General features: G+C 45.6%; 2 protein-coding genes across 3 annotated transcripts; both read right to left on the bottom strand.

The window, feature by feature from the left end:
* Window positions 1–654: 654 nt before the first annotated feature.
* On the bottom strand, window positions 655–13603 carry gsk3aa (glycogen synthase kinase 3 alpha a). The gene is made up of 11 exons (XM_070984097.1): window positions 13252–13603; window positions 7321–7406; window positions 6071–6172; window positions 5890–5973; window positions 5301–5411; window positions 5038–5168; window positions 4407–4611; window positions 4169–4264; window positions 3308–3494; window positions 2928–3005; window positions 655–2181 (listed from the first exon to the last, which is right to left on the bottom strand). The coding sequence occupies exons 1-11, from the start codon at window positions 13424–13426 to the stop codon at window positions 2120–2122; spliced, it is 1317 nt and encodes a 438-aa protein (XP_070840198.1). The 5' UTR covers window positions 13427–13603; the 3' UTR covers window positions 655–2119.
* A 969-nt stretch (window positions 13604–14572) lies between these two features.
* cica (capicua transcriptional repressor a) lies at window positions 14573–46963 on the bottom strand. 2 transcript variants are annotated; one of them, XM_070985047.1, is made up of 22 exons: window positions 46799–46963; window positions 39230–42954; window positions 38536–38812; window positions 33139–33270; window positions 31133–31286; window positions 27990–28089; window positions 27686–27868; window positions 27468–27594; window positions 26908–27080; window positions 25989–26121; window positions 25476–25558; window positions 24080–24956; window positions 23436–23578; window positions 22479–22639; window positions 21505–21748; window positions 20395–20695; window positions 19764–19942; window positions 19350–19492; window positions 18524–18687; window positions 18283–18414; window positions 18074–18202; window positions 14573–17834 (listed from the first exon to the last, which is right to left on the bottom strand). In XM_070985047.1, exons 2-22 carry the CDS (start codon window positions 42737–42739, stop codon window positions 17572–17574), a joined length of 7608 nt encoding a protein of 2535 aa, XP_070841148.1. In that variant the 5' UTR covers window positions 42740–42954; window positions 46799–46963; the 3' UTR covers window positions 14573–17571. The 2 variants fall into 2 exon arrangements, with proteins under 2 accessions (XP_070841148.1, XP_070841147.1); XM_070985046.1 differs by lacking the exon at window positions 46799–46963 and adding an exon at window positions 43322–44580 and having other exon boundaries at window positions 18074–18199; window positions 18280–18414.
* Window positions 46964–55909: the final 8946 nt, after the last annotated feature.

The following is a 55909-nucleotide window of genomic DNA, read 5'->3' as shown; positions in this document are numbered from 1 at the left end:
TTTTCTGTTTAATTCAAAGAAGGAGATTTCTGTGAATTTCAGTGGAACACGCCTGTTTCCTCCACAGTAAACTGCTGCTGACACTCACACCTTCCAGCACCGTGAAACCAGTGAAGGCGGCCAGTTTCAGGGCTGTGAAGTCAGATCATTTCTTCAGCTGGAGAGAAATTCTGGAAAGCATTTCTTAAAGAAGCACTGATGTTGTGAAAGCATCAACATTCATGCTTGTTTAATTCAGCTGTCTCAGGGCCTCAAAGCCTTCCCTGCTGTAATAATGCAGGACTGTGGAGTCCACGGCACTGCTGCTCTCTTTAATCCCAACTAGCGGGTAAAACAGAGGAGGAGCAGCGCCCCCTGCAGCCGCCAGTGATGTACTCACAGTTTCACGACTGTGGCTCTAAGTTGCTTGATTTGAAGGCTCGTTTTCTAGCCGAGCATCTCGTCTGCTTTGGCTGAGCGATACGTTCACTTTCACAACTGACATTTCCAGCATTTATAAGGTGACGAAGGAGAGCAGGAGTCCAGGAATATTCCTCTGGATGTTTGACGTAATCACATTTCCAACAAATTAACACATCTGGCCTCCTTTGACAGAAAAAGAGCGTGCGTGTGGATCATGAATAAAAAGGAGCCTAAATGTGCGATTGATCTTACCCATGTTTCTATGGATGTGTGAACAGGTCGTGGAACTCCTTTTGAAGAGGAGCCTTTCACTCTTTTACCAGACAAAACTCTCCAGAACAGGAAACGAATGGATGGAAACAAGACGTGGTGGTTACTCACAGTCCAGCCTGAATAAACGTGATTCATGTAAGGGGCAAACCAAAGCACCTCCAGCCTCAGCACTGATGACTTTCTCTAATCTACCTGCCGCTTAAGCAGTTACATTAACAACACCTGGATGTTTAGTTTCCAAACTCGACTCCAGCAAAGTTTGGATGCTGCGTAAAACATAAATAAATACAGAATGCAGTCATTCATAAACAAACTGTGTTTATCCTTCATCCAATCATGTGTTCACAAAGCGGTGAACCTCTCTTCATCCTCGCCTGTGAGCGACTGAGCCTTTCCAGGATGCCCCTTTCATACCCAATTATGACACTATCACCTGTTACCAATGAGCCTGTTTACCTGTGGAATGATCCAAACAGGTGTTTTTGAAACGTGTTGCTGCATCAGATTCACAGATATTTACAGAATTTGAGCACATTCTGATTTATTCATCGTTCACACAGCGTCCCAACCTTTGTGGACTCGGGCTGAATCGGTAAAACAATGTGGCTGGAGGATTTAGGAAGCTGTCCGTCCCTGCATCCACTCTGCTGTCCTGAGTAGAATAAAGTTTCCTTTACCCTGGTGACGTGCTCGGGGCCAGCTGTGGTCTTGGTCAGGCAGTGTACAGGTCACCCCTTTCCAACAGGGATGCAAAAACGCCGAAGAATATAAAAAAATAATCTGAAGTGGAAAATAAGAAAACTCTAGAGATAAAATTTGTGATCACATGATGCGTTCAGTTAGTCAAATAAATAAACACAAATATAAAGAAGAAAAGGGGAAAAAAAGCTGATTAAAAAAAGGTTATATTACAGAGGACCAGCCCCCACTATTGAACCTTCACATACCACCCGAGCAGCAGCGAAACTCTGTCTGTGTGTGTGTGCGGGTGCGTGCGTGTGTGTGCGTGTGTGTAACAATCTCCTGCTGTAGTTTCAAACCTGGCAGCTAAAGAACTATTGTTTGTTTGTTCAATGCATTTACTGTACAAAAACAGATCATCTAAGAGGAGAGCAAGCAGCATGGAGGAAAGCGAGTGTGTGTGTGCGTGTGTGTGTGGGTGTGACTTAGCCTACTTTCAGGGACACAGTTTTGACTAAAGACCAGTTAACAGGGGACGGCTTGACCAACTGGAGACAAAAGCTACGTCCCCAGTTAGGGAAAAGCTGATTTTCGGTCAGGGTTCAGGAAAGTCTATTGAATGTCCCCAAAGGTGACTTAAGTAAAGGTTGGTGTGTGTGTGTGTGTGTGTGTGTGTGTGTGTGTGTGTGTGTGTGTGTGTGTGTGTGTGTCTGAGGTAAGGGTGAGGCTGGCAGGCAGGCAGGCAGGCAGGTGAGAGGCTGCTTCAGATGCTGTTAAGAGATCCTGGTACTGAACTGTGTTGAGAAGAGTCTGAACCAGGACCATCTGAGGGACAGAAGAGCAGAGGAAGGAACAGTGAGTGGAAAAGACTGTCCACAACATCAACAGAGGACGAGTGGACGGACGGTCTCAGCTCATCGCTACGATTGGGGAACATACATGTACAAGTACTTAATTCTCTTAGACTCTCTCATCAAATTAGTCCTTGACAAACATTCATTTCCTGTCCAACGCTGCCATCTTGTGTCAAAAAACACTCATTACTCTGGTTTCAGCAACAACAGACACTAACGTGATTACAGATCTGCCAACATGTTTTGGACATTATTCTGTCTTTAAGTTAAATAAATCTATACCAGTATTTCATGGCTCATAATCTGCTGTATATATCATCTTCCGTGTAATTACAGGACGGACGTGTAAGGATGGATAAGACTATCATCCATTTATTTCATGCAGCTCATCAAACAGTGTTTCACATGGCAGAAATAAAATAAAATGAACATTTAAAATGATTTTTCATTCTGTATTCCAACCCAGAATCATCCTCCACGACCATCAGAGCCAGATACTAGCTTTTTGTCACAATGTGTCACCAGTTAGACATAAATAAATAGTAAAAAATAATACAACACTGACGTAAATAAAACAAAAGAGCACAAATTTTGCTTTCACTCACAAGCTAATTAAAAGTGAGTACATAATAACAAAGGCAGTTTTTTCAGCTGCCACACAAACCATGAAATTAACATTACAGTGAAACTCTAATAACTGACTTAAGAGTTTCCTACCGTGGGCGGAAGCAGCTGTATGAGAGCGAGCGTGAGGAGGAATGAGGGTTGAGTTCAGCTGGGGCTGGATTGACAACTCTGCAGAAAATAAAGGAGGGAGTTTTCATTTAACGATGAGTCACACATCGAGAGAACGGCGTCACGCAACAATAGGATAGTGTACGCTGCACTGCGCCTCCTCTGAGGCCGCAGCGGTGCTCCACAGCAAACCCAGAAACACCAAACGATTGTATTCACTGAACAGATGGTGACGAATCCGTCGGGCATAACTTCCACATAACTTTCTAATTATTACGTCATCTGGTCAGACCCAACAGATCGCTGTGACGCTGTGCTAAAAGTCAAACCCTGACGCTAACTGTGCTCCGCTCCGGACGCACCTGTGGGGCTGAAGTTGAAGAGCATGGGCAGTTCTCGGCCGCTGGGCAGTCGTGTGTTGGGCTGGCGCAGCTCGTCGAAGAAGGCGTGTGAACAGGCCTCTAGCGGGGAGAAGCGAGAGGCCGGCGTGTACTCCAGCAGCCGGGAGCAGAGAGTGATGGCTTCTGGAGGGGTGCGAGGTTTAAACACCTGAGGAGCAAGAGGAGGTTGCAGAGAAGATGCAGCCGAAGGAAGTAAATTGGTTAAACTGTACAACTGTCTGAGTATTCATCACCTGCTGCAGACTAACATGACACTCTGATGTTCAGTTTACACCCAGTCCTCTATTTTACTAAACGTGTGATAAACATAGAAAGAAAGGAAACACAAAGAAAACGCCTGGAACTGTCAGTTCAAAGCCCTCGCAGACCTGTTCTGCATTTAAAAAAGCAGTTATCCGCTTTGTAGTAAATGCTGAAGGGCCACTTCTCTGGGTTTTCCGTTGTTTCTGTACTCTTAAGGACTCAGGGTTAACCGACTTTCAGAAGGAGGACACTGAAGCACTTCAGCTGGCAGATTTAAATAGACTGTGTGGGCAACAGCAGGTCCACAGGTATTCTCTTCTTTTGTTCTGGCTGGTTTAGCGGCACTTTTCAGAACAAATACCTTCCCAGATTAATGCTTTGGGGATGTAGATAGAAATTTAAAGTGCTTCCAGAGGTCCTTCATGTAAAGATATACAAAACTAACAATAAAACTCACAAGCAAAAGCTGATCATTTTTACAGATTTACAGACATTTGGATTAATTCCACATGACAGCACAGGCCGAGTGCGCTCGCTGACCGCCCTGCTGGGGGTCTTTGTCCTCAGGTATTTGCTCACCTTGGTCCATGGATGAGCTTTGATCTGAGGGAACTTGAACTCTGTGTAGTTTGGGTTCATCTCTCGGATTTGTTCCCTTGTTGGGGTTCCCAGCACCTGAAAATAGATGAAGAGGAGTCTGAGCGGAGTTCTGCAGGTGTGTCAATACAGAATAATGTGTGAGCATAAAGCAAGCTAATACACACACACACACACACACACACACACACACACACAGATACCTGGCACACACACTCACCTTGATAATCTCTACTAGCTGGTCCACTCCGCTGTCCCCGGGGAATATGGGCTGTCCGAGCAGCAGCTCGGCCAGCACGCAGCCTGCTGACCAGATGTCAATGTTTGCCGTGTAGTCTGTGGCACCAAAAATGAGCTCAGGGGCGCGATAATACCGTGAGCAGATATACGACACGTTGGGTTCACCGCGGACCAGCTGCTTGGCGCTGGGGAAACACAAGAGATCAAATTAAACGATAGCAGATTGCAGCGAAGAAAGACGGCTCTGAGGGGCTGGTCAGGGGCAAAAACATCAGCTACTGTGGGGGAATGGTTATCAAGAGGTGAGGGCTTTGTTTACTCCTCTCACAACAAACCACAGATATTTTTAACCTCAGGGATCGACTTTGGCCAGTGTTAAGAGGCAGGTCAAAGTCTGCCACATTGAGTGGAGTCCTGTGATACCACTGGGCTGTTTGAAATGGTTCGTTCACACCTTTATGTCACAGCAGTGTGACATAAGATGAATATCCCATTGAAGAAGAGATAAAGATCAGCTTAATTCCCTTCATTTTGCACACAGAAGCTCGATTGTGCCGTCGTTAAATCCTTCATGTCTGTGCGGGACAAATCCATCTGTTCATGCAGCTCACCTGCCAAAGTCACACAGCTTGAGGATGGCAGTTTCTGGGTCGACGAGCAGGTTTTGAGGCTTGATGTCTCTGTGACACACACCCTGGGAATGGATATAAGCCAGACTGCGAAACAACTGGTACATGTACACCTGAGGAGGGCACAACAAAAGAACAACACAAGAAAAGGAAGCAAAGAAAAGACGACATGGTTATGAAATAAGGATCATCCCGACCATCCTGAATAATTAGACAACACAGGAACGCATTGACGGGAAACTCACCTTCACATATATGATGGGAATGATGCTCTTGGCCTTGTTAAAATGCCTGGCAACCCTGTAGACCGTCTCAGGGACAAAGTCCAGCACCAGGTTGAGATACACTTCATCTTTCTGTGCAGCACGGGGCAGAGAGGGAGAAATCACTGTGATAGAAATATGGTTTAACACAAGTTTACGAGCCCTGCTCACTGCTACAGGTAGCCAGAGGTTTGACAGTGTGAAGGCGTTATGTTGATGCATGAAGCGGCTGATGATTTACACGTCTGTTTTTTTCTGTTCAAAACAAACAGAATCCTGCTTCCAATAATTTACTTCTGCAACATCAAACTCAGAAGTGTTTCTATATTCGTCAGTCCAAGAAAGGGACTGCTTCCCTTTTCTCAGAGTTGGTGTAATTCTGTTTACGCTGCAGCAGAGTGATCTTATCCTTTACGTGCACGCACCATTTCCCCTGTTTTACTGTAATCACCTGAAACTACAGCACTGTGAGAAGAGTGTGTGTGAATACGGTGACTTAGCAAAAGTTTAACTGACCAGAATCGACTTTTCTGCAAGAAGACATGAGGGAAGAAAAGAAGAAGAGTTGTACCTTCTCGCCACTGGAGTAGAAGAAGTAGCGTAGCCTGACAATGTTGCAGTGATCCAGCTTCCTCATGATCTGTAGTTCCCGATTCTGCAAAGACGAAAAACACGACAAAACAAACCAAGCGTGAGCACGAACAAAACACATGGGAGGCAAAGCCTGACCCCTAAAACAGCTACAGCCCTACCTTGAACCTCTTGTCCTGCAGAACCTTCTTAATGGCCACCATCTCTTGGCTGTCGATGAGGCGAGCTTGGTACACCACACCAAACGACCCATTGCCAATCACCTGCAAGGATTTCACGGAAGAGGAAAGAGTGAGCTGGACGGAAGACATCGATGATGGTCCATCAGGGGAGTTATGAGGGTTACTGTAGTTTCAGGCTGCTGATATAACAATATGAGCCTGTCTGTCAGCCCATTTACAACAACAGAGGGCTAACATGGAGTCACACAACTTTAAATAACTTCTCCCACAACTTTACATTTTATGTTGAGAAAGGTTCATGTTAAATCCACCTTTTGGTTTACCTGAGTGACTGTGTAGATGTCACACCAGATTATGTTGAAAAAAATCATCATTTTTCAAGGAGCACGTTCATATTCAAGCAAATTCTAATGTGGACGGTTAAGCATTTCCAAACTTTCAAGGCTTCGTATCAGCCCTGTAGAGAAAGTACTCATCAAAAATTAATTTGCAGATTGATAACTAAGATATGAATTAGCTGCAGACTGAGTGTATGCAGGCATTAAACTACACAAGCCGTTAAAAATGATTAAATTGTGTCGAAACTTTGTTCTGTCGTCCCAAATTATGACCAAAATCTCTATTATGTACACTGATAGATGACTTCTGATAGATCAGTTTAATTATTTAGAAACTGTTATATTACAGCAAATACATTTCAATTAAGTCTCACCTGACACTTTTATAAGCTGCAGCTGCAGTAGAAGTTGGAGAAGTGACAATATTTCCGATAAGACTTTGAGATAAAAACTGTGATAACTGTACGTTTGCACACTGTTACAGAGGCATTAAGTAATCTTAGAAATGATAAGAGGAAGCCACCAGAAGGAGCTGCAAAGGTAACAACACGTCTCTGGCTCGACACAACCTCAGCTCCATCCATGTGATTTCGTTAGCCTGGGACTGACACAATTATGTCACATTTTCAAAGAGACAAAGGCAGGAAAGTAGGCTATAAAGAGAGCCCTGGAAGCCGCACATCTCAGCACCTGGCAAAGTCATTACAGAGCCACAGGCATTGATCAACAGCCATATCAGCTTCAGCCAGATACGTGGCAGTCATTACGTTCAACGTGGTGAGTCAAGTCTCAGCTGCGGCAGCACACGAGGTCACTGAGTTTTACTTCTACATACAAGGACAGAGCTCCACGTGAGGACACCGCTCGGTCTCGGTTCACTTCCTCGCTTACCTTGATGTCAGTGTAAGAGACTTCCTGTGGGCGGTCGGGTCCCTGACCCGGTGTGGCCACAACCGTCGTCACCTTCCCGCTGTCTCCTAGGAAACAAGCAGGAGTGGGGTCAATGTGAGGTGAGGGGATATAAGAGTACGGCGTGGTGATTCAGCCTCTGTAACAGGGTAAGAACAGGGGTATCAAAGCCTCGCTTTCAGCAGAACCCAGTAGTTATGAGTCATAGCATGGAATCTGTTAATTGCTTTATTGTGATTGTTATAAAAGGATTAAAATGGACTGTGATCCCTGTGGCTCCTTTCTACTGGAGGAAATGATACGAAGCCACTTCACAGCGTCCCTAAAACGCACCACTGACGGTCAAGCTGGGACACTCGCTGCAGCCAGCCTGAACATCTGGGCCGTCTCTCCGCTGGCCGTTTGAGTATCGAGGTTAATGACAGCCTAGTGAATGGATGTCAACTTTAAGAGGCCTCCAAAGACAAAGAAAGAAATGGCAGAGTTCATATTGAAGACACTCGGACTAATTAAACTGGGAATGAACCCAAAAATAGGCCAGCCACTTTGTCTGTCCTGATGAACTGTTTTAAGTGATAACAGGCTTCCATACGAGGATTCTTCTACGACGTGTTGTCACATACAAGCAAGCACACATCAGGTAACATCCTGCCGTGTGAAGCTTTGAATCGTTTACTTTTACCTCACAGACAGAAGCAGGAAATGCCATGAGAGCTTTCATAAGTTGTAGAAAACTTCTTGTGGTGCTTTGATAAACCTTCAAAACGGACTTTGTGGTTCATACGTGATCGTCTCAAGTGCGGTCAAAACGTCTGTGGTGCGATAAAACCAAAGGAGCTCAGTGTGCAGTCATTGTCTCTCGCAAACAGGACACTGACATTGCTAGTGGTTAGACTTCTGTGCTGCAGAGGTGTCCCTGAATCAAGACTTCAAACTGATGCATTGACTCAGCGGGGAGGGACGAGCTTGGTATTACTAATTTGTCATATCCGTCTTATCTAAAGATATCTTTCATTTCTATAAAACACTCAGCGTTATCACTGATGTCTTTTCTTCAATACAAATACAGATATGAGCAGTACTGTAATCCAAGCCCAGTTCAGCTCACGTTATCAAGCTGTAATGCTTCTGTTCCTCATCTGTGGTGTGAAACCATCACATTTCCAAGCAGTCAGAGAAAGCTACAGCGTGTGTCCTGCTCAAAGCACCGCAGAGCGCCTCACCTGCCGGCCGGCCGACAGGTGAACGGTCACTCACGCTGGGTGGTGGCAGCAGAGGAGGCTGCACCAGGGTCTGATTCAAAGGTAGTTAAAACAGCAGCAGAGCGTCAGGACAGCAAACAGGAACAAGCTGAGCATTTCCAGAACCACTCTCTACTATTTCTGTGGGAGGATTACTTTGACATTTACAAAACAAATGAATTTGACTAACTGCAAGTGGACTCTGGGTCCTTTAGGAGACGGCCTGCTGTGTACACTGTCCAGCTCATGCTGTCGTCTCACAACACCCAGAGCAAAGGCAGTAATCAGAGGCGCTTCAACAGCACACACAGGCTGCTGACGACCTGTTAGCACAATCACACTGATGAACATCTTTGTGTACCTCTGCTCCAAATCCCCACAGCAACATTATGCTTCACCCTTGTAAAATGTCATAACCTTTCCAGCCTGAAAGCAACACTTGGGTGATTTTTAATCAGCTGACGTTTGTTTTCCGGAGCCTTCTGGGCCAACTTGGACGCCCGGGGGGGCAAAAGGTTTAAGGTGCAGACTGTGAAAGAGAAACATCGCTGGTTCATGTCGCCTCCGCTGTCTGCTCTCCAACTTAAGAAGGCGTTTTAAAAAAAAAGTTAAACTCTAATGCTGTGATAAATGTGAAAAACATTCAAAACGCTTTTGTTCACTCTCTGGCTGGAGGATTTGTTAAACATTACTCATCAGAGGAAGGGAGCTTTCTGAGGATCATGCAGCAGCCTCTGTTCGCCCAGCTGTGCACTGTTCTTCCTAGCCTTGGGGTCAGCTCCAGTTTAATGCTGTTAGAGCCACTATTACTCATGTGCATGGTAATCTGTTCAACTAGTCTGAGCATCTTTACACCACAAGAAAGATGTGAAACGCTCTCTTTCTTCAGTAATTTTAAATGGCTATTTCTGCTCGTTAAACACATGAAAAATATCTGTACACAGACGAGAACAGGCTGCAGCATAGCTAAGGCTAATTACTGACCAGCGATTAAAACGGACGTGCTGAAAGAAGCTAAAGTTTCAGTTTATGTGTAAGCACAGAGAGCAGATGGAGTCATGAACAGAAGAAACGGTGGGAATTAGAAGAGCATAAAAGCTTTTTTTTTTGCTGTTCAAAGATGAAATCTGAAAGGGTTCAAAGCATCAAAGTGCAAGAATTGAAAGAAGTGTCAGCTGAAGAGAGAGAGGAGTTGAAATGTCAGTTGACCTGTAAGAGATGAAAGCATGAAAATTTGCGTTAAGCGAAGTTTTTCTGCTCAACCAGCCACCTCACAAATCAATTACTACAGACGTATTTGTGTAATTTCATTACGCAGTCTGAAAAGAAGCTCTGCATCCCTTTATTTACAGCCAGCTGATGGAAATTTCACTTTCCTCTTTGTTTGCCATGTAGCTGTCATTGTGCTGTATCACTGTCACATTGACCATGTCCACATACTTAAAGCTTTGTTTACCACACAAGACAATGCACTTATTGATATGACCCTCGCACAGCCAGAACTACATGTCCTGGTGTTCTTGAACCACGTCCATGTCCATGTCCACGTTCACGCACACACAGCAAATTGTGTTCAGCCACAAAAGTGTGGTGGTCATCCAATAGACGTGCTGCTGATATCTGTTACAGCTGAAACAGTGAGGCCTGCAGAGTGACCGGGTCACTGGGTTCTTTAACCCAATGACTGGGTTCACCCTCTAGTTAGTAAATGAACACACACACACAGACACACACACCTCCAGGTTAAAAGTAGGCCAGCTGGTTAAAGGATACTTCCATGCCAACTGTGTGTGTTGCTCCTCCTCTTACATGTTTCTTGCTGATGTGTCAAGTGAGTGCAGCTGAAGACATCAGGGCTCTTTTCCTGCTGCCATTCATTTTTCACTGCATGAAAAACAACGTCCACGGGCTTGAAACTTCCCCGAGGTCAATAATCTATCATAATAAAGACACTGCCTCGCTCCGTCAGTGTGTCCGTTTTATCATTGTGTCTGAGTTGAGTGTTTTCATATCAGCGGCGCGCTGTGTTACACTCCACTTCCTGTCATTCACCTGACATTCGCTGAAGGAAACTCAAGTCTCCGGGAGGAAACAATCCCTGAAAACAACAATTTTTCAAACCTTGTCACAACCATTTCGATGCATTTGCTGTCTTTAAACTCAAACAGGAATATGAAATATGAGAATTTATACAAACCCTTCTCATTAATGCATTAGCCGGCAGATTTGATGTCCTGTCTTCACACACACACACGCGCGCACACGCACACACACACGAGACACTGTACTTACATAAACTCCACTTCTTAAAGCAAAGTAGCTTCAAGAGAATTAAGTTTACCTTATTAATATGCAGTTTAATGCAGCAAGATCTTCCTAAATCTAACCAGGCCATCTACTTTATCGGGAGAACCGCTGGTGTAAGTGTGAGCTTTCTATCAAATATCTATTGTTGAGTGTTAGTGTGCTCATGTGAGAGTCTACCACAACAACACGATTAACACCATGTCCACTTCCACTGGATAATGGTTATGTCGTTCGGTAAACAGTGAGCTGGTTTACAGAAAATTCACACAAAGCCATTAAAGAAACAAAAGCAGTCCTGTGATATCGTCCTCCTCGTGTTGGTCACATGATTTTGAACTATCTCTGTAGTGTTTCCCAAACGGATAATCATGATTGATCACACGGTTGCTGCTCTGTTAAAGGGAAAATCCGCCCTGAAATAATGTTTTCTCTATATTGTTTTCGAGCTCGACTGAATTTGTGAATATGAGCATTTCTCTCTGAGCTGTGAGGAGACAGACGATGGGGATGATGTCATCCACAGACGAATCCTGGAGCTGCTCCACAGACAGTGAATAATGGAACAAGTGCTTGGACACTGTCACAGCAGCAATGGTAATTACACTGGGATGTGGGGAAGCTTTCTGATTTGTGGCAGTGAGCCCTGCTTTCAGATCCCCTCGGTAACAATATCTTGGTTGTAATATATCAACAATATAGAAAAACTCTATATGAACACACCAAGTCACTGTTTGTGCAGCGACTCCAGAGGTGTCACCTGAAGGCATCATCAAGGAGGTGATGCTGCGGTAGAAAAATGGCATAAAATGTCATAAAATCAGAGGAAAATGGTCAATCATCACACTGAAACTGCTGACTGTCATTTTTGTACACCACCATCTCTTATTTTCCTTAACTGACAAGACATGTCAGGGCATGTCAGTTTCTCCTTGGACATTTGCAGCTAATACTGTGGATATACTAAATCTGCCCACTGCTGCCAACTACTTCCACAAGTAAGCATGTGGGAAACAAACCTATCAGCCACTCTGGCCACATAAGGTGGCCGATCATTATTCTGGCCTTCATGTTTAGGTTCTCGATGTGTAGCTAGAAACAAAAAGAAATGCACAGTTCACCTTCAGACTAGAAGTATGAAAACACCACATTCTGAAGTAAAAGACTGGACTCACAGTTTGAGGGGTATTAAATGGAAACTTTGAACATTCTGCCATCAAATACCTTCCACTGTTGTCCATAATGACATATCACCGGTTGGTCCAAGTATAATTTCAACAGTAATTCAAAATGTCAAATCACATCAGTCTCTCTCCCAAATATCTGGCTAACTGGGTTAATCCTGCCTCTTGAAATAGCCTCTGGGACTCCCAAACCTGACAACATGTCCATCAATCATCCAGAAAAGTATCTTTACCAGCTGCAGGCAACATTTTGGGCTTTCGGGGCCTACGGCTGCTCTGCTCTGCTGCTGCTGCTGCTGCTGAGGGGGAGCGAGAAAACAGGGGTCACACTGTATGAACTGGAGATGACCTCCCATTCCTGCTCTAATATCAAAGACACACGCCACTGCCTGCTAATGGATGACTAGGTTTGGATTCGCACGTGCACGCGCGTGCGCACACACACAGACACTCTCACACACATCTCTGCTTACACCTGTCACGACGGTGATGAAGGGGCATACGATAACTCCATGTCAGACACAGGTAACCTACTCCTTGGCATCCCAGCACACAGCCCCTCTCATGAGCTGGATGTGCATCGCTTGCAACCTCCAGGCGTCGGCCACCTGCTGCTAAGCCTTTGCCCCACAGGTGACCTTGGTGAAAAGGCAACTTTCCGTCCTGACCCTTCTCCAGGAGAGCCAGACTGATAGCCAATGAGACACCCTCAATGACATCCAAGAAAAGAACCGTGAATGCAGCACTCCAGCTTAGGTATTTGAGTCTAGCTTGGCCACAAAGAACAGGAGAGCCCGTTTGGCTGCTCACTCACAGTGACCACAGTGTACTCAAACACATCCTCATCTTTCAAGTTAACGTTAGTAAATCAGATCGCTCGTGAATTTACCTGACGTTACACTGGGTTCAAGTGATGACCAGCCAGCTGTTTAGTTTAGCACCAGTGAGGCTATAGTAAAACACATCCATCGGCCGGACGGGGAACAAGTGACATACAAAACAAGTGGCTAACGTTAGCAGTCAAGCTAGTTAGCGCGCTAGCAAGTTAGTCACCACTACAGGGCACCAATAACGACTTTCTTCTTGATTGTGGCACATAACACTGGCGTGTAGTTTTGAGGTAAAGCACTACCTACTAAAAAACCTACTAAAATTAGTAGGATAAATTGGTAATTAGAGCTTACTGGCAAGCTTGAGGTTCGAGCATCCCGACGAGCTGCTGCCGGAGGCCTGCGGGACCCCGGACTTTCCTGTGCTGCTCCCCACGGCAGCGGCTGATCCGGTGGACGCAGCGGCGGTTCCTGGCACACCTGGCGGCTCAGCAAACGAGCTGGTCCTGGGCCGCCCGCTGCCGCTCATATCTCTGTGCAGGGGTCAGGGTTGTTTTTTCACTATTTTCAGCCAAGCGACTATTAATTATGAATACCCGGCAGCGAATAATCGTGGAAAGACACACCAAGAAATACCGCTCCCGTTGCCGCCGGCTGTCTGGGCTGATAGCTGTTGCTAGACACCTAGAAACAGACCGCTCGCAATGCCACCTGGGAGATGAAGTTCGAAGAAGCTGTTGCTCAGGTTTGCTGCCCAGGCTTTCACAAACGAAAACAACTACAGATTTAAAATTACTTAACGGTGGATGTAGGCCAAAGAAGGAGCAACAGTCACAGTGTATATAACCATAAAATTAAAGGCCAAGTATGTTTGTATTCAGTTCAAAAGATCAGAAGATTCACTAAATTTACTCTGTTAGTGTCAAGTTGACCACCACCTTATTCTAACTGCTCAGAGGTTCTTTTTACATTACAGATTAGTGTAGCTACCCCATGAGGCATACTGTAACTTTATTTTGAAATTATATTAAAAGTGACAAATTATGCAAATTTAAAGAATGAAATACTTTTTCGAAAATATCAGGAAGCTCAGCTCTGTTTTTAATCTTTAACTATATGTTTAATTAAGGTATTTTCCACAATCTTATTCAATATAATCAGTGATATGATGGCATGTCTTATTTTGGGAAGACCACATAAGTAAGATGGTAAAGGTAAAGCTTCCCACTGTCTTTTTGCTGACATGGTCCAGCTACCCTTACCTTAACCCACCTTTCACCAAATCTGACCTGAATCTGAAAGGCTTCTCTAATCCAATAAACTCTGTCAACACTGAAATGCCTGATAAGGACCAGCGGGAGAAGCACAGACTGTATGTTCCACAGATTTGGGGTACTCGCCCTGGTGGGCTGAGGTGGCTGCATCTGTAGATGCTGTTCATTAGTCCACAGCCAAATTTGTTCAAATGAGGATGAATTTGCATGAACTATTCTTGTCTCTTCCATCGCCATTTTGGAAAGTCAGAGCAGAGTTTTCAATGAGTCAGGAGGTAGTATTTAAGTCGTTCACGTCTTCTGTATGTGGGCCGAAAAATAAGACAAAACTTGGTCAAAGATTCAAACCTGATAAACACTGGAGAAATTCAGGGATGTGAAATAAACTCAAGCACATGAGACATTGTGTTAGAACTTTAATATTTTCAATATTTAGTTTTTTTTTTGTTGTTGTTTAGAAATATTGCACATGGTCAACATGCCTGCTTATGAGATAACACTCACCTTGCTCATCCTAAAATTCCTTCTCCAAAGTAAGGACAGTTTATTTTTAAGCACAATCATACAGTGCACACGCATACATGTGTGTGTATGCACATATGTCTGTGTGGGTGTGTACACGCGTGCATGTGATTGCACATGCATGCAGATGGACACTTTACAGCCCTAACCCCAGAGAGATGTGAATAGATAGTCTTCTATTTCCTGTGTGTATTTATATATATATATATTTATATATAATATATCCTGAATATATATGTCATATATATCCTGAATCAACTGGGTTTGATAACAGTCAAGATGGCGGACAAAATAGTCATGGTGACTATAAAAATACTGTCTCTAGAGTAGAATGCAGAATACGATGAAAAATACACTATTGATAATGTCGCTGTGTGGAGAAAGAACAAGAGGTTGGTTGTGTTAAGACACTACCTGCATGTGCTAAAACATACACACACACCCAAACACAGACCTAAATGCACATATATGGAAATACCGGTATATATATTTTTCACACATCCAACTGTATACAGAGAAACAAAAGAGATACCCATAATAATAACTACCCCCACTCTTCACCAAGGAAGCAAAGAGCCAAAAAGTGCTATTCAAAAATTGTCTTTGACTTTTAGTAAGTTATACCCTCTATCTCTTCAACAATAACAATAATTGTGTGATTCTTTTTTGTTTTGTTTTATACCATAGTTAAAGATAGTATCACAACAGCTCATTCCTCTCACTGACTGACTGCACTGATTTAATATCTATGGCACAGAGCCTTCCCCTGGAAACAAAATAACCCACCCATTTCCAAAAAAGAAAAAAAAAAAAAGTCCTATTGCACCATTTGACGGGAAAGGATAAAGTGTCGAGAAGGGAGGGAAGAGGGGAGGGCTCCAGAGACTGCCCTCCAGGGCTGGTCTAGGATCTGCTTTCCCTGAACTAACCCTAACCAGAGCCATCCTGAGCTACATAGCGCTTGACCCGGGACCAGTGCTTAAGGGCACTTTCTAACAACACTTGAGGGGTTTGAGGGAGACGGGTGAGGTAAAGATGGGAGCAGAGGACCGGGGAGAAAGAGGGAGAAAGCAGGGAGGACAAGGGGAGGAAAAATGTGGTTGATAACACACGGAATAAGGTTATTACTTTTTCTACTAAAACAATCTCTAAAAACAATACTTTCCTGATTTTACTTGCGGCGGTCCCAGACGAGAGGGGCCGCACAAATTGTGCAAACACCTGATTTCTGCGTTTTACAAAACGACAAACACTCCTGCTCCCCCACTTCTGTGTCTGGTGAGAAATCGTAGAGAAGGGAAGGGGGGAGGGGAGAACCGCCCCCGGTATAATTAAAAGTGGGGAGGGGGGGGCACAGACTGATTTTGTCCCCTTCTTTGTCCAAAGTTTTTTTTTTTTGTTGTGATTTTTTTTTATGCTGGAGAAGAAACACAATAGAGCCACAAGAGAAAAACAGGCCACGGTAAAACTGGTTATTTCCACGTCAACGATAACGAGAGAAAGCAACATTACATCCACGGGGAGATTCAGAGAAGTTTGGTTAAAATTCTACTTTTTCTCTCCGTTGGTAAGCTTGTCATGTTGTTGTTGTTGTTGATGTCCTTATTCGCTATTATCTGTCGTCCAGTAGTTGGAAAATGACTTTTCCGTCCAACGAACATCATCCCGTTTCTTCTTCTGCCTTTTCTCTGAGCTCTAGAGGGAGCCGGTCAGTGTCGAACTTAACGTTGAATCTTCAAAGCCTCGCGACCAAAAGTCTCTTAACATAATCTCTTTACGGTGCCTGTTCACACAGGTTTTGGGGAGGGCACCCCGACAGACATACAGACGTACATAATCAGCTCCCGCCAATGAGGACTCAGTCTTTCATAATGGCAATAACTGAAGGTGCAAAGATTGGTCACACTACATCTCAGCTCCTGCCTTGTTTGTTTTACAGGAGCGAGTAGATTTCATGCTTTCAGTTTCTCTTCTCACTACAATCACTAAAAACTGTGCAGGCCAATGGCTTGGTCAGACCAGGGTTGACTATGTTTGTGTATGAGTGCTCACGCTGCACAGAGGTGTCCATGCACTGCTTGTTTGTGTGTGTGTGTCCTGTATATGTGTGCGTGTGCTGTCTGTCTTGCAGCATCGAGGGGCTGTGGAATATTAGTGGAGGTCGTTGGGGTTGTGTTTGTGTCCCGACCACTGTGCTGAGGAGTGGAAGGGCGAGAAGGAGGTCAAGTCAATGGCATCTGAGGGCTGGCTGGCTGGCTGGCAACAGCAAACTGCATCTGCACAATAAGTGACAAAGTGCCTTTGTGTGTCATGGTCCTTGGTGGCGGCTCCTTGGGACTGCCAACCAAGAGTAACAGTCTGATTTGGTAAGGGTGTGTGTGCATGTGTGTTTATGTGGGATCATGTGCATGCTGGAGATAACATATGCACCATGGTTTGTGTGTGCATATGTGTGCCAGAGAGACAGAGAGTGTGTACCACAGAGTTTGTGTGTCAAACTACAAACTACTGTACAAATGTGCTGAGAGCAGACCTGGGCAAAGTGTTAACTGAAGATATTCTGGATACTTGGGAGGAAAAAAGGGAAAGTACTACAAGAAGCACTTGACTCATCAGGACTTGCATGTCTTTTGTCCACTTTTGAGGCTTTTTAACGTCCAATTAGAGGAATCAAGTGCACCTTGAGTGGTTTGAACATTTGTGACCATACTCAAATGTATTCTTGCCCAGGTCTGGTGGAGTTTAGTGCCAGAAGAACGGATCCCGCTGGAGTCATTCGTAGTTCTGGTTCAACACATACAAGAACAATCGGCGGGGATGACACACTCCTCTCTCCTCTTCTCTTCCTTGATTTTCCCACTCTGTCATCCTCTCCAGCTTACGATCCTTCACTTTTCGGCTCCTCGGGGCTCCGGCCTTTGTCTCCTTGCTGCTCCGCCCCTCCGTCCTCCCGGGCTGATTGATTGAAAGAGGAGCCGTGGGACGGGGCGGGGTTTACTTCAACTAGCCCTCCAAGCTCGACGGTTCCGGGCGTGGCCGTCTGCATGATCTTCTGACGGACTTCGCGGATCTTCAGCTGCAGACACACCTTGGTGGGGAAGGTGTCCGAGTAGCGCGCCTGGAAGGCAGCAGTGGCCTGAGCTGGAGGGGGTGAGAGAAACAGGAGGGAGGAGTGAAAACAGAGAACGGGGAGAGCAGCCGTTACAAGAACTGTATGACAGCAAGCCACCATGTATCCTGTGAGGGGACAATCAGACTGCAACTGCATGTACTTTTTGTATTTATTGAGCATCATAACAATGATTCAGAAAAGTTTAATACAGTCCCTGATTTAATCTCCAGTTCTGTGACATTATGCACGATCACTACTGGTGGTTTACCTGAGGGAAAGAAGCCATGTTCCTGAAACAGCTGCATGACCAGGGCCCGGCGCTGATCCAGGGTTCTACGCAGAGACGAGCAGGGGACTCGGTCCAGATCTCCGAGGAGATCCTCTCCTTCTGCACCTGGTTGAACAAGGAGAACATCGTATCACTTTCAATGCGCCTTCTGGAGCAGCTGCTGCAGCCGATGTTACCTGTCGTACCAGCTCTGTCGAAGGTGAAGATGTCTCCCTCACACTTAGCGGCGCTCTTGGGGGTGTTGGGCTCTGAGCTGCAGCTGGAGAGGCGACGAGTCTTCCTCCTCGGGGAGCTGGGGTCTTCTGCTGCCAGCTCCAGCTCTGCACACAAGAAAACCAGTTAGAAGACAAGACAAAAAGTCTCCAAATAGCAAAAAGGTTATTTATTTCACTGAATTTGTTTTGGTTGTGTTCCCTGTCTGCATCTCACCGGTGGAGTTGCGCCTCTTTCTGCGGTAGCTTCCCAGGATGGCTCTCGGTGAGGTGGCCAGGCTCTGCAGAGTGGGCGAAGGCAGGACCTCCTCTGGGTTAAACTCTGGAAGCTCAGCAAATCGCTCCTCAAAGTACGTCTCCGAACTCACACCGCTGTGTTTCCTGCATGCAGAGAACATGGCGTAATGCGATGATTAAAATATCGAGAGATGGTCTCTGAATGTATGCGCGTTTCTCAGGCCTTCAGGCTGAGTTCTGCCAGGGCTTTCTCCTCTCTCCACTCTCCTACTGTCTAAATAAAGAAGCTAAAGGGTGAGCACTCCGCCCCCTCACATTCAGTAAACAAAGAGTTTCCACCAGAATTTTATGAAGTTGGAAGATTGGTCATAAACTAAAAATGGAGCTAGATGCCACTATGTGTAAAAATCAGTGTTAAACAAAGTCAACAAATGGAGTCCTCTCCAGGGTGCTGTAGCTCATCTTCAAGCTGCTTCGCGCCATAATTACAGAAGATCGGCTCTCAGCTTGAGGAAATGTAAACTGTTAAAATAGACAGAACATTGTCTTACAACAACCAGAAAGCCAGAAGGATGCGGCAGACTTGTTTTATTGTGGTTTGGCATTGATTCTACAAAATCCATAACTGAAGTTTTATCATTGAGAAAGACTCTGGACGTTAATAAAAACTGGTTTTGCAGTCAAAGACAAGACTGTCATCTAGCAGATTCTGAAACTCTGAGGGGACTTTAGGGGCCAAACCCACTCAGTTATGCTCCCTCAGCTAATGATTCGTATCCTCCCAGTGCCGATACTGCCCCACTTACTTGTCGAGAGAATCGGGTGTCTTTTTGAGCGGCGGCGGTCGGAACTTGGTCTTCTTTGAGGAAGTGGGGGGGTCTCTGTCTGCAGGGGGAGGGGGAGGGGGGTCCAAACCTGAGGGTGGTGGAGGAGGGGAACGAGGTCCAGCCTGGGAAGAGAGTGAGAGAGCGGCTGGTCAAACCCATTGCAGACCCACCATATGGTTCCTTTGCCCGACTTTCTGCAGTCAAAGTCAGATCAAAGTCTATCATGTGACCCGTGCTGAAATAAACACAAAGGAGGTTATTTTTTTGTCTCGGTTATTTTTTCTGCAAGCTATCTTTATTTATCAGCATACGGAGAACTGGTTGTTAGCCTGTCTCGTGTGTGGTTTGATGAGAGAAGATGAGCGAACGCGGCAGAGATCCAGCCTCTCTCACCTCTTTGCTGCTGTCGCTCATGCTGTGCTCCTCTCTGTCTGTCTCTCTGCCTCCCTTCTTGTCGCTGTTCTCCTTCGTCCCTCTCTCTCGCTCTCTGTCCATCTCGCTTCGTGGCTCTCTGCTGTGTCCATCTCTCAGATTTTCTTCTTTGATGTGCAGACCGATGTCCTCTATTTTTACTGGAACAGATAAATACAAACATATCCTATTTACCTCACTTGTTTAAAAGTTGTACAGTGTCAGTCTTAAGTTTCCTTATAAGAGTTTAATCTGGGAAACAGACTGATTCTGCAACAATATAGATCCTTTTTAGGCCTTAAATGTAAACAGAAACTGATTCCCACAGTGGACTATTTAGAAAATATCTCATGATTCTGCTACAACATGTTTTTCTATCTTAAAAGCTAAAAGTGAAGATGAGCGACAGCAAAGAAAGTGACACTTTCATCCAATCAGATGTGGGATGTGTTCATGCTGGTGTCAATATTTTGTCCAGCTAAAGGGATGAGATTCAAAAAGATGTTTTAAGGCTCTGCACAAGACGAAGCTAAACTTTTTTGCAGAACACAGCACCTAACAGCGAGAAAGCAGCATTAAAGAACCCAACCACTCACAGCCAGCGGAGCATTACCTGCTGTGGCATTATTCATACAGGTGGCCAATGAGGAGCCGGCAGCACAGCTCGAAAACATGTATCCTCCATCCTCAGCCTGACCGTCTGGCTGGCTCTCCCGCTTCACCTCCACCTTTGGCTCCACCTCCATGTTAGGCTGAGGTGTCGCCACCGCTGAACCCTGCACCCCCGTCGCCAGCGGAGAGGAGGGGTCTATAACGTCCTGGGCCGGGCTGGCCACAGCGGGCGGCACGGTTGTCACTGAGACCACGCCAGTAGCTAGTGCAACGGTTGGTGTGGGATAGATGGCAGTTAGTACCTGATGAAGAGGACATCAGAGCGAGAGTGTCAGTAAACAGAGATTTCATGTTACTTTCCTGACTTCAGCTACGTTTGAACCACAGGCGATAACATCCGCTGACAGCAGTGAGCGTGTCATGAGAAGGTAGCTAAAGCAGATTTATGCTGTGAGAAAAGGGGAAGTGGGATTAAATACTTTTATCACTCCTAAAGTAAAAATAATTTATTGTGCTGTGAATCAACCCAGCAGTGTTGAAAATTGGTGCCACGCATTGCAACATCTCGTGCAGAAGTAAAAACTGCCGATACTTCCTCTCTTGTTGGTGGTTATTTCCCTAAAGTCCCAAAACCAATGCAGTGATGACTTACTGATACCTGAAAGCCACATCTGCCTCTGTACTCCCACCAAATACAAACGCATTTTTAAAGATGTGCTCTCCTTACTGCAACACACTTGATGAGGATCATTCATTTATACCTCACTGACAAAACATGGACTCTTTGTGAAATCAGGAAATTAAATCTGCGCTTTTTCTATTGAAAAGACAAACTCATACAAAACTGAAAACTAAGTGTTAAGAAAAGACTTGTGTATTAAAAAAGTGCTAACGCTCAGCACTGACTTTGACTGACCTTAAAAATGAAGTAAACTGGGAAAATAATAACTCATGAAAAGGTAGACGACTTTTCATTTTTCACTGTGAATCATGATTAAAGTCTTTTGACATTTCAGTTTTCGAGTTTTCTTTATCACCGCACACCCTCCACTGTGGTTCAAGAGTCTTTTTTTTTTTTTTTAACATCGTACACGTCTCTGCTCCCTTTTACCTGACGACCAGCGGCTCCCGAGGCCTGACCCGGAGGGGTCTGTGATTGACAGCTCAGGGGCGGGGCTGGGGCTAACAGTGGCGGTTGACCAACGATCGGCTGAACCAGCGTTTGCCCGGCTGGTGCGATGGCGGTGAAGCCCAGGGTCGCCAGAGATGACGGGAGATAGGCGGGGCCTGGAGTGGGTGTGGCCTGTTGGGGCGCTGCTGTGGTCACTCCTGGGCCTGACTGGACATAGGTGATCCTGAAGGAGAGAAGAGTCGTGAGTGACGAAGGTGAATATTACAAATCACCTGAGCAGCCTGCTCATCTCTGGCTCATGATGCTGCAGCGGAAATACAAAAAGACTCATCACGAGATATTTAAAAAAGACGAATTATGGAGACGACAGGTACGAGAGAGAGCAGATGTATGATTAAAAATATGTTCAAATTAAAACTTTTTTTTTTTTTCGGGATTCTAAAAAGTGGGTTTCAAGTAATGACTTCAAATTGCTTGTTTTGTCTGACCAACAGCCCAAAATCTACATATGTTCAAATTACTGCAGAGAGCTAAAAGAGAAAACAGCACAAGAAACAGAAAATTTGGGATATTTTTGCTTAAAAACCAGTTAATTTTTCTTATTATCTACAGAAAACCACTCAGTTTTCCCTCTCCACAATGAGGCCAAATGGAACTACATCTTCTTTTCTGTCTAAACCTGGAAAACTTGAGAAAAGGACGTTTAAAGTTTTTATCGGTAGCATCGTGGTTCACATCACTCCATGAGATGATGGAGTGTCAAAATGTGTTTAAACTTTTTTTATCTACATGTACTGCACAGTGAGTACAATTAACATCATGGCCCGGCTGAAATCGAAGTCTGACAGCGTCTTTATATCCCAGAAGGATCTCTGACCAGCCGAGGAGTGACTGAGGAAAATGAAAGTGTGGATATTTTGCTGTCTTTCAGGTGTTCGGCCTGCGGTGGTGACCTGGTGGGTGGAGAGGTCAGAAGAACGGTCTGCGGGGGCGCGGCACCGGGAGCCATCACCGTTGCCATGGAAACAGGAAAGGGGCTCCCAGGGTGCACTGCTGCAGCGCCGCTAGGGTGAACGTTGGTCTGGACCACAGGCATGGGAGCGATCTGGATGATCTTTGGGGGGGAAACACAAACAGAAGGATTCGCCAACAATCTAAAAAAAGACGTAGAACTTAGAAACATGAGACGTGGATTTAAAGTCCAGGAGTGACTGTGTTAAAGCCAGCGGTGCATGCTGAATGAAACGCAGCACGGCAGCAGGGCTGCAGCTAGCAATGCCTGTCGTTTGATTTCACTGTTCTGATGAATAGACTAAGCAACAAGTTAACAAGCAACAGTGACAAATAGAAGTTCAGAAAGCAATGATAGAACAACGATAGAAAAAGGAGCAGAAAATCGGCACATTTGAAGAACTGGAACCAGATGTTCGGTATTTTTCCTTGAAAATGACTTAAGCGCAGGACGGAAACAAAAGACGTAGTTTGATGACACCGTGATGTCGTGCTGGGATCTTCTAATGTGTTTAAGTTTAATTCACATTGTGTTTAGTCACGGTCGCCATCATCCTTCCTCTCTCTCTGACCAATCATTGCAGGCCACTAAATGAAACTTGAACATCGCTAGAAACATTTGGGATAACGTAAGCACACAACTCACACAGGTAACACAGGTCCAGCTGTTTGTAGATATGAATGTGGAAACATTTCTGCCCAAATCAGACCAATCAAAACTGGACAAAGATCGCTTTACACGTGACGCATGCGATCTACTGTCCTCCTATCAGGAACATGTCTCGTCTCCGTCTGCTCTCAGCGCTGCTGTTGTGGATTTAACTACCACCTGTGTCACCTGTCAGCAGACAGGGTGGCGTCTGTTTATCTGCTGTTAGCGACCGTGTTTGCATTCTTACCTTGTTTGCCGTCGCGGGGCCGTTCTGCACAGGAAGAGGCGGAGCGACCAGAGAGATGGAGGGATGAGGAGGAGTAGACCCTGTTCTCACTGTTGCCATGGGAACCAACATCTTGCTCTGCAAGACAGGCGACTGGGTTTGGACTAATGAGTGAGAGAGAGAGAGAGAGAGAGAGAGAGAGAGAGAGACAGAGAGAGAGAGAAAGAGAATTAAAACACTCAGCGTGAGAAACTGATGAATCGAGTCAAAAGAGGGAAGGTGAAGACAGAACAGGGGGGACGGGTGGGTGGAGACACACTGAGACAGAGGACATTTAATCACTGATAATAGTGAAATTCCTCGTTGATAACAATGTTCTGTTGCTTCTGACTCTTATGAATAGAGAGTGATTAAGGCACGGGTGGGCGGCGGGCACTCATACTCATGTCAACAGTGTTTCTCCTGTCAATCATTTATCTCCTGTTTACGTAAGCCAATCAAATTTATTTTTAGTGCTTCCTGTGGAGATGATTAATAAGAAATAAGGGAAGAGAACTATAGCAAAAAGAAAAGTGAAGGAAAGACACTTTTTTCAGTTTTCAGTGGACCAGTGAGAACTACTAACTAACTCTTTTTGGTCAGCCAATCATTGCTCTCTGTCTCACCTCTGGTCCCGGGGCTGACTGATGCAACTCTGATTCCCGCCCCCGAGTGCACGCCATTGGCCAGGGCGGCATTGGTGGGCAGGGAGAGAATTTGCTGGTGGGTGAGCTGAGGGGAGGAGGGGCTCTCGGTGGGCAGGATGTACTGGACCTGAGCTAGTGGCTTGGGGCCGGCGGGAGGTGTGAGAGAAGAGGTGGCGGAGGTAGGGTGGAGCTGGGGCTGGAGGACAGGTAGGGGGGTTTGTGCGTGAGGCTGTGGGGTGAGGAGCTGCACTGGTTGGGCAGCAGGGAAGGACCCTCCCAGGACCAGGTTAGTGACCAGGCCGCTTCCCCCCAAAGGGGTTACAGTGGCTGGACCGGGAGAGGAGGACGAGGACAGGTACCCACCCCCTGCAGAGACTGGCAGCTGCTGAGGTCCACCTCCTCCAATCAGGAGAGCGGCTTTCTTGTCCTGGGGCAGGGAGTTGAGGGTGACGGCTCCTTCCACTGGCTTGCTGGCGATGGGGATGGGCGTGCTGGCAATGGGTCGTACCACATTGGTCACCATAGTGGGAGCCATGCGGACGGCGCCGAGGACCTGGGTCAAACCCTGCTGGGCCAAAGTGAGGGGAGCCTGGGTGCTGGATGCTGAGCCTGAGATGGACAGAGAGGAGACGCCCTGCCCACCTCCTTCTCCTCCATATGCTGCTGTTTCTTCTCTCTTGGATCCTCCCTCGCTTCCCTCCTCTCCTCCGTCTGTGCCTCTCTTTCTCTTCCTCTCAGAGCCCTCTTCACCACCACCTCCTCCTCCTCCGTTCCCTTTAGCTGAGGTGGAGTCAGAGTGAGGGATGGAAGGAGAGGAAGAGGGGAGAGAAGAGCGAGCCACTGGCTGGAAGCCATGCTGGAGGGAAGAGAGGGAGATGGAGAGGTGGAGGGAGGAGAGATCAAAGACGGGAAAGTTATTGTGTAAAGTTCTTCTCTTCTTCATCAACAAACTTTTTCTACTTAGAGTAACTCTGAAAATCTGTGGGTTTTTAATGCTTGATGGCAATAAAGGACTTCAGACACTACAAAGCTTAATTACAAAGCAGAATTACACTCTTGAAATAATATATAAAAGAGCTGACACTGTAAAATGGAGCTACATCAATATTGAACTTGATCAATGCAATCAATTTTTATAGAAAAATAAAGTTTTTAATGAACAGAAAATGTTTTTGCAGTGCAGCTTTTTGCTAATTCTGGTACCTTATTCTTAATATGGCTACATGCAATTCAGAAACAAGCACTGAATAAAAAAATAATCAAGTCATGATCAACATTTCCTTTCTATTGTACATGTATATCCAGTGCGGAAGGCAGAGACGTGGCGGCTCAGTAAACTCTAGCTCAAAGTGATCCAGTGCTTCGCTGCAGCTACCTGTCCATCTGGTTCATCCTCATCACTGTCTGTCACCCTCTCTTTACACTTGAGGTCGATGGAGCCTTCAGGACAGGAATCCTCTGAGGGTGGAACGTGGATATCAGAAGTTAGTGTTTTAATAAGGTGACTGAACACACAATGTACTTTCAACTGCTCCCTGGAAGCGATTTCATTTGCAAATAAAGTGGAAGAAATGAAACAACACTGATGGTGTCTGGACAAAAATTTGAAAAAGCTGCGTTCAAGCTACCAGTATCACATCAAATTGACAACTGTGAGCGATTTTTATTGCTATATTTTAACACAAGCAATTACCGGTCCGTGGCTGGAGCTGGGGCCAGATGACTCAGCTACATTTTGTAGCTTTTAGGTGTTTTCTGACACGCAGTCATTCTGCCTGTCTTTTTTAAAGGCACACTGATCGTTGTGGGAACTGAAACTATGACTCTGTGGTTATGCAACAGTCTCGCTAACAACCACTAGATCGCTCCTGCCAATCATCTAACTCACCCATGACATCATCGTCCCCCTCCTCCTCACAGATGACCATGCGCTCTTCGTCACTGGTCACGTCCTCGCTGGCGCCGCCCTGGTACAGGGACTGAGGCAGGGGCCGGTGGCGAAACAAACTCGCCCCGTCCTCCTGGCGCAGTGGAGAAAAGACGGACGTTTTACAATTGAAAAACTGTTAAGAAACGTCCAGGCAGCTGTTGCAGATACATTTCTATGAACTGAAAACTAAGATCCTTAAGTACCTAACATCTACACTTCAGACAGACGTAATGTTGCTATTATCAAAGCATGCATACATATAAGGCTTAGCCACCAGCCTTAAATGGATGCCTTCAAAACAAAAGAGCTAACATGCATGCCTATCCCCCTGTGATTAGGAGCGAAGCAGCAAACGCCACAGTCTCATACCTTCAAAGGCACTAAAAAAGTAGAGAGTGAAAGCTTTGAAGTTGGAGGCTGAGCTCCCCCTGAGCTTTCAGTGGGTTTTCAGCAGCAGCAGCAACAACTCGAGCCCTCACGCAAAGAACAAAGACAGTCCATTTGAACTGTGTCTGAACAGCGTGCTTTCAGTCGTACAGTTCAACCAAAACGCTCTGCAGTGTGAAGGACACACGTCTGCCGTCTGTGAATACACGTACTCATGTTGGTGCGTAGGCGCTCACACAGCAAAGAATTACTTCAGCTGATGCCTTTATTTTCTACATTTTTATCAGCTTTACTTTTTTCTTTGTTCCCTCAGATGCATCATGTGTGTTAACAGAGCTTGGACAGACGACTGACTTGACTGAGAACACCTCTTTTTAACTTTTCTAGTTTTCAGATTAAACCAGCTAGAGATTTGAAACAGATTGCTTCACATTGTTAAATCTCCAGAGTTTGTTTGCTGCCTTTGAGCTACTGATTAACAACCTCCTACCTTCTCCAGGTCTCGCTCTCTCTCCCTCTGCTCCAGGGTGTGCACGGCACTCTGGGAAAAGGCTCGGGGACGGGGGTGCTGCCCCACAAACAGCCCCCCTTGCCGCTCCAATCCCCCCGGCCAGCCTGAGCCTCCTCCCTTCCCCTCGAGCACCTGGGACTCCAAATGGGGATCTAGAGAAAAGAGGAGAAAGACTCTGAACAAAGATAAAAAACCACAGCATATCATCATGAAACAGATCAATAAAACTTAGAATCAGTTCTATAAAATGCACACCAACGCTCTGTCTAAGAGCATCAGCAGAACGTCTGCAATACACAATGAAAATCAGCACAAGGTCTTTTCTAATCACTTTTTTTTCTTTCAGAAAATGGCTCAGTATGACTGAATGCATTTTAAGTCACTGCAGGATCCACACCAGACAAGGAAAGATGAAAAGCAGTACATGAGGTTCGAAGTCATTCATTGATCTAAGAAGTTTTACTTGTACAGATGTGTAGTCATGCTCATCTACACACACACACACGCACACACAAACACAAACACACACACACACATACCTATGCTCTCCGACATGCTTCTCTCCCGTGGCTCCTTTGGCGTCCCGCGGCCCTCTGACAGCGACTTCCTGCGGTCCTTGTTGCACCACTTCCAGTCTGGGTGGGCTCTGAAGTGGGCCTCTTTCACCTGGAGGAGGAAGAGGAGGGGGTCTTTAGCTTTCTGTTGCTCAGCCGTGGTACCCTTCATTGACAGTTTTTCATCATTCTGGGCCAGCTACCTGGAAGGCCAGATCGTGGTACTGCTGCTTCTCGTTGGGCCCCAGAGCGTACCACCACTCCCCCAGGATCTTGCTGACTGTCCGGTTGTCCTGGTTGGGGTGTCGCTGGTGCACCAGGGCGCGGTGGCGTTTACTGAAGATCATGAATGCATTCATGGGACGGCGGATGTGGTCCTTCTCCCTCTAGTTGTGGTTTGGAAGAGGACAGAGGGTTTAGACATTCATGGTAAAACGCTGATCTGTCTCTGTTCTTCTGCATCTTTTTACCCATTCTGCTGATTGACCGTCTGCATGGTGGACTGACCTTCCTGTCTCCGTCCTTAGGCAGGGCGCTGAGGGACTGCGTGCGTCTCTTCGTGGAGCCAGTGGAGGGCGCCGGATCATTGGCCACACCCGGTGAGAAGCTGCATTCACACAAAGAAAAAGTGAAACAGTGAGACGGGAAATTAAGGGGGATTCCTGAGGGACTTTCAGGACAGTAACAAGGCTGAAGAGCGGTGAAGGATTCGGGGAGGAATTCATTTCAGCCTTTTATGAAGACACTATTGTTTTATTTCACAATGTCGACTACGACAACGTCCCATGAAGCATTCAACAAATATAATGTGCATGACCCACAAAAAAGTGCCTTCTGATTGACCTGCACAGGCCTGTTTTTATTGATTCTGTAACACACAGATATCACGTGTTAGCCAACCAGAACAGTGTCTCCTTTCATTTCCTTCCAGTGTAATCAATGCATGTTTCTTTATCGGTTCAGCTGTGGTTGTTATCACTGTGCATGTTAATTACTGAGTATTTACTCAGTCACTTGCACAGAAACTGCTGCTTCTACTTCTAACACACTCTTGTAGCGAGCCAAGTTTCTTGGAAAAAGAAACCAGACAGAGAGTAAATACAAAAAGCAAATAAAATGCTGTCACAAACTGGGTTAAGCTTGACTTACTATTATGTTCTAGCCATCCGAGAAACAGAATAGTAAAATAGATATTCCTTTGTATACAAATTCTTATCATTATTTCAATAACAGTACAGTTTTTGTTGGTGATGACACTTGCAGGGAGCAAAAGACAGAACATGAATAATAAAAGACAAATCAAGTTAGATGCTGAAAAAGGAAGAGAGTCAACAAAATGAGCCACAAGCTCCCAGACAACCAGTAGTTACAAATTCTGGTTTTCATAGGTTATTCCTGTGCAGTTTTGTATGAAACATATGCCACAGATTTCCCAACTATTAGCGATGGAGCAAAACTGCAGAACAAAAGTGGCGAATAAACCTGGATTCATATTTTCTTGGTACAACTGGCAAGAAAACGGTTTCATTGTGAGCATAACAATTACGATCACTGCAAACATCTTTTGAAACTGCGAGCCGGCAGACAGAACATCTGACTCTCTGTTCGAGGCTGAACCCGACCGCGACTACATGAATACGGCGCTTTTTTTTCTCGTCGTCTAGTTTTTTTATCATATACTGAAAACACATAATACAGAAAAGATTATATAAAGAACAAAGGCAAAAGCAGAACACACACAGCGGCCATGAAGGCAGAAATTCAGCCATGGAAGACAGAAAAAAATAATTAAAAAATACAGCGCCACAATCATAAGGCGTCAGGGAAAATGAGGCTACGTGAGAGTTCGGCTGGGGTCAAGTCAGACGCGCTATTTGTGTGCAAGTCTATAGGCGACTGTATGAATGCGTGTGTGTGGGCGATGCAAAGCTTTCTTTCTAGTGGGAAACATCAGGAACCATCATGGGAGACGCATTATGGTGACAGGAGGCTGACTGAACGTCTTCAGCACACTATTTCTAGCTACAGCATACTTCTGCTAGGTGACGTCATGCATTAGTGTATCAGTTACTACTGTCCAACGACGTCCCTTCACTTTGTGAGGGATGTTTCAGCTCGTCCGTTTGTGTTCGATAAGAGTAAAGAAATATAAAAAAGAGAGCAAGAAGGCATAAAGGCTGATAATCTACAGATAAGAATATATATCATGTATATATCATCAATATCTTGTCAGCTTGGATTTCTTTCTGAAAAAACAGACTGTGGTTCGGAAAAACAGACTCCTTAACAGACTTGTGTATATATATTTATATTGTTATATTTTTCCTTTTTTAATAGCTTATTTTTAGTAGATGTGTCAAGCACCAACTTCACCAAAACAAATTCCTCGAATGTGTAAAATCCTACTTGGCAATAAAGCTTTTTCTGATTTCTGATATATACATTATACTTAGATTTACGAGCATCTGTAAGCACGGCCGCAGTGGGGGTATATTTGTAAAAGCAGAGTAAAAGGGCTAATAACGAGCGCAAATCTTGTTAAATGTGTCGACTCTATTTTCATTAATGCCATTAGTCCTCTCCATTGAGATGCAGCCAGATAACAGGTGTAATCACTGCAACGCTGAAGGATTACTGAAGCATTTCTTTTTGTGCTCACAGTGATGGCGGCTCCAAACAGACCCGCCATCACTGTGAGCACGGTGACCCTGAAACATTGAAAACCACACTACCAGCCAGACAGCCACGCAGCCCGTCTGAGTCACTCTGAAAGAGCAATAACCCAGCCAGACGCAGAGACGCAGCCCGAGACTGAGCGCAATGAGCAAGCACAGACTGCACAACTCCTGCCAGACACACACACACTGATGCATCTGCTGGAGAAGATGTTTGTTGTTGTTTGTTTCTTTTGAATTTTGCTGTCAGAGGTGGATTTCAGCGCACCTGTTCAGAGCGTAGCGTCCTTGAGAGTTTTAAAGCCGACGATTCAAACTACGACGACAAACTGCATCTAATATAATCTACAGTTACTATCTGCTCTCGGCTGAGTCATAGCCAGAGTCGCAGAGAGGAAGCAAACACGATGTGCGCTCAAAATAAGTTCACAACATTTTCATGTAGCACTAAAAAGAGTTAGGATACTTTTTAAATGACAGAAGGTGGGCTTTACAACACTTTGTTTTAGTTTTCCATATTTAAAGTATATGGGGAAATGAAATATAGCTACAGGCTACTTTCTCCAAAATGGAGACATATAATTTAGAAAAACTCCCCGAAAATTCTGAGTAATTAAAGCAGAGATCGTATCAGGAAGATGTTGCTTGCTAATGCTAATTTTGCAGAAATGTGTACAGCTGAATTTAAATCAAGTCTTTTCTTTCTTGTGCTTCTTCTTCTTCTTCTTCTTCTCTCTATTCCGTTTGCCATCTGTAGCTGCTGCCAGACTTTGACAAGCGACACAAAATGCACCGCTGAGCTCTGCGCTGTTCTATTCTGCTAAGTTATCAGTGCCAAAAAATGAAATATACAGAAAACTCAAAACATTCAGCACCATGAGAAGCTCTCTGATCTCGGTAAGACCAGGGACGAGGGAAAAATCAGCCAGGAAATAAAAAGTAAATAAATAACAAATAAATGTTTAAACTACTTACGGGTCATCTGTGTCGCTCTCTGTCTCGCTGTCAGCCCCGCCCCTGTCTGTAGGAGGATTGTCATTGGTCGGGGGAGGGCACGACGGCGATCCTCTCTCTGGATCCGGAGGGCCGGTCCGCCCGTCGCTGACCAGGGCCACACCGCATCGAGGCTCTGACCAACAAAGCCCAATTATGTGTAAAGCTTTCTCACAGTAAGGAACAGTGCCATATGTGTAGATGCAGAGCTGTCCTGCATGCAGCCGGTTGATGGACAGCTCTGTGCCGGCCAACTGACTGTGGAGGTGTGAGGAGTGCTGTCATTATCCACAGCAGTAGTAAGAAGAAAACTTCACACAGAGTTAAAGAGCTGAAGAATAGTTGTAGCGGTGGCAGATTTAGCATCGAAATTCACAGTAAGTTTTGAAACACGAGCTAAGATAAGCTAATGCTAATGCTTAAACTCTGTGAGTCAGCCGAGAAGCCCGTCTCCGGCTGATATTTCCATGTGACACATTTTAAAACAAGAACCTGTAAAAGGGCTTGAAACATGCACTTGATGGCTGCACATATAATGCTAACAGACTGAGGCTAAAGCTACGTGTTCCAGGCCTATCATCAGCATCCTCACCAGCTGTTGGTCCATGTAATGCACTCAAGGGAGCAGCATAGTTTGTCTATTTCAGTGCAGAGCTACTTTCACCCACAGCATGCTATTAAAAATAAAATGTAAAAATAATAAAATGTAGGCTAATCAAAATGCTACTCGCTCTAACATTCCTCCAGTTATTTGGAAGTTCACTACAGAAGAAAAGCGTGCTTGGACAAGGCGTACAGTGGTTAGCTGAGGCTGTGGTTTATTGTTCGTAATTTCACTTTTACAAGAGAGAAGGATTTAAGGATATGAGGAATAAGCCCTGAGTTTGACCAATGCTACAGTATCTAATGCAGGTCTGACAGGAGTTGATGGAGTGTGAAGTTCCCCAAAACAAAGAACAGGATGGAGCTGCTATGATTGTGATGCAGACGCGTTTTTACTCACAGACCACAACCTGAACGGGTATTTCCCTAATATAACCTGTATCACCACAAAACGATGTAGAAATCTCACAACATGCCCACTGCCTTACTACTGTAGTAAGCTAGTTAGCCAGACATGCTAACATTTGCCATTTACATTAGCACAGATAAAGACAAGGTTTAAATCCCTTTCTCACATTTGCTCGAGGATTTCTCTTCTTAGAGCCCGTAAAGTTGGTTTTGTCTTTTATGCTCATACATCCCAAGATATCAAAGTGTTTTTTTTAAAACTGAAGTGTTACAGTTTCCCAAAACATAAGTTGTTTTATTCAACAGTCTACACCTGAAATGATTTGCCAGTTTTCAGTCAGAAAATGAATGGTCAGTTTACTGGCTCTGGTCTCTGAGATGTGATGATTGCTGCTTCTCTTTGTCACATATATCAGCAAAACGAATATCTTTTGTGTGGTTGGACAAAATTTTAAGATGCGACCTTGAGAAATTTCGACCACTATTTGCTGACATTTCATAGACTGAACAACTAATGCAGCTCTCAAACAGAGGCCTCATCAAGCTCTGTGGAAAAGGGAATGCCTTTGGATTACTGACCGTCCCCACCAGTCAGAATTAGTCTCTGAATAAATTTTAGCCCTGCAGTCAATAAATAGTGTTATCAACAATGTTACTGGAACTATATTGGTGTGAACACCAACTGTGCTGATTTGCAATTCACTTGCAACTGTTTTAGGAAACACTGACTTGGCTGCTGGTATGCCTTACCAACATTTGTACTGGCTGTGTACTGGAGTGTTTTGGCAGTCAGTACTTGAGAAACACAGCTCTACATAGTATTTCCTGTTATGATTATTACATTATGGGAAATACTTTGAGTATATAGTTGTATATATATTTGGGTACAAGCAGTGAAATTAGCCATCTGTGTCCCTTTTCTAGGTGAACAAGTCATGATATCACGTCCAGAGAGAAGGAGTGGGGTCATTTGCTACCTTTGCTCTGATTGACAAGCTGTTGGCCATCAGCAGGCTGGGCAGCCGCTCCTGATTGGCTGGGCTCCAGGAAAGGGACGAGCGAATGCCAAGGGAACACTGGCACCGACCGAGGCTCCACGTTCGTCCAAACTGTGGGAACACGGAGGGAGAGGGAGAGAGAAAAAGTGAAATGTCATCATGTTTATCCATCTCAGTATCATGGACCGTGGACAGAAGGTAGTGCTCTGCCCTCTGGCAGCATGTGAAATCCTACGTGATAGTCAGCCAGCGATGAGCTAAAGCGCTACTAAAAACTACACTTTCATAGAAACTGCCAGAGACTGAAGACCATGAATGGAGTTGTGTATTCAGTCACCTACTCTGCCCCCCCATGCACAGTGACCATCCCTCAGGATAATGAGAGTTGAGGGGTCATGCGGTGTGTGATGTGATGAGGGAACCTGTTATTTTATCCACAGAGATTCCAGACTACAGACTACTCTGTCTAGACGGCCGCCACACTGCTGCCGAGCTCCAGATTCTGAACTCAGTGGTCTCTGCAGCGGGAACCATTTCAAGCCAAGAAGGACTACAGGTTTTACTTGTACACGGCGCTATTTCTACTTTTAAGACATGGGTCTAAATATAAATATAAGTATTTTCCTAATACAGATATGTATATATCACAACATGCATGCAAAACCTCATGTAAAGTAATTAAAATGATGATAAATTAAAAAACACTTTCAGGACTCTTCAAAGAGTTGTTGTCCAATGAAAAACATGTATCTATTTATGAGTTATTATCTTATCACAAAGTATACAGGGCCTTCATGTGAGGAGGGCCCATAAAGATGCTAAAACAAACAGCAGTGGGCTCGGGGAGGGGCCCATAGTGACAGCAGCACCACTTAAAATCCGTATCAGTTAAATGTACACTATAATTGTATTTACAACGCTTTCAGCGCCGTCGGACAGCTCTTTCCTCCGGCGCTACTTTTTCTCAACCATAGAACGTCCGCATTCCTGCGCCTAAGTGTAACTGTGCCTCGCGCTGTGTTACGCCACAGGGTCAGACTTTCAGCAGTTTATGGAAGAGGCAGCAAACAGAGGAAAATAAAAATGTGCGATTATGACAGCAATGACGAAATGCTGTCCACTGCGGAGACCTTTGTGAGGCAGAGCGCAGAGGATGGACGGGCTGGAGCAGACAGAGGGGAGTCTCCTCTGGAAACTGCATTTCTCGAGTCGTTTCGTGTATTTGTACATATTTAGCACTGAAGTACCTGATGGTTGAGTGCAGTAGTGCTCTTCAGCCAGTGTCTGTCACCGGTGTGTTGTTTATGGTTGGACAAAACGGAGAAAACATAGAGCCAAAGGAAAGAGCCGTCTGATGGCAAAGTAAAGTGGTTAAAATATTCAAAACTGACACTTAAACTGACATTGATTATTTTAGATGGGCCTTTTTTGGTGGCTAAAATATGCTGCTCTGATTACTGATAAGCACCTCATATAACCCCACTCCAAAAAACCCAAACTATCCCTTTAATGCATGTTCATCACGATACCACTGCAAGATCTACTACTGCTAATACTACCACCACTATCACTGTATTACTACCATCACTACTGCTACAAGTAGTGCAACAAATACAACCACAACTATAACTACTGATGCCATCACTGCTGCGTTTTAGATATTTCTATTTTGGGAATCAGAGGAATAGCTAATGGTGTTATCAGCAGCAGCTCTGTGTCTGTACATTTATAAAAGAAATATTTCAGCCTCAGCAGACTGAGGTTGAAAGAGTTTCATCTTCAGACTGCGGTATTCCACATATGGGTATAGCTTAGTGGAAATAAACCGGCTATGAACTCTACTGCAGCACTGCAATGTCCAGTTTCCGTTTCCATTAATAATTTTATAATAAAGTATTCAAATGGTCTATTTATATCTGAACCATTCTCTGGCCAGCGCTCATCTAAAATGGAGATCCAGATACTGCTGAGCAAGATGATGAAGAAAATGTAAATATGTCCTGGATGTACTGCTGGTTCAAGAGGTTCTCTTTTGAATACTGATTGTGTTGTCACATGACTGTTACGACTGCGCTCTGACCTTTGCACTTTTCACTTCTTACTGGCAGTTTATGCTTCTCTTTGCATAAACAACTTCGGCTGAGGAAATGAGGCTTATTCAAATGTTTGACGCCCCAGATGCTGTTTTCTTAAAGTGGGCAAGACCAGAAAAAGTATTGACGACACGTGGGCCAAAGCTGACCTGCCATAAGGATCAATTGGGCCTGCCAGATGTTTCCAGTGGAGGAGAAAAAAAATAAATCAAATTATTTCTAAAAATTATTCTGAAACTTCTGATTTAAATCGTGGTTCATGTTCATCATTCATTCCTCATGAGGTGAAGTTTAATAGGATCAATACTGTATGAATCCGAACAGTGAACACACACGTCAGTCAGAATGTCAGAATGACCCGCAGAAAGTGCAAAATCAACATTTGGATCTGTTTCCACTGCATTTTACAGCTCTGCTTCAACCAAATATCACTGTGAAACAGTTCAAATTAAGACAAAATCAGTGAAAATAAACCTGGAGCTGGTGACAAGAGTTTCAATATCATATCATCAATAAATCAAAAGTGACAATGAACAGATCACAGACGAGAAGTGTCTGTTTGAGCCAAAGCCTGATGTGCCTTATTCCTCTGTACCATAGAGCTCCATTGTTACCCAAAAACTCCTACAAACGCATCAGCGAGCCACACTGTTGGACTTGCAGTGAACAGGGGAACTTTTAATCCGACATACATCCTCCTCCTGTAACTACCCACAAGAACACCAAACGCGTATTAATCCACCACTGAAAATAGTTCTCAGTCAATACACTATTTACTCCTGTTTGAGTGACATTTGCTAAAAACGACAGTGGCCATCTGATTTTGGACTTTTCATGAGATCGGCTGTCAGTAAACTTTTAATGGACCTGCTGACACCCTGAAGTCATGAGGCGTGAATATTACAGGGGAGCACTGACGGCGGCGAGTTGTGAAAAACATGGTCTACTTGAGTGATGACGAGCGGGAGGCAGCAGTGATAAAGAAATACACCTGACGGGTTGAGCAGCTGTCTTCAAGGTGGGAAAATTAGGCAGCTCAACCGCAGACTTCCACCTGTCCTGCGGTGACACATTACTTCCACTGCAGGTGCAAAGCAATAATAAAGTTCCTCCGCTTGTGTAACAAGATGGGACCTCTCTTCTTCCCCTCCACCGAAGGCTGCAGATGCACTCCAAGTGAACAGTAATGAAACTTGCGATGCTAATGCAGCTGCACTTGAGCTGGGCTATATATAGGAGCGATCTCAGCCGTGGGGCCCCCACCACCTTCTGCCTGTGTTTGTTTCTGGGCCCGCTGTGGCTCCAGGTGCTTTTAAAAATGTATGGCGGAGGAAACGTTAGGCTACAGAGGCAGGTGGCTGTTAGCAGCAGTACGAGGGATGTGAGAGGGAGAGAGAAGTAAAAGCGCGCTCCGGTAATCAGCTCAGGCCTCAACGCTTTACTGCGCTAATTCTACCGGTGGAAACGGTGTATCCATGACAACACGCCACCAATACAATTACTCCTTTTTCTGCTGAGAGTGATGAAACACATTCACATCACGCCGGACCTGCCCTTGATGCCCTGTCTGAGGCTGTTGATTGTCTGGAACACTGAGAGGAGTGTGTGTGTGTGGTGTGTGTGTGTGTGTGTGTGTGTGTGTGTGTGTGTGTGTGTGTGTGTGTGTGTGTGTGTGTGTGTGTGCGCGCGTGTGTATGCATGTGTGTGTAGGGTGGAGGAGGAGGTGTGAACGTCCTCGTTGCTCTCTGCACTCTTGCTCTCAGTCTTACATGTCTAGACATGTCAATATCCTTTCAAGTTTCTGTGAAACACCCCTTATCTCTCTCTCACACACGTGTAAATACGAACAGGGCGACACCCCCCCGCACACGCACACGCACACTCAATAACTGTGACACTACACACACTGAGTCACACAACGAGCAGCAGGTCTGGGAGGCTGCATGAACGACTGATACGTCAAATCTTTTCCCCTTATCTTCACGCCTAAGCTTTCACTCTCAAGTCATCTGCACCACTTCAACCAAAAATTATAATTTAATAAGGAAATGTTTATGAACCAAGAACTCAAAAATCCTCATGATATCAAAGCTACTATCAGCGGCTCCAAACTAACCGCCTGTAGCTGCAGCCACGCCGTGTTTCCTGAATGTGCATCACTTGTATAAACGATATTTCTTCTGAACTGAAACAGAACAACATATAAATTGCCAATATCTCTCTGCACTAAGGCAAATTCCTGTACACTTATTAGACTTTCAGTTTTCAGATTTAGAAAGCGTTGTGTTAAAATGACACAAAATGAGAAATCGTGCACTTCAGATAGAAACTATCCTTCTATATTCAAAGTACCATTTGTGAGTTTTGGCTGTAATATCGCAGCGTTGGCATGGAAACAAGCACACAGTATATGATTAACCCAAACACTTCTACTGTATTTCTCACTGGCCAGTTTTCTTATATGCAACAGTGTGCACACAAAGCTGACAAAACATTTTCACAAGTGACTTCTGGCAAAATACGTACTTTGAAAGAGACAATAAGAAAGAGGAAAAGAAGGTTCGGATGAGGAAAACGTCACCTCCTTTCCCTCAAACAACACTGAGCTCTTTCTGACATTTACAGTCCACCTTAAACTTCAGGGAGTTAGCTGGTGGTTTGATTCATGAAGGTAATGATGACCATATGGAAAATAAACAGAAAATATCTTACTCCCTAAAACAAAATCTATATGCAGCAGCTGAAATGGACGGAAGAGGGGTCAAAAATGATTGTCAGAAAATAGCGTCCACTGTGGCTGATTTCATGGGAGCCACTGAAGCAACTGTTTGCAGAGTATGCAGCCCAAAGCAGCAGAATCCCTTCTCATGTTCTTATTATGGTGCATCATAATATATATCAAAAAAAGTGAAAACTGAGTATCTTCCATATGCTCGCCTACTAAATATCAATTAAAACCTCAATGAAAACACTCCTATAAAAGGTCAAAATGCCCACAAAAGGCAAATCAAGGGGGCAAACACATGCTGTGAGCATGGTTGCTTTCTCACACTGCAAGCAAACAATAGTAACGTGTATGTGAGTCATAGCCATCGCACTCTGATGACACTCCTGTAACCCTAGAGAGATAATGAAAGCGAGACGTACTAGGCTAGGGTACATAAGCTTCTGCCTGCACATCTCTTGCTTCCTACTTTACATTATGGCAGTGTGGCTCAGCAGAATTTGTATCCGACGCGAACAAAGCCACAGTGCCATGATGATTTCTCACATCCTTCCTTACCAGTCCCTGGGCGGCCCATGATGATTTGCTTGCGTGGAGCAGGGTGGGGCGACTCAGCTGGCAGTATGAGCGGCAGCAGGGCAGTTGGCGTGGGGTGACAGGCGACCGGCTGTGGCAGCGCCCCTCCAGAGGCATCCTGGTGTCCCTCAGGTTTCCTCTCCCTCTCCCTGCCTCCAGAACCGGAGGAGGACAGGACTGAGCCCGATGAAGTGGGCATCAACCCCGGGATGGAGGGGCTGGACAGGGCAGTGTGGCCCACTGTGGATGGAGTCAGCGACTGGGAGGAGACATCAAAATGATTTTAAGGTACTGACAAAAGAGCTTACAGTTCGCCCATGTTACAATATCAAACCAACACTGTGAATCAGTGTAGACAGACACTTCCACAAGATCAGCCTGTATCAACAAAAAAGTAGTCTTTAAACTGAAAATATGTAATACTATTCAGCAGATTCAAGGGACACTTTTCAGGGCCCAGGGCTCATGAAAGCCACCCACTTAACACATACTGCACTCGGGTTGGGTGATATTAAATAAAATGAGCTAATAAAGATATTACTTCGCTGTACCACTGCTATGCAGGGGCAACTGATATAATATTGCTATCAAAAGATAAAACTCCATATATTGTGAGGTTTCATCTCCATTCTTATATTGTACAGAATCATATAGCACAAGAACAACACTTTCTTACCGAGCTGGAGGTGACGAGGACAAGTGTTGATGTGGGGTTGCGCAGGAGAACCGCACCATTGGTGGTGGCCCCGTTGATGGGGACGGGGACCTGCAGGCCTGGGGGAGCTGTGTGTTGGGGCTGGCTGTGCTCTCTGGACCTGCTTCTCTCTCTCCTTCCTAATGGGCCATCAGAGAACTTGGCCAAGGGAACATCCGGGTTGCGTACGATGACTGGAGAATCGCGGAGGGGGACGATGCGGCGCGGGGAGGGTTCCTGGGGCAGTGGGGAGGGAGGAGTGGGAGAGACCAGCATGGGTGGAGGCGTGGAGGCAGCGGAGGACGGTGGCCTGCTGGTGGCACTACGGGGTCGGGGGAAGGAAAGTGAGGAAGGGGTTGTGGGCTGACTCTGTGGCGAGAGGACTCTAAAGGCAGCAGGGTTGTGGCCCAGGATTGGGTCTCCCATCAACCCTCCCCCCATGCCCACCAGCTGCTGTTGCTCAGGTTTGGTCTGGCAGTCGTGGACTGCTGGCAGTGGAGGAGGTGGGTGGGTGTCGAGCTTCCTCTTGCTGGGGCTCATGGGGACTGTGAAAGTGAGGTTGGTCTGAAAAGTGGGCACGATCCCTGACAGGTGGCGCTCTCGCTCAGCACCCGGCGTGCCCATCTTAGTGCCGCTAAGCTGGCGATGGCGGCGTGGAGTAAGTGAGGCGGGAGCAGTAATGGGGCTGAAATTGGCAGGCCGAAAGCCGAAGAGCGGAGAGGGTGAGGGTGATGGGGTAGGGGAGAAGGGCGACTGGTTGGAGATGGGTGAGAATGAGGGCGTGCCTGAGCGGGAGCCCCCCAGGGAGACCAGCATTGTCGCTGCCTCACACTCGTCAAAGTCGAAACGCGAGAGGTCCTGGGGGAGCAGAGAGGGCAGGACCAAGCGGGGGCGGGAGTCTCCGCCACGGCTGCTGGCCTCGCTGCTTTCCCGTGATGTCTCGTCCCAGTCAAAGTCTGAGCTGGCTCTCCCACCGCTCAGTCGGAGGTCAGACGGCGTCAGGGTCCCTGTGCTGCTGGCTCCACCTCGTTCCCGGCTGCCTCCACTAGCTTCCATCTCCTTGGTCCTCATTGAGAGGTGTCTGGAGCAGTATCCTCGGCGCTGGGACTCTTTAGAGCAGCCCTCTCTGGAGCACAGCCTCCTCCACTGCTTCCCGTTGAACTTCTTCCGGATGCCTGTCGGCGTGCACACCACATCTCCCTTCTTGTACTTTTGCTGGGCAGCTGTCAGCGGGGTGCGGGAACGTGAGGATGAGGAGGAAGTAGAACCTGATCCGGATCCACCGCCACCACCTCCTCCTGCACTGGAAGTACCTCCTCCTGAGGCCTTGTCTATTCTGGAAGAGGATGCGGTGGAAGAGGAGATGGGAGGGAGTGGGGGGAGCTGGGGGGTGGTAATGACAGCACCGGCAGCTGCTGCTGCTGGGTCAAGGCCTAAAAGGACAGGTGAAGGAGGCGGGTGGGGGTTCAATGCCAGGTGTGCAGGGGGGATCCCGATGCCCCGCACCACAGACAGGTGGGGGTTGAGGTAGCCAGGCGGGGGCTTTGAGACGATGTGGCGGTGTTGGGGAACTGCCATTGGTTTGGCCCCAGGTATGATTGCCCCCATCGGAACCATGTTAAAGTGGGACACCTCCATGTCTTCTTCAGGGGTGAGTGGCATGTACGCGTGAAGCTGCTGCTGTTGATGCTGCTGCTTTGTACTGTTCTCCCTTTCTCGCTCTCTTTCCCTCTCTCTATCCTGTTTTCTCTGGAGGTCCCTCTCCCTCTCCAAGTCTTTCTCAATTTCCCACTCTCGGCCAGGAGCGAGGGTGAGGACCGATGCTGGGGTTACTGGGGAGGTGATGTTGTGGCCCGACGTGGAGGAGACAGGGACCATGCCTGGGTAGGGAATTCCTCTCCCCAACACTGACCCCACGCCAGGTGTCATCCCCCGGCTCAAACGACAGACCTCCTGCTCCACGTCGATCTCCTCCCTGTCCTCCCGCTCCCTTTCTTTATCTCTGATCCCCTCTTCTGCATCTCGTCCTCCTCCAGATGGAAGATCCAGGTCCCAAGGTGGCACCAGAAGCCGGAGTGTTTGTCGGGAGACCCACACTGCCTGGGTAGCACCCCCTGTCCCTCTGCCGTCCTCTTCCTCATCCACAGAGTGAGATTTTTCCTCAGACAGCAGGACACGGTAGCGATTGGCCACTGCCGGGTGTGTGTCCACCTGGGTCACTACACCTTCTCGGTACCACTGCCACTGGCCCTCGTTGCCCTCCTCATTGCCAAATGGGACGCAGACACGGGTGCCAATAGGTATTGGATGGACACCAGGCGGTGGGGCATCTAGTATAATGTCCACCACCCCCGGGGGGCTGTCATGTCGATACGGGTAACGCCACAGCATCTTCTCCCCATTCAGTTGCACCTCTAGGCTTCCAAATTCGCCACTGACCTTACGGACCACCCCAGCCCGGAACACCAAGTCTGAATTGCCCCCTTCATCCCTCCTTTCGCCTCCTCCCTCCTCATCACTTCTCCTCCTGAGCTGGCGGGCGAGAACACGCTGATTCTTCAGCCCTTTGGCCAGGGCATCCGACAGCGCATCAGGGAGACTGGGTGGTGCATGTGTAGACATCTGTGCGAGGGTGTGCGTGTCGCTGACTACCTCCAGGTCAGCTGAGTGTTCGCTGGCGGTGTCTGTTGAGGAGCAGCGCGGCAGCGGGCTGGGCGACACTCCCTCCGCATCTCTAACCACTTCACCTCTTCCAGGCCTTTCCCTCTCCCCTCCCAGAGATAGGATAGGGGGTCCTGGGGAGCTATCCTGAGTTCCCTCCCTGCTGGTGGCCCTGCTGTGGAAGTCGTCCATCAGGCTCCTACTCTGACTGTTGCCATCAGGGTGCGAGACACCAATGTCACTTCCAGAACCCGTTGACCCGTGATTGATAACCCCACCGCTGAGAGGAAGAGGAGAGGGTGTGCTGGAGGAAGGGTTGCTGTGGTTACCAGTAGTAGACGAGCAGTGTTCAGAGGTGTACTTCTTCTTGGGAACGCGGGCCTTGAAGGTGGCTGTTTTTCGGCTGGAGGCGGGGTTTGGGCTGTTGTTGGCGCTTGGCGTACTACTGTTACTACAACTGCTACCACCACTGTCGCTGTGGCTGCTGCCACTCACAGCCGGCCTCCCTGATCTGTCATCCGAGGACGTCAACAATTTCCCAGAATCTGTCACCAGCGACACTGTCGTCTCTGACAGCCCATCTCTGTGAAGCCCCTCCCCCTCCGAAGCGTCCCGTGCTCTGACTGGGTCCGCCTGGGAGGAATCTGAGTGTGAATTAGAAGAAAAAGAGGAGGAGGGTGTTCGGTTTTGTGGGGATCTGCTTCTGTCTCTGTTCTCATCTGAGTCTCTCTTCTCCCCTCCTTCTGGGGCATCCCCCGCTCCGCGGCGCTTCCCCCCTTTGGCCCGGGTGGAGGGGGGAGAGCGCCGGCCCTGCTTTTTTATCGGCTTCATCTTTTCATCAAGCTTGCCTTTTCTCCAAACAAATCTTTTTATTTATTTATCCCAGAGATTCTCTTTGGCGTTCCTCTCTTGCTCTGCCTTGTTTTTTTCTTCTTCCCCCTCTTTTTTATTCTCTCTATTTTCCTCCTCTGCCAGGGCCTCTCTCTCTCATCCTGTCTTGTCTTGGTTGCGCGACTTCAGCACTTGCCCACCTTATTCCAGAGACTCTGAAAGAAAGGGAACAGGGACTGTGGGTTACTCATGTAGCAAACACATTCAGACATGCACAAATCCCATTCACTACACCAGATAGCTTCTAACTGCGTGGCTTTGAGAGCAAAAGTGACAAAACGAATCAAAATCAAAGATATATGAAAACACTGACGTGACATCAAAGTAATTCAAAATAAAAGCACAGCAAAGTGGGACTTGTGATCACAGGTCATCATAAAAAACAGTAATAAACAGTTAAACATTAATTTTAAGAAATGTATTCGCTGTTAAATGATGCACCGTCGTAGGAGAGTAGTAATGAACATGACTCATCTACAAATTCATTACACATTAATTCATTACATAACAGGTTCTACTCACATTACACAAGGCCTGCATCCATACCTGGTACATACTGAAAACAGGAGGCCATATTGTACGGTAAACACAATTTCGACTTACAACACAGTATGGAAATAATGAGAAGCACTTTGCAATTTGCCCAGACAAGCCCTTCTGCATGCACTCCTCTCACACACACTCTCACACACACACTACTTCTTGGCCGGGCCAGTAGAGGCGGGGGAATTCCTTCTTCGCTCGCATACTGAAACCCTCCCTTTCTCTCTCTCTCGCTCCCTCTCTCTCTCTGTGGCGACCTTTATCTATGTATTTCAAAGCAGAGTCAATCCGCCCCTACAAACTCCATTTCCTGTGGAAGACCATTACCTAACTTCCCGTTACTTTATTCCTCCCTCTCTCTCTCTCTTTGCCACTATTACACTTTCTTTCTTATCCCCTGAATGCATTCTCTCCTCTCTCTCTAATATTGATTTCTACCGCTCATCGCTCTCTTTCTTCCCTCTCCTTCCACTTAGTCTCTATCCTCATTTTGTGCTGCAGTCATCCAGAAAAGCAGAGTTGTTCCACATAATTGTTATTCCACACCAGAGTCATTCAGTATCTCTCTTAGCCTTGCCACAGTCATTCAGAATACCTCCTATCCCGGACTGGACTCATTCACAGTTCTGCCTCCGTTTAGAAAGTAAAACAGATTGATTTCGCTGACTTGTTGAACGGGAGGCTGTTTGTCATTTAACTGGTTTGTTTTCTGTGTGGCTGATCCACACGGGACATGCCTCAGGTCCTAGCTGCTGTCTGCCCTGCCTCATTTCTTCCAATACGAGTCGCCACACAGCTACGAGTGGCAGCGAGATGTTAACAAGTGCATAAGAGGCAGAATCAAAACAGCCCCTATATGCTCTGTCATCTGTGATATCCACCGTCAAAACCTTCCAGATTGATGTCTATCATCAACCACTAGCCATGCCTACTTGTCAGTGACTGTTGGACTGTCTGCTAACTTACATGTCTGCCTGTCTGTCCATGTTTCTACATCCATCCTCCCACCAGTCTCTTTCTCTCTGTCTGCCTGTCTCTTTTCCCTTTTGCTGCCTTCCTGTTTGTCTGTGAAGGCTCGCATTCATTCAGGTCCTTTTAATATCTGCCACATCATATCGGCTAGAGAGAAATCCATTTTCAGAGATGAGTGCCGCCTGTCTCAAGGCCACACACACAGCAAACATCTATGTGATGATAGTTGATAGTGCACACAGAGAGCTAGAGAGCTCCCAGCCATCAGTGTGCTCTATGTAAATCCCTATTTAGGACAGACAACCATAGAGCAGCCACCATAAAATTATTTGGCAGCCAGCCTTACTTGGTCACGATAGAGGTATGCTACGTGTGTTTACTCAGTAGTGCACTGTGTACAACAGCTGGTGTCAGAGTCATGGGCCTAATGATAACAGCTTAAAGACAAACTGATGCAACTCACACTCCCCGCTGTGAAATATGGGGCAAAGAAGCCCATATGGGGACTATAGTAGGTCTGTGTCACAGGTACACATCGAGCGCAAGGTAACAAGTTCAACCATGTTTTATGTGCATTACACTCTTTATCCTGTTTATTTTTTCAACGTAACTACATAGTAAACACGACTACGGCTGTACTAATTTGTACTTTTTTGATATCACATGTTTAAAATGATACAATTACTGTTAATTACATATTTGATCGTATCGAAAGTACTAAAGCTAAAAGACAAAACAGATCTAGAATCTGATTTTCACCCCAAGGCTGCACAGATGAAACAACGGGGATGAAAATCAGCTGGTCCTCAACCATTACTATTAACATTATTACAAATGTGTTATTATACGTTCAATGACTTTTTCTGTACCAGAACTATGTGCAGGTTGTTAATTTAAAAAAGCTGTTAAATTAAAAAAAATGCTATTTTGTGTACCTTTCTCTTTAACCTTTTGTCGTGGTATCAAAGGAGGTATCAAGCCTTGTTTTCCACACGAGTATTATAATAAAGTTTAAAATTCTGGCACAGTGACAACATTAAGCATGAACACAGGCCTGAGCTGACAAAAGCCACGTGAAGCGACAAATACATAAAACGCTGCTTTTCTAAACACATTATTTAGTTTGTCCAGGTTTCGGTCATGGGTTCAACACTTTTCTTAAACACGACTAACTAAAAACAGCTAATGCAAATGTATTATTATATCAAGTATAAGTGATTTAATTTCATGTTTATGCATTAAATATATGGGCCTAATGCATATAAACTCTATATGCCCTCATAATAATCCACTGTCACTTGGTTATACAGTGTCTAGGTGCTGCTAAATCCTGTTTAACTGTATATTTGAGGCACAAACCAAACTGCATGATATTAAAAAGTTTTGTCATTAGCTGAGCACCTCTTCAAAAGTCTATAACAGGATTACTACAGTGGTTTATAATCGACAGGCCAGGGTGTATAAATATATTGACATAATCATAATCCAGAGTAGATAACAGCTGTTAACTTTATCGAGACGAGGCCCAGAGCACAAAATGCAAACTACGGGAGGTGATGTCGTCACCTCTGGTTTAGCTGGATAGTACCGTGTATGTGTCAAGCCCTCGTAGTACCGCGATTACTACCAGTTTTACTCCACAACACAGCAGGCCGTGGCGTGCAGCGACCAGGCCTCAACTACACACAAGGCCGCTTGGAAATCCTCCACTCACTGTCACCGGGAAATAACCGGTTTAACGGGCATATTGACCACTAATACCACGTAATACGGCCCATATTCCCCGCGCTGCATGACACTGTGAAATGTCCCAAACAGATGAACGCGTTAACTTTGTGAATCCACTCCTCAGTCAAACACAACACAGCGACAAAACAGCCCACAAAGTCGGCTGTTCGGCCCATCCGAGAGTGACAGCCGGACGAAAATACAGCTAAAGCTGCCCGGATAACTTTGTACTGACCCTCGTCGTCATTTGCACGAGTGCAGCCGTGATAGAAGACGGAGAAAGTGTCAGTATGTGGCCACAAACTAGTCCAAGGAGAAGGCCCTCGAGCCCCTAAAAACACATGAATTCAAACAGCCACGTTGATTCATGAAAAAGAGGAAGAAAATATGTCAGTGTACGAGAGAGGAGGGGGAATGACAAGCGAGGACTTTTCGAGGTCTGACACAACGCACGAAAAATAACAGTTGATCTCGGAAGTCCAACGGCAGTTATGGCGTTGAATTTATTTCTAGTGGAAAAGTTTCGAGCTCACTGTGTCTAACCGCACCGCTCCCTTTTTTTTCACACAAGACACCCAATCCGCCCTCCACTCGTCTCCGTGGGCCACCCAGATATCGGAAAATATGCTGATCAGCTCAACTGCTAATACTGTTTATGGCCACAGTAAACATGAACAACGTTAGCAGCTCGGCAAAAGCACAACAAGCCCCACTGCAGTGCTGCAGGAGAAAGATTTGTGGGCAGCTTATACTCACCAGAGCTAATATAGTACCCCAGTGTGATCCTCTGTTGAGTCCGCCGGGTAAAATAGGGCAGGGTGGCCAGTCGTCCGCAGCTGCCAATTAGCGGCCGTTCATGTTTCTCCGGCAAAGCAACTTAAAAGGAGGAAAAACTACTGCCCTGTACATTCTACACTACAGTCGCAAAATGGTGAATGAAGCCCCAAAGCCTTGACAACCAGCCCGTGCGGCCAATCGCGGAGCACGAACGCGTACAGTAGCCAGTAGGATCCCGCGAAAGGGGAGCGAGGGCGGAGCCGCACGTCAAAGTAAATTTGATCGACGGCGCGCCACGGCCAATCACAGTGTGGGAAAACACAGAACAGCTGTTGGGAGAGCGAGGCTGCGGCGGCCAATGGGGCTCCTCTGTGGGCATGTCTGCGACTTACACAGGCACGCAGGACAGGAATGAAATCTTTCTTTCTTTCTTTCTTTCTTTCTTTCTTTCTTTCTTTCTTTCTTTCTTTCTTTCATCCCCTCTTCATTTGTCTACAAACATGATCACGGACGTGCACCGATGCGAGGACGCCTGTCCTGTCCTGACTTCTTGCGGTAGACCAGAAAACACTGACATGACATCAGTTTAATACAGACCAATATGTCACATCTCAAGCTATGTCATATATTATAAGTTAAACTCACACAAAAGAAAACACAAACAGCTTCCATAAGCCTGGTTAACTCTATTTATTTAATGCTGTTTATTTGTCTCACGCCTGCCCTGTGCAGTGCACTGTGGTCCATGTGAGCCACAGGTTAAGTGTAGTTTCAGAGGGACCACAAAGAACACCAACTCCCAAATTCTTCAGCTCTCTCCATCTCCATCCCTCTCACAAACTCACTCCTTCTCCCCCTCTCTCTCTCTCTCTCTCTCTCTCCCGCCCAGCTAATCAGAGGTGCTCTAAACAGCACGGCATCCCTTCGTCCCGCCTCCCCGGCCAATCAGGGCAGCCGCTGGAGGCTGTACGTCACCAGAGCAGCGTGTGATTGGCTGAGAGGCCCGGGGTCTGCAGGCCAATGACCGAGTGCTGTGGTGAGGTCATTATGCTTGTTGCCATCAGCTTGGCCAAACAGGAAGAGTGAAACCCCAGTGAGTAAGTTGGTCCAAACGTGGGATTATGGCTCCTAAGAGAGTGACCCATATACACTGTGGGCCTCCCTGCACGCACACACACACACACACACACACACACACACACACACACACACACACACACACACACACACACACACACACACACACACACACTGTGTGTGTGTACGCTGGGAGGCGAGCATGTGTACGGCAGGTACAGGCTGTAATACACTGAAGAATACAACATGCAAACAGGCTGAAAAATACACAGTTAAACATGCATGAGTGCACACACGCAAACACGCTTCACACACATATATGTGCTTGTGCAGCACACAAACACGCACACACATATATGTGCTTGTGCAGCACACAAACACGCCCGCACACAAGCAACACAGTGGCATCCCGCTGCGATTTCATAAGACACTAATGATGTGTGAATTGCTGTGTAGCAGTGCGAAGTGCTGTTTCTATAGCTTACAGGCACAGATGGCGAGTTTGGTCAATGATGATACAGAGATGGCTGGTTGCGGCATTGCAGTCTGGCTGGCGCGCACACACACAAACGCACAAGCACACAGGCGAGCGGGTACACTTACCACAATCACACACAACTGGGCACACGCATACAAGCAAGCACCTACACACACATACCAGGCACAGCGGAGTTAGAACATGCCTGGGCGTTACATAAGCTGTACGTGTACTGAGGCAGGCAGGCAGGCGCGCGCGCGCACACACACACACACACACACACACACACACACACACACACACACACACACACACACACACACACACACACACACACACACACACACACACACACACACACACTACGCCTAGCCCTGTGCAAGCAAACACATAGAAACACACTTCGGTGTAGACGGGCAGACTATACAGCCTCTCTGAGAATGCAAACATACAGACGTGCGCTGTTGCACAACCAACAAAGTAAAGTACAGGTTTATTATCAGTGTTTAGTTTGCACAGGAAACACACACACAAACACACACACAAGCTCAGCATTTATGTATTTACTGTACACATGTCACGGCTGTGCAATGTACAACTTGTGACTCATAAATCTGTGAAAATGCCCCACAAACACGCACGCAGACACATGTAAGTGCAGAGTGAGTGGGATCTCCAGACATCTCCCACACCCCTGATAGTGAAGCACTGCAGTCTCTGTCTCTCTCTAACTGACTGCTCATTCACCGTAGACGAGTGTGTATTCAGAAATGTAGGGCGAGTACCGCGCGCATGCAACTTTGAGGGGTGGCTGGTTTCGTAAGGCGCCGTCGAGAGACATTAGAGAGAGGAAGAGTATTGAGATTCAAGGCTCGGAGAAGCTATAGAACGAGAGTGGAAATGAAAGCGGTGAAAGGTAGAAGTGAGACAGACGGTGAGGAAAATTCTGAAAGACGGGCTGTTGCGGAAAGCGCATGAGGGACAAAGAAACGGATGTGAATCACGCGAACGACAAAAAGAGCGAAGAGGAGGGACGGAGACAGACGAGAGGGCCACAGAGGTAGACTGAGAGTGACTCTTCGCTGCAGAAGTCGAGCTGTTTGTGAATGAGTGCCATAAATCCGGCTGGTATTAGCACCTCTGAGCACTTTCTAAGAATGAGGCGGAGAGCTGTGGTTAAGCCCCCCCAATCCCAGTCACTTTACACTAAATGCATTACGGCTACTTAACTGCTAAACAGCTCCAGGGACCCTGCACTGTACCTGACCCAACACTCTAACACTCTCTAATTCAAGAGTGTGTGTGTGTGTGTGTGTGTGTGTGTGTGTGCGCGCGATTCAAAAAAAGAACAAATCGAGGGTGAGAGCTGGACCAGATGAGTCCGACTCTACTCTTCCCACACTTTGAGGTTGAGTAGATGCACAGCAGATTTAACAGCTTGCACCTGCTGTGAATAATGAAATCTGAGAGGAAGGCGCAGTCACTCAGCTGCCTCTATAATTAATACACAGTCTAAACATCTTTCTGTTGTCCGGTGAATAGGTTGCTTCCACATCCGTTTCTATTCAAATACTATAAACTGGGTCTTGTGTGGAAACATTCACAGCAAACGGATTTTGGATATGCGCTGAGTTATATGTCGGCCCGCAGTTTGGGAACTAGTAGCAGCCGACACGGTCGAAAGCTACAGAATAAGCAGGTAAGTGCACCTAGAAGTGACACTGTGCTGATCATCAAACGAGCAAATCAATGTGCAGATGAGTAAACTCGGTCTACTGATGAGGACCGGCTGATTCGGTCGAGAGCTCCAGAGCCGCTGAGCGGTGGCGGAGGACATTCTGAGATTCTCCACCTCAGTAAAAGCCGTCATAAAAGACCAATTTCTTCACTTCACTTTGTATATTTGTCTAGTATGAGCACAATGCAGCCGCTGTTTGTGCACGTCAGTTTCTGTGAGAGGCCCCGAAGCGATAATCTAACATGGAAATTTCATGTTTGTACTAATTTTGGATGAATGTTGAACTTGTGCAGCTGCACATCCTTAAACAGCTGCAGGGAGACGGCGCCGTGTTTACTTGGCTGCTCTTGCCCTCACGTGTCATCACCTTTTAGAATATTTCTACGTTATATTATATTGGTTGTATTATTTCACTTTGTGCAGTTTTTTAACATCTTGTCAGATCCTGAAAAGCTGCATCAACCTGTGTGGACAAATAAAGTTTTATCGATTGATTAAAATAACAAACCTGTAATCCTGGAGCGTCACCAGCTCTCAGTGTTTGTGATGAGAGGTGAACCTAAGTACTTCTTAATGAAATGTGAATCAGCAACAACTACATGTGACAAAGCTGACAGATTAGTTAGACAAGATGGGAGATCAAATAAATCAATTAATCCAGACAATGGTCCAGTTCTGTTCACTTCTCAAATATCTTCAGTTACCTCTACTGCTCAGCAGATGGCGCTGTGTCCACTGTGACCAAAATGCTCTAATCTGCAGGATGAGCAAATGATCTTGAATGTTCCTCTTTTCTGTTGGTTGTGTGATGTTGTCATCATGCTTATAAATAGTAGGAATTGCAGAACTGATATATTTGATTCAAGCATATTTGTCAGCCTCACAAACAAACGCACAAGTAACTTCAGGGGGGGTTTCATAATGAGGATAAAGACATATTTTCAATGAAGAACATCACTAGAATCCCTTCAATATTAATGTGAATCGTATGAAAGTCTGAGGCCTTGAGTTTGACCAGCCCTGTCTTCTGCAGGAAGGCTCATTGCTTGTGATAAGGAGTCTTTGAAATAAACCTGACTTTGATGGTTCTAGGTATTCTGCAGAGCTCTGGGGGGTCCAGACCCTCTGGCTGAGAACTGTCACATTAGAACATATTGGAGAGTCAACAGACCTGAGCAGCACTAGCGGGTGTTCTCTTCTTGTGACTCCACAGATAATGAATCCTTATTACTGAGGAGGCCTCTCTGCCGGTTCACTGAGCTGTGAGGACAATCTGCCTCCAGAAATATACTCACACGCTTGCTGCTGCACAGGTACTCAACTGTCAGCGTGTAATCCTCCACACGTATTGACTGACTACCTGCTCCAGCGCTAAGTCAACCGGTCTGCACTGACTTCTGTTTGACTAGGCTTTTCCTTTGCGTGCCTGTGGTTCAAATTAAACAGATTTTTCTCTGTACTTTAATGTCAATAATTGACTTCATTAATAGTGTCCTTACTGGGTTCATGACCTCCAGTTCGCCATGCTTTAACAGCTGAAGGCGTAATACTGTGAACTCATTATCATAATCATTAAAAGAAAGTCGTTGTAATTGGAAAGAAAAAGAAGAGAAAAATGTGATAAAAGGTGAGACATCAATAAAGTTCATCCCATCCACGATTCATACATCAAGAAAGACAGCAGAGACATACAGAACGTGACTGAGTGAACACGTTTAAGATCACCCGGGGAACCTAAATATTAAATAAGAGGCAAATATTTGGCCAAAAAGTGATACAGAACCAATGTTTTTTTCTTTTCACACCAAAATCAAATAGGTTTTTTTCAATAGACAGTTTTTCCTAATTCTGTCTCAAATTATCTGCATTCATTTATTTGAAACAACATATTATCATCATATAAAAATTATATTTAATATAGCTTATTTTATTTATCTACATTACGTTGAAATATTTCACTATTTGCAGTCTGATTACACGTTTTTTAAGTAATTTACTAGAACAGTTTGTTTGTAGTAAGATAATCTAATGTTGTGCCCCCCCTTCACACTCTGTATACTCACATGATAAGAAATGTGACATTAATGACGCGTCTAACCTGGTTCTGAACGCTGGAGGTCCAGAGCTTTCGCTGTGACCTGCTGCTGAAAGTGAAGGCGGAGTGCCAGCAGGAGCCCAGCGACAATGCATGATAATTAGCCTTCTGTTGTGATCTGGTTTCTGTCTCGGGCCCTCTGGACCATGACCTCTGACCTCGTCCCACAGCCAGACAACAATCCCTCTCCGCTGGAGGCCAAACAGCCCGTCAATCAGCTTCCTTTTGATTCGGCACCGTCCCCCGTTAAGATCAGCGGCCGATGAATGCCTCATAACCGACTGCAGGGGAGAGGAGACGGGGGGATGGATGGGAGGACGAGAGCTGGTGGTAGAGAGACGAGACAAATACTGAAATGATTAACAGGGTTTTCAACATGAGAACACAAAGACACTGTGAATGTGAGGAAAGTAAAGAAAATTAGGTGTTGCAGTCAGTCATTGGTGAAATAGGTAATGCCTGATTACCATTCAGCACAATGACCTACCACAGAAAGGACAATCATTACAGCACTTTTCAAGGTTTCAAGTTACCAAGTGCTTTAACTGAGATAAATCAAATCAGGCACTCAAAATAATACTAGAAAAGTAGATACTAACAGTAAAGATAAGAACTCCATGTCTGACATGTAGAAAATAAAATTTGTCAAAAAGAAAAAAAAAATGCCCATTAAAGTGGGACAATAACAAGTATAATGGATTTTTACCACTTTAGTAAAAAGTAAAAGGAATAGCTCAACATTTTCAGATTAGCTGCATCTGTATGGTAGATGGTTAGCTTTAAAGCTAGCAGCCAGTTAGCCTAGCTTAGCATGTGGACTGGACATGGGTGAAACAGCAACACCAGCTTTGCTCAACAGTAACAAAAACTTCCAATCAGCGTTTGTAAAGGTTATCAATTCAGTTATGTCTCATTTGTTGAATAAGTGCAACTGCTGAACAGTTAAAACGATCGTTCAGTTTGATGGCGGTTAAATTTTGTGGGCGGGGGAAGTCACTTCCTGGAGTCTCTGTTGGTTGCCTGGCAACCACTCAACTGTCGTTTCTTTACACTTTGGTTTTTTCGTGGATTAAACAAAAACATACATAACATGTCAATTGGTTAGTTTTATGTGCTAGTAGGCTGATTTTGTTGCCATTAGCTAGAGCTAGGCTAGCTTTTTCCCCTTGTTTTCAGGCTAAGCTAACCGCCTGCTGCCCATAGCATCATATTTAGCATGCAGACAGTTCAGCACACTCAGCAGCTCAGTATTGAAGAAGTCACTTATGCACAGTTTATAATACTGTTTGTAAATATTTATGTAAATAGAAATCAAACAGCAGTGTATTTTCTTCTCTAATACACCGTGCGGAGCTGACCCACCAAAAGTAATGTTATTTATGGTAATTACACAGCAAAAGTGCACATTGAAATGCATAAAAGAATATGTTTTAGTTCCATTACCTTCCACAGTGGAGACTTTTCCCTCAGTACAGGTCTCCAGACGGCGACTCATCAGTCTAGACGTAAATTTATGTTTACGTTTTTGTGTCAACAAACTTCAGAAAAACACTCAATCATCAAGCCATTGTGGTTTCACACACAACCAGGCGATTCCACGACAAGTCTCGCGAGAGTTTGCAGAGCGGATTCAGGGGGAAAAGGGTCCCATTCTTAAAGTGCATTACTGAGAAGTGGCAGCAGGGGGAGCCAGAGTCTCAGAGAAGCCAGGAGAGAAATCAAGTGGAGGCCTTCACTGCAGCCCGTTTTAAACGTTGCTGGGTGATTATTGTACATGAACTGGAAAAACAGCTCATCAGGCTGTGTTTGCTTTAACGAGCTTCCTACTCAAACATAAAGGAGTCTTATTTAAGTTGTTTGGTCTGAAAAAGTCAAAAATGAGTTTGAGTGAGATTTAGGTTCAAAGCTGTTCTTTTCTGAAACCTTATTGTGTTGTTAAATTTACAGTAGGATTCAGTGAAGAAGACTGAGAAAATTCTGTGAGAAAATGATTGAAATGTAATATATAAAAATGTAGTTGAACATTTTTTTTGTGAAATGTAGTGTCTGAAGGCCGTTTCAGGGGTTTTATGAGGACTTATTTTGGTTTTGGCAAAAGCTGGCAGCTATTTTCAAAACAGTTTAATCACTGAAGTCATTTTTAAGCAAGAATCAGGGGTCCCAGCTGTCTAATGGGAAGATTAGCTGGTTTCCTTAACCGCCTGTGATTATAAAGTGAATGTCTGCGGGGGTCTTACTGTCAGCTGGCCAAAACAAGCTAATTAAAGACATCATCATGCCTTCTGGGAAGCTGTGACGGGAATTATTCACCGCTTTCTGACATTTTATAGACCAAACGATTAGCTGATCAATCAAGCAAAAAATTTGCCAGTTTTACTGATAATTAAATAATCTTAAATTGCAGCCCTAGTTTGGCCTCATGAAAATAAAAACATCACCGTTATCATCATCATCATCGTCATCATCAGCACTTCAGGACCACAGAGCAACCAGCACCCAAAATTTGTGAGGGGGCACAAACACAAGTGTGATTCAACTCATGAGATGAAGCAGAAGATAAACCCACATCATGCTGCACGGAGGAGATTTGCCAGTCTGGTGAGTAATTAAAACTTCCATGTCGGCTGAAGTAAAAACATGAGGTGGGAGGATCACCGAGGTGTCATCTGGGACACAATTAGCATCACAATTATTAAAGTTCTCAGGGATTTTGTCGGGGCAATTGTGAGTAATGCTGACGATGTGAGAGCTGATGCATACGTATTCTGCTGCTGCGCTCACTCACTCTTACATCCGACACTACGTCTGAAATACTAACCTGAAGCCTTTCAGCCAACTGTCAGACACATTTATGTCGTCTGAATGTTTACTCAAGAAAAGGCTGCAATAACAGCAAAAAATCGGGATGTTTAACAAAGACCAGCAATCCCTTTCAAATAGTTTTCTGCACCTGAAGAGAGTCACAAGGTCTGCCTCACACCAGAAGGCTGACACAAACATCTCTCCTTCCTCCTGAACTATTTCCATTGTCATAACCAAATCTCCTCCATCAAGGTCTTTTTGTAGCAGCTGTCGCCAAGACGGGGACAAAAAAAAGAAAAGAAAGCCATCACAGGCCTATTGTGAGCAAAAGTGAGAATGCTTATCCCTGGATGGCTTTCTTTCATTAAATGTGCCAGGACTTCGACAAGTACAAAGTACTCGACTTGCCGTCGACATGACTTGAGTCATGAAGCATTCAGAGAGAGAGAGGCGGGCTGGCACGACGAGGCTGCAGGTTGTTGACTACAAAAGCACCAGCATGAAAGAACAGAGGATCTGACTCAGTAATGGAGGCTGGCTAATGTGCGTTTGTGTGTAAGTCTTTTTTTTTTTCCAGAACAACTGATATCTGAACCCAAATTCTCCTCCGGGTGAGCGATCAGGGCTGCAGCTAACGATTATTTCTGTTAGCAATTCATCTGTTACTTTTTCAGTTGTTTAGTCTGTAAAATGTCAAAAAAAGGCAAAACAAAAACCTATTTCCCAAAGCCAAAGGTGACATCTTGAAACTGCTTGTTAGTCTGATCAACAGACCAAAACCCTGTCAAGATTCAGTTTATCATATGAAAAACCTCACAGCGTCTTCTCTCAGGAAAACTTCAATGACTGAATGATTATCAAAGCAGCTGAGAACTCGATTAACAGACAGTTTCAGCTCGA

This window comes from Chaetodon trifascialis, chromosome 17 (genome assembly GCF_039877785.1).
Source record: "Chaetodon trifascialis isolate fChaTrf1 chromosome 17, fChaTrf1.hap1, whole genome shotgun sequence".
NCBI classification, from domain to species: Eukaryota; Metazoa; Chordata; class Actinopteri; order Chaetodontiformes; family Chaetodontidae; genus Chaetodon; species Chaetodon trifascialis.
Note: the sequence above shows the minus strand (reverse complement) of the source record. Positions and strands in the feature narration are given on the sequence as shown.

Excerpts from the sequence above, each read along its gene's own strand:
- gsk3aa (XM_070984097.1), bottom strand. The coding sequence starts at position 13,426 with ATGAGCGGCAGCGGGCGGCCCAGGACCAGCTCGTTTGCTGAGCCGCCA. Across the intron at positions 5,412-5,889 it reads TCTACTCCAGTGGCGAGAAG|AAAGATGAAGTGTATCTCAA; the intron begins GTACAACTCTTC and ends CGTGCTGCACAG. Across the intron at positions 4,265-4,406 it reads AGCTAGTAGAGATTATCAAG|GTGCTGGGAACCCCAACAAG; the intron begins GTGAGTGTGTGT and ends ATCTATTTTCAG.
- cica (XM_070985047.1), bottom strand. The coding sequence starts at position 42,739 with ATGAAGCCGATAAAAAAGCAGGGCCGGCGCTCTCCCCCCTCCACCCGG. Across the intron at positions 27,081-27,467 it reads AAGCATGTCGGAGAGCATAG|ATCCCCATTTGGAGTCCCAG; the intron begins GTATGTGTGTGT and ends TCTTTTCTCTAG. Across the intron at positions 20,696-21,504 it reads CGGGAGCCGCTGGTCGTCAG|GTACTAACTGCCATCTATCC; the intron begins GTAAAAGGGAGC and ends CCTCTTCATCAG.